Here is a 71,691-nt window from a genome sequence, read left to right as displayed (position 1 = left end):
ACCTGGGTTGAAATCCCGCTAGAACCTTGTTTTATTGCGAGAGCGATTATATGGACACTCTCCCCGGGTTTTTGCCGTCGGCTTCGTCGTCGCCGTTGCCGTCATGTTCCGCATAAAGTTCAAATCGATAACATCTCCCCGCGCGTCGTATGTTTTATCCGCGGGGACAAGCGTGCGAGCGGGGGCGACGAACTCTTCTGAAGGAGAGATAAAAGGAGCAGACCCATGCAGGGCGCATGCGGCAACACCATCACGCTAGCGTCCATTGCTACTTAAGCAGAGAGGAAACTCAATAACGCATGCTGTCGGGCTAGTTGGTGCATAGCTGGTATAGAGGAAACGCGCCGCCGGTCTTGAATGAGCATGAAGGAATGCGCGGGTGGGGGGAGGAGGATGTGTCGCTCGAGCAGCTGTGAACTTTGATTTTAAAGCATGGTCGCGATCGCTGGGGCGCGCACTATGTCACCAGGCATCAGCAGACGGCTCGTATATCCTTCTGTGTGCTGTGCTCTCAAAGCGAAGAGGCTGTGCGAAAAGTTTTTCACTCCCTGGAGCGGCCTTATTTTCTCGCACCAGCGCTTTGTAGAGTTACGCGTGATCGGATCCAAAAAAAAGCTAGCTGCCAGCCTTACTTCGTATAATATTACAATTTGTTTCTATCGCATTCATTGCTTCACTCTTGCGGTAAAACTGATTTTTTCTCTTTCTGCGCGATAGCAGTTACGGACACCGTCAGTGGTGGCGGCGGCGGACAACTACGGCGGACAAATGGCGTTGTTGGGACCTCATAACACCTTTCGCCGTAAAATGTGGCCTAGACACCGGTGTATAGTGTGCTTTATGATAACTTATATTGAAATTAATATGATAGACATTTTTGTTTTTAGTGTGAAAAGCTTTCATTGATGTACTGACAAAGTTTAGATAAGTTCCTCTTCACTGCTGAGCACGTGGTCGCACGATTTCAGCGGGGACCTCTTCTCGGGTATTTATACAAGCCACACAACAGCTCGTTGCGGATTGAAGCAAACTGTATGCAACGGCACACAAACGTCAGTGGTGTTATAACAGTGGGACTCGAGGTATGATCCAATTAGCCCCCACCTAAGCTCTGCTGAGGTCTGACCTTCATTCTTGTCGCAAAAGCAAAGGCGGCACGTAAGCGGAGCCCGCATTAAAGGCCTCTTGATAGTGTAATTGCGCACATATTGTTTAAATAACGATATCAAAATCTGACTGAGAGCCTAATTGAACGGAACGCCACCGAATCACCTTGCTGACGTATATCCAGGATATTACGTTCTGCATATTACCTCCATGATTCAGCGGACTGGGCAAGTTGGCTAACACTCATTGTTGAGAGCAGAGAACAGCAAACAGACAGATATGATAAACATGGCTTACCCAACAGAGATTTAGCAAGAAAATGTGACCACTGTGTATTGGCGATTTAGAACTTCCACCTAATTTCACAAATGCCCAATTGTGATGTCATCGCAACGCTATACAGAAATAAGGAAAATTAGTAATTGTGGGAAAGGATAATTGATACAATAATTAGAAAGCGGTCCACCCAAGAACATACTAACAAGCAAAGCGCCTATTGCTCGCAGGAACCGTTGGTGGGTGAAATACTCAGGATAACGAGTAGATGTTTGGCAAGGACTTGTTTCTCATTTTTTTGAAAGTGCGCATCTGCAAACAGACATTCCTTTGACATCGTCGCATGTGATGATTTTCATAACGAAAGATTTTGTCTAATCTCGGCGTCACCGGTCTCCTAGTTCTGTTGCAGGACTGCGGTGGCCTGGATGGCGTTACAATTTCTAGATCTCAGCGGCAGCTTCAGCCTCTCTCTTCATCTGTACCTTGTCCTTGAGGCTCTCTAGTCGTGTCAGCAACTTCTCGTACTCCGCGATCTTGCTCCCGCCCGGCGCGAACAGGACGTCCTTGAGAATCTTGAACATGTGGAGCCTAGCCTTGACGGCACCTTCGTACTTGCTGTACGACTCCAGGAACGACTGGAGTATTATCTGTCGGATGGCTGGCGGGCACATGGCGTCCTCCCTGAGGGCAGCGTCCACTTGGTCGCACACAGCCACACGGATCGTCTCGTACTGGATATTGGCACTGTCTAACACGTAGTCGCTCACCAGTGCCTGGATAGAGACTAGCGTGCTCGATAGTGACTGCGCGGGGCTCCAGTCACACAGCCCGCCCCGAGTACCCAAGGTTGTGAGGCACACCTTGCCGCACTCGTAAAGATGAGGGTGAAAGCGAACCCTGCCTTCGTCCGTGGTGAGGAACCGAACGCGGGGAGGGCTCAGCGGGTAGTTAGACGGGAACTTCACGAAGAACTGGAAAAATCCGCCTTCGTACGGAGAACCGGGAGCTCCGAGCATGAGCACATGGACCCGAGTTATGTCGGCTTCCACGGGAGCGATGAAGATCCCGGCCGGTGGCTGCACGCTGAATTCCGTTAACTCCTTTATGATCCTGCGCAAGGACAGCGGTGTCGGCTGTTCATCTAGACAGCTCAAGGGGTCCCAGTTGGCCATCTACCTCTGTGAAGGATTTCAGGAGATGGGCAGAGGTGACCGGGGAACCTACGGGTATTCCCGTACCTGAACTGTCCCACCGATCCCTTCTGACGGCGGAGCGCCCCGACCACTTGAAACTGCGGATGATGATGTTGATGATGATATCATCTTCCTGATGGCAGTCACTCACAAAGGGGGATGAACTAACGACTGAGCGGCAGGGTCTATAAGGTAAATACCTATGAAACTAAATTAAACTGCAAATTCTCGATATGAAGTGCTACTAATCGACTGACTGGGTCATAGAGTTTTGGCGAAGCCCAATATATGGAGATTGCCCACCAATTGAGCAGTAGTAAAAAAGGAAAAAAAGGACAACTTAAACAAGTTTTGCAAATATAACAAAAACAGTAAGTTAGAAAATGATAATATTATAACGAAATCAAACTGTGTTTCAGAAAAGGAGTAACCAAGGCGGCTGACAAAGCAACAATGTTCCATGGCATTGAGGTGCAATATATTGCAACCAGAATCTGTGCACTGGGCAAAGAAGAATTGATCTTCGCTAATTGCTTATTCCGACTTATTTACCTATAATTAGATTAATCCTGGTGTCTGCACAAAAACTAATCAGGTAACAAAAATTGAACAAGTAATTATTGTCTCTTCTCACTTTTAAGTACTAGCTGTAAATTCCTCAAACATATCATTCATTGCCAAGCCTCATGTTAACCTTCTCTATTCTGATGCATTTTTCGCCCCTGCCCAGCATGGACATTAAAAAAATCTCATCTGAATCAGCTTGCAACCTTTACTCATAAATTACATCGTATTCTTCATTCTTAATCATTTGTCGATTGCATTTTCTATGACTTCCCTAACACATTCGATAAGGTCGCTCATATACATTTACTATATACACTAACTCTGATAAATCCTGAAACTAACATTCTCGAGTGAGTTGAATGCTTCCTGTCTATTCGTACTCACTGTGTAAACGCAAACGGCCATAATTCAACGCTTCGAAACAAAATTTTGTGTGTTAGACAAACTAATTAGTTCATTAGAACTCGTTCAAGATGATTCAGCTCGCTTCATGTTCTGTAGCTGCAATCGTACTGTAAGTATATCTGCCATAAAAAACAATGTTTCACTAACGTCACTATCTTCTCGTCGCAAAATGGCACGTAGGATTCCATATCCGGCGCTGTAGCGTCATGTAACATAGCCCAACGAACTCATTTCTCAATCACAGTGCATATCGCAATGAACCGACCATCGCTATCAGGCTGGTTTCGAGACGTGGAACACTAAAACCTTCTTTTGGTAATTTATTCTGCGATCGTCCACAGAATGCAACCACCTTCCTGAAGATGTGTCAATTCATGGTAACTATTTATTTCGAGCAGCTTTAGCTAATATTGTATAATCGAAATCTCTAGTTTTAACAGTCAAGCTGTTTAAACTGTTCGTTACGCTGCTTCGCGTGACCAGGAAATGAATGGCCTCTACTTATGCGCCTAGCCCGTGCAACGCAATCACTCGGCCGGCGCGCACACTATTCGTCCTCTTCTTCATGCTAGGATTGAGTATAAATAAATGGATTTTGCTTTTCGATAGAAAAATTGCACATCATGTCCAAGTACAGGCAACCATGGTGGGATGCGAAAGCATCGCGAGGGGTGCGCATCCAATTTCCGTTTCTCTTATGTGACTTATGAGACGGTGGTTGTCGAGGCGTTTGAATTACCGCTTGCCGACGCTGACATTTGCGTTCGGCTTCCCGAGCCTTCCTCTGCTCCGCGGCGGTGGCGCTGCCTCTGCAACTAGTGCCGACGTTGACGTTGTTCATGGCATTTTGCACACCGTTGCACAGAGGGAGAAGGACGGAAGCACAGCGAACGCGCACTTTCGAAGCCTCGAGATTCGCTTGCCGGCGTTGCCGTTTACATTCAGCGCTGCGAGGGCGAGTGCAACGGGAGTGAGCGCGCGCCGCGCACAGCTGTGGCGGAGAGAAAGAAACGGGAGAGGAGAAACCAAGCAGAGGCAGCGCCTACGTCACCACCTCCACCCCACCTTCTCGCGCTCAAGGGAGGAGGGGTGGGAGGGTTGGTGCATGCACAGTATGGGTGCGGACGCCGCAGAGCGCACACTGCCCCGAGCATAAGATGCTTTCGCATCTAAAAACAAAGAAACTGAACGAAAGAGGTGAAAGAAAGCTAAAACTAAAGAAAGAAAAAGGCCATACTTTCTAGCTCCGCTGTTTCTTTAGGCTTGGCACCACTAATGCGGAACTGCCTCAATATTACGGACGAAGTACCTTGGGTCTCGGCTAGTCGGCGGTGCATCGTCGTCTGCTGTCGTGGCGTGCATCGGCCTGACACGCTTGCGAGTATCGTCGTGTCCGTTTCATTTGCGTGAGCGCAAGAGAGGGCGCCATCGCCTCAGCGTTCGCCGTTGGGCGAGAGAGAGCGAACGGCGCGCGTTGACTATGGAAACGCTCTCCCTGCGATGAACGCTGACCTATCAGCTTGCGAGGAACGACAACGCGTCCTCGCCCACGAGAGACAACGCCGACACAGGCAGCGTCTGGTAGCAAGTTTTTTTTTGAAAAAAAAAATGCCAGGCCTGCGCGGAAAGCGCAGCACTGTCACAGCGAAAGCTCGAAGAGCGGCCTTTCTAGAGCAGGTTATAAACTATCTTGTGGCTACTAATACAAGTACACTAGAAACGTACCCACTACTCCACAAATCTTAATTTTTGTGAAGTTGGGAAGCACTCTTCATTCTGCGGGAAAGCGATGTACCATCTGTAAGGCAATATGTGCAGTTTCTTGATGCGACGGCTGATGACGATGAAGAATTACGGCTCAGCCTTTGGAATGTGTTAGAATACTTAAACGACCCACTAGTTACTTAATTCTCATTGTGTGACGCCCGGTCGTTATTTCATTCTCCTACCATGCTTTATAACATACGTTAACGTGAAAAAGAGATAGAGAGAGAAAGAGAGGGAATTAACTTTAATGAGACCTTGGAGAAATGGATCATGGGAGCCTTATGCGCTTCTTTGGCGACCAATTAAATAGAAGTGCACTTGTGAGGAACCCACTACGCTATAATCATCATAATTTTTATGAAGTAGGGAAGCAGCGGCCGTGCAATTTTGCGTCATTCTGCGGAGAGCCGTCGTACCTGCTAAACACCTGTAAGGCATTATCCTGAATCAAAGCTGGTATTCTGCGCGGCAGTCTAGTATCCCACCAGAAAGCCATATCAGTGCTTGAAGCTGCTCCACAGAAATACGCTACACAACGGTCTTGTCGGGGCAACGTTTTGTGGTTGGTATTGGCTAACTGCTTTGATAACAACGTAATGAACATTAGCTATGTACTTACTATGACTAAGCCATCTATAGCCAAGCGCTGATCGACCCTCATATGCCAAGGACCGCTACCCTATAAAACGCATGGAATGTAACCGTCGCCTGCACTTCGTTTCGTGAAACCGGACGTATATGCTCTAACGGCAGTACTGTTCCTACAACGGACCATGAGCTACAGTATAGGCGCCTGTCAACTCGACGTGCCTGGTAAGAGCTCGATACACCCACAACTACTCAATTTACACAACGATGTGGATTCACCTCGTAAATCTTGTATAAAAAAAAAAACAGAAAAAGTTTTGAGTTTGTTTTAGTCGCGCAAGGCTTAGCACCGCGAAGCAGAGGCCCGTCGTCGCTCGTACTCCCCGTCAACCAAGTCTAGGTTCGAAATGCGCAGCTTCCTCTTCGGGAGTACGCACTTTCTTAAGACGCCCCATGACTCTCTGGAACCGATCGGGCGCAGCCAGGCAATGCACTATAGAGCGGAGGTTGCACTCTGTTCCTTCACTATACAAGTCTCTGCTATGGTCTGCGCTATGCTCTTCCAGTGTGCCTCGATAGCCTTGTGGTCAGGACGTTCGCCTTTCGATCGAGGGTACGCGGATTCGAATCCCGCCTCATGGCTAATTTTTTTTCGGCAAGAATGTTTCTCCATCTCTTTCTTTATATCTTTCTTTCCGTCTCTCTGTTTGTTGCTCTCTTTCTCTCTCTCTCTCTCTCTCTGTACTTGTTCTCTCACTCATCAAAGTTATTGCAGGCCAGGCGTAGCGGTGAGCAGTAGCATTTGCCCAAATCCGGTGGAAGATACCCGATCATGATGATGATGATGGTCTTGCGACAGGATCGACATTTTATGGCCGGCTTAACCAGCTTCGCTGTCAAACAAGCGGCATAGGCTGAATGGTCAGCATTCGTTGACTGCTTCGCCTGAAATCGATAACCATAATGCGTGGGGTCTGCCGGAATTTCTTTTTGGAGTTTGTTGTTGCACAATCAAATTCAAAAGAGCAACTGTGGTTCAACGTTTGTCAACGTCTTCTGCTTCACGGTGCCCTTTCGTCCGCATTGTTTACGTTCTTCAGATGCGTACCAAACTGCCTAACGAGCTAGCTGCATTTTGTCCAACTTAGTGGATTATATGTCCGTTCAAGAGCTTCTTCTTAACACAAAGCCAGTCACGTCTGTTCGTTCAAGGTTCCGGCTTTAGAAAGTCACGCAATGCTCCCAGAAGGCCCGGTCTGCACTGTGGGCTCACGTTGGGCTCTGAACAGGTTGAACTTTACGGAAGCTGGGATACTGGCAAAGCCACGGGCCAACGCACCTCGTAGCACCGACAAGTAGACAACGTCCTTTCGAACTTCCCCTGCATTGCCAGCGCTTGGCATAGCTGACACGGGACGATTACCGCTGGGGAATGCTCGTTGTGCTCTGAGCCAGTGAGACTCGAGCCAAAAGAAAAAGTGCTACCACGTAGAATACCTGGCCTGCTGTTATTGTAGCATAGACAGAGTTAATATCATTTGCAGAGCAGCGTTTCGTCGAGTGACGGAATGCAGCGCAAAAAGCGAAGGGTGGTGTCTTGTATCCTCCGAGCCATTTCTTTACGTGCGTAGCATTTTTGTTGCCGCGGACTGCATAATATATGTAGTCGGTCATGAAGCAAACCTTGAGGGACATATGATGCAACGCCGCATATATTGAGGCGAATTTCGACGCGGCTACGGAGCTACCATTTTCTCCCTCTCTGTCTGTCCTTGTTTTTTTGCCACGCAGCGTACATCCAGTAGCAGCGCTGTGCATTCCGCATTGAATTATTAGTCAACGTCATGCGCCTGGGTTGGTAGATTTGGAAATCCTCTAGCATTGGCGCACATGTCGCCTGCGTGTCCGCCGGAAACGCGGCTCGTCGAGTAGCGCACGCACCGTTCTGCACAGAGAAATGAGGAAAACTGTAAAGCAGAGCACATTCCATGTGCACACAACGCTCACCCATATTCCCATGTAACTGCACGCACCAAGCGCTTGTCGCGCCTTCGGCACGTTTGTTCTTTTGCTGCCATGGAGATCATAATAATTAGTCTTAGGTGGTGACTGAGTCAGGTGATCTGCCAGTCCGTCCGTAAATTCGTAACACGTGACACGATGGTCTTTGAAAACAATCCAGCAGATCCCATGTACTGTGTAGGAGTCGATGTAATGCAGATCCTTTCCAGAAGCACGTAGACAGTAGTAGAAATTTGTCTATTGGTATTTGGCCTACGTGCTAGAATTGTGGTAAAGTTCAGAAACATCGCTTTTTGACCCATTGTGCAGTTTCGATATTGCAGTGCCTTGTTGCAAGCAAAAATGCGGTCCATAAACCATTGTACAGTATAATTTGTTAATACCTTATAGTGCACGTCATAAAATAGTCCTTTATGTTCTAACTGTGAACATTTTCGAACTGCGTACCCGCAAAGTCGCGGGAAGTTTTCCACTGCGGAGCACGTAGTCATATGATTTCCGCTGGTACCTCTTTTCGCCAATTTATGCAGGTCATACAACCGGCCGTTCCGGATTTAAGTGACCTGTATCTAACGCCAAACTGAAGCATCAATAGTGCTAATACTATACAACTCGTGGGGCCTCCTCTGCGATCTCTCCAAGAAGGCAAAAGCCGCCACAGCAGCAGAGCCCCATCGACGCCTTCTTAATGGTCCAAGGGGGCAGGGAGTGTAAAAATACCCACATAAAATTCTGCCTGACCATAGTGTGGTTGAAGAACAGGCCATCGAATCATCTTGCTCGTGCATATCTAGGATATTTGATCCGACGCATTAAGCAGTGAAGCCCAGCAAATCGGGCCAGTTGATAGACATTTATTTCTGCGTGAAGGCAACGGCAAATAAAGCGAGAAGATAGACATGAGATTTTCAAGCGTGATTTACCAAGGACTTCTGACCTTCGTGCGTCGGCGAACTTCAACCTCACTAGAAAAATACCCAACAATAGCTATAACTATCACAAAGCTCTCCACCTAAGAGCAAATCACCTGTAGCAAACAGAAGCCGTTGGTGGTTGGCATATTCAGCAAAAAGAATAGAAGGTAATTATGCACTTGTTTCTCATTTATTTGAGAGTGCTTAAATTTACACAGACATTTCTTTGGCTTCATCACATATCATGATTTACATTATGTAGATTTTGTGTAATATCGGCGTCGCCGGTATCCTCCACTTCTGCTGCAGTCCTGCCGTGGCCTGGGGGCCGTTACTAGTTCTCTTTCTCATTCTCAGCAGCAGCAGCAGCCGCCGCATCGGCAGCTTCGGCCTCTTTCTTTTTCTCCACCTTCTCCTTGAGGCTTTGCAGTCGTGTTAGCAACTTCTCGTACTGCGCGGTACTGATCAGGCTGGACTTGAACAGGGTGTACACGAGCTTCGAGCCCGTCTGGAGCCGCGCCTTGATGGCATCTTCGTACTTGCTGTACGACTCCAGGAACTACTCGAGTATGATCTTCCTGAAGGCTGGCGGGCACTTGGCGTCCTCCCTGAGAGCCGCGTCCACTTGGTCACACACGGCCACCCGGATCGTCTCGTACTGGATCCTGACGCAGTCGTACGCGTTGTCACCCACCAGCGACTGTATAGAGATCAGCGTGCTCGACAGCGACTGCGCGGGGCTCCAGTCACACAGTCCACCTCCAGTGCCCAAGGTGGTCACACAGACTTTCCCGCCGGGGTAGAGGTGTACGTGAAAGCTAACTCGGCCTCCGTCCGTGGTAAGGAACCGTACGCGGGGAGGGCTGAGCGGGTAGTTAGGCGGGAACTTGAGGAAGAACTGGAAGAAGCCGTCTTCGTACGGCGAACCGGGCGCTCCGAGCATGAGAACGTGGACTTGGGTGACGTCGCTCTCTTCGGGCGAGATGAACAGTCTTGGCGGAGGCTGCGCGTTGAATTCGGCAATGTCCTTCTTGACTCTGAGCAGGCACTGGGGGCTCGGCTCCTCGTTCAAGTAATTCATCGGGTCCCAGTTGTTCATCTTCGTCTCCGAAGGATTTCAGGGGAGTGATTGAGCAAACCGGCAGAGGCCCCAGTAGATGGATGATTCCCGCCGTTCCCGTCCGGCGGCGGAGCACCGTGACCACCTGGAATCCTATCTGGTCGGCTTGCTGGTGGTGTTTTTGGCTAAACCCACTATACGCGGAATATTCCATGAATTGGGCATAAATAAAAATCAGAAGTCTGGAAAGGAATATTCCGAAGATAAAAAAGATAGTAAAGTAATGATATTGTTCACTAATGAAGGATAATATTAACATAGTTTGTTGTTTAATCTGTAAAAGCTGCTTCGATTTATTTTCTTTGTCTTCGAGAACGTGACATTTATAGCGCTTTGAATCATGAACTGAAAAACCTGGCAATAATAGCGATGACAGCTTTTAACACCGCGATAAAACACATTCACTACTTGTTGTGATGTATGTTGCTCTGTCAGCTCTTTCTTGCGGGACACAATTAAGGGAAGTTTGAAATATATATTTCAGGTGCTCAAGCGTTTGGCACCCAAGATTAACAGCGCGTGAAGCGAAACGACGTGCTTGTTGCACGGATACTGCAAGTTTGTTCGAAGAAATATGATTTGGTGGTCACTATATATTGTTAATTTTATTGCGATAGCAATCACATGGACACTCTGGCCGGGGTTTTGTCGTCGCCGTCACCGTCATGTTCCGTATAAAGTCCAAACTCATAACATGCCCCCGCTCATCGAATGTTCTACCCGCGGGTAAACGCGCGTGAGCGTGGGTGATGAACGTGGCTGAAGCAGAGAAGTAGCCGGCCCATTTCCGTCGCGCGGAGGGCGTATGCGATAGCATACCTCCGCGGGTTAGTCGAGCCGACGAATGATTAAGCAGAGAGGAAACGTCTCGAACGTCTTTAACGAACATAAAGGGCTGCGGTGGGGGGGGGGGGGGGGGGGGGTGGTTCGCTCGAGCAGCAGCTGTGATGTTTGATTCTAAGGGCGTGGTCGCGATCGCTGGCACGCGCGCTATTTTGGCAGGTATAAGCGGTCGGCTCGTACATCCTTTTAGGGCTCGTATACCCTTAAAAGAGCATCTCTTCCTGGAGCGGCCGTATTCCCTCACACCAGAGTTTTGTTGAGTTACGCGACGTCGGACGCAAAGTAGTTATCAGCCAGCCTTCGTATAATATTACAGTTTGTTGCTATCGCATTCATTGCCTCGTCCCTGCAGTGAAACTGTCATTTTTGTTCTCATGACTGGAATCTGCGAGTTGATGTCAGTGGGTACGCCCGCAGAAACAAGAAAGAGCGATGAAACTCCCGCACAAACAAGAAAGAGACACGCTAACAGAACAGTCTCCTTCTTCTCTGTTACTTCCGTTCCGCTTTCTAAGGTGCACAAGTTCAACATCCACAAACTAGCCCGAATTACTGTGTTGAATTGAGATTCGTGAGCTGCATAATTACCGCTACCAGTGGCAGATGCTGCCGCGAGCCCGCACAGTCGCTGGCGATCACACAATGTAAGCCGCGCGTTCCAATAAAAAAATTCGTCAACGATTACAATAATACTTAATGCGAATTCTCAGCGCAGCTGTTTAGGAGTTTTGAATTTGCAATAAGTTGAGGCAAACAGTTTGAGAGAGGCATGTATGTATATGTACAGTTGCATACCACGCTATGAGTAGTGTGACTGGCGCGGACAATCTTGTGCAGTCCATTTCACATCAACCGCCGCAAACGGAGCGTAACGCAACTGCCTTCGCTAACCGGGAGATCGCGGAAGGCAGCGCGTGGGCGCGTTCCACAACAGCCGGTTCTGCGGTGGCGCCGCGAAATCTGTCGTCTTGCCATTTCCTCACGCTCTCCTCGCTACCGTCGTCTTTCATCCTCCGCCTCGCTCCGCATTCGCTCAAAGCAGGAACGGGCACCTACAAGCTGCAGTATAAAAAAGAAAGTGCTGCAGGTCATGACGCGCACTGACAAACAGTCGTAGCTTCTTGCCCCCTTTTCATCAGCACTCTGTGTAGCTTTCAGTGCGCTCGCTGATACGAAAGGAGAGAGAAACGCTTAAAGCGTGCGGCAAATCCCTGTAACTCCGCTCGTAGTTGACGGATTAAAAAAAAAAAAAGAGGCGGCACTCGATTTGTGACCCAATAAACTCTTTTAATCAGGTCATTCGATGATTATATGACAAAGTGTTGCAGGGCCCCTTCATTGCTGGGTGAATGAACCGAAATTTCTCATCGCGAAGAGAGGCGTTTGCCTAAAATTATGTGAACGCAAATTGGCAGGTGACCGCCTCAGCCCAAATGGCCACTGCCGATGTTGCTGTCTAAATAGGTTTTACCAGCTTCCCGTGGTCACGGGCGTGACCACTGACATCAAGTCACAAAGTGGAGTCATGAGAAAAAAAAATTGAGTGACCACCGAGTCATGTTCCTTAAAACAAACTTGAAGTATCCGGGCAACAAGAATGTCGTTTCGTTTCACGTGCTCTTAATCTTGAGCGGCAAGCGCATAAGCACGTGACAAATATATTCCAAAGTTCCCTCAATTCTCTCCCGAACGAACTATCCGACAGAGCCCCATTCATCCCGTCCAGTAGGTTTTTTAATGCAAAGCATTTCTTAGCAAACCCTGGGCACTTTCAGCGTTTCTATCTATCTATCTATCTATCTATCTATCTATCTATCTATCTATCTATCTATCTATCTATCTATCTATCTATCTATCTATCTATCTATCTATCTATCTATCTATCTATCTATCTATCTATCTATCTATCTATCTATCTATCTACGTCTGGGTGCTCTCATGATCGCTTCCTTAACTTGGTGTAGACCAAAATTTGCATGGGAGGGTAAGAGGATTGGACTAATGATATGACTCTCGGGTCATGGCATGAATAACGTGAAAAAATTCGGCAGATCCCACGTGCCGTGGGAGTCGATGTTATGCGAAGCATGCGGCGGGAAGGTGACTGCGGCGTATTTTTTTTACGGAGCTACACGTTACAAAATGATGCTAAAGATTTGTATAAATTTTATACGCACACATATATGTTGACGAGCCGCATATGTGTTATATAACCAGTTGTTTACGGTTGGGTAACGCTGCCCATGGCAACGTGGGTATTACCAACACCAGAAGCGCTAAGCTGATATGTAGTGTTTATACGTGTCCCGAGAACGCACGCACGTTTCACGAACTCGTGTGCATGTGTGGAAGAAGTTCTTGACAGTTCTTGAATAAGGGCATCATCACCGTGATCAGTGAGCACCAGCAGCTGGTCATGACTTGTTATACGATCCGGTCGTGATCCTGGTGACGAGGGGTCCATGTGTAGTGAAGTATGTGGTATAGTCGAGCTGTTGGAATTCGTGGATGCCTCGGTCATTTCGTCGACAAATTATCTCTCGATAGAGCCGGCGACCTGTCGGAACCTGAAGCCACCCTTCGCGTTGGTGAGGTATAGGCCGTCGAGTCTTGTAGGCCTGGATAGTGCTACGTAGACCAACATCAGTGGATGGTGCTTGTCGTATTCGTAGACTACCTGGGCGTATGCGGCCTACGTAGCCTAGTCTACAAAGTGGCTGCCAATGAATCTGGCATCATCCTCGGTCAGCATGAGGCCATCGCCCAGCCTCGTAAGAAATGAAGAGGACACTGCGTCGTTCTGGCGGACTAAGTGCACTTTACGGTGCGACGATGTATTCCTCCGTATTCCTCCGCATGTATATGATATCCACATCACGGTGCAGTGATGTGGATATCATATATAACTTTCGTTAATGTATTTTTGCGGGGTCGAGCAATGCTTTAATATAGCTTGCTGAATCATATGCATGCCAATGTAATGTTTAGTAGACTGCTATAAAAGTGGAGCCAACACTGGAACCACGGACGTTAATCTGATATGACGCCTGTATCATAGGAGTACACATCGTAGAAGTATCATGTAGTGTTTATTGCTTTCTTGTAAAATTAGATAGCATGCACCACAACAACTGACGTTACACCGATATTACGCCTGCGTAGGCTGTTTTTCCAAACCAATTTATAGACCTGGTGTGGCTCAGTGGTAGAATACCTGACTGCCACGCAGAATGCTTGGGTTCGATTCCTGTTGGGATCCTAATCTTTATTCTTTCCATTCGTCGAGTCAACGCTGTCGATGTTTGTTTTCCTTAGCGCTCTAGCATTTAAGTTACCAGCGTCTGTTCTCGCCGTTCCTGGGTAGATATAAACTGTCAATCACCTGTGGCGCATACCCGTACACCGCGGCCCTTGCTAAACCGGTATGTGCCACACGTGTATAGTGGAAAGGGTTTGACGACGTACGCGACTGGATTTTCACGTACATGTCATGACCCGACAATCATAGTCGTCAAATCCTCTTACCCTCCCATGCCAATTTTGGTCTACACCAAGTTAAGGAGGCGATCATGAGAGCTCCCAGACGGAGGCGGCTATATAGATAGATAGATAGATAGATAGATAGATAGATAGAAACGCTCAAAGTGCCAAAGGTTCGCTAAGAAATGCTTCGCATTTAAAACCTGTCGCGTACGTCGTCGAACCCTTTCCTCCAGACACGTGCGGCCCATACCCGTTTACCACGGGCCGTGGTGTACGGGTATGCGCCACAGGCGATTGACAGTTTATATCTACCTAGGAACGGCGAGAACAGACACTGGTAATTTAAATGCGAGAACATTAAGAATAACCGACATTGACAGCGTTGACCGGAGGAATGGAAAGATTAAAAATAAGGATCCCAGCAGGAATCGAACCCAAGCAGTCTGCGTGGCACTCAGTTATTCTACTACAGAACCACACCAGTTCTATAGTGGTTTGGAACAAAGCCTATGCAGGCGTAATGTCGATACAACGCCGATTGCGGTTGTAGTGCTGGCTATCTAATTTTACTAGAAAGCAATAAACATTACATATGTACTCCTACGATACAGGCGTCATATCAGGTTAACGTCTGGGGTTCCATTGTTGGCTCTGCTTTTATAGCTGTCTAACTAACATTGCATTTGTATTCCTATGATTTATATTGAAGCATTGCTCGACCCCGCAGGAATACACTGACGAAAGTTACGTATGATATTCCCATCATTGCATCATAAAGTACACCTTGTTTCAATAATACTGACGTATGTACTCTAACATGAGGGCTGACGTTACGTCACGCCATAAGTTACCCTTCAAACGCCAGTGTTGTCAACGTGCCTGGTAAGCCCACGATGTGAACATAGCTACTACACTTACAAAACCTCCTCCAACCGCCTCATAACGCTTGGCTCAAAGCCATAAAATACAGCATAGAAGTACTCACTGCTTTGCGTGAAACTAATTTCCACAACGCCTGGGATCTGCCTAGTTTTTTTCAGTGCATGATTTAAAGCGTTCCAAATGCCACGCTGTCGAAGATGAAGAAGACAAATAGAAGCAGCTGTCACACGTTGCTGGATTAAACTATTTTAATGTGATCAATAATTAGGGAACAGTATAATTACTTTATTATGATTTTTGTATTAGGAATATTTCTTTTCAGATTTCTTATTTTTATTTATGCCTAATTCATTGAACATTCCGCGTATAGTGGGTTTAGCCAAAACACCACGAGCGAGCCGACCACATAGTGTTCCAGGTGGTCACGGTGCTCCGTCGCCGGGCGGGAACGGCAAGAATCATCCATGTACTGGGGTCTCTGAAAATTACTCGGTCACCTCAGTCCGTCCCCTGAAATCCTTCTGAGGCGAAGATGAGCAACTGGGACCCGATGAATTACCTGAACGAGGAGCCGACCCCCCAGTGCCTGCTCAGAGTCAAGAAGGACATCGCCGAATTCAACGCCCAGCCTCCACCAAGACTCTTCATCTCGCCCGAAGAGAGTGACGTTACCCAAGTCCACGTTCTCATGCTCGGAGCGCCCGGTTCCCCGTACGAAGGTGGCTTCTTCCAGTTCTTCCTCAAGTTCCCGCCTAACTACCCGCTCAGCCCTCCCCGCGTACGGTTCCTTACCACGGACGGAGGCCGAGTTAGCTTTCACTTACACCTCTACAACTGCGGGAAGGTCTGCGTGTCCACTCTAGGCACCGATGGTGGACCGTGTGACTGGAGCCCCGCCCAGTCACTGTCGAGCACGCTGGTCTCTATTCAGTCGTTGGTGAGCGACAATATGTATTCCGTCGACTACGTCCAGTATGAAACGATCCGCGTGGCCGTGTGCGACCAAGTGGATGCTGCTCTCAAGGAGGACGCCAAATGCCCGCCAGCCTTCAGGAAGGTCATACTCGACTCGTTCCTGGAATCATACAGCAAGTACGAAGATGCCATCAAGACGCGGCTCCAGACGGGCTCGAAGCTGATCAGTACCGCGCAGTACGAGAAGTTGCTAACACGACTGCAAAGCCTCAAGGAGAAGGTAGAGCAAAAGAAAGAGGCCGAAGCTGCTGCGGCGGCGGCTGCTGCTGAGAACGAAAACTAGTAACGCACCCAGGGCGCGGCAGATATGCATCAGAACTGGAGGAGACCATTGACGCGAACATTACACAAAATCCTTCGTAATGAAAATGATGACATGTTGATTTAGAGATAAACACTTTCAAATAAATGGGAATCAAGCGCATGACTGCCTCATATTCTTTTTCCTGAATATGCCATCCACCAGCGTCTTCCGTTTGCAACAGCCGCTTTGCTCGCCATTAAGTTGTTGCGTGGACTGCTCTCTAATTAATAATTATATCGAATATGCTTTGCCTGAAACTACTTGACATTTCACTGAATAGCGTTGCGATGTCATACCAGTTGATCATTACTCTAGTAAGGTGGCAGTTCCAGGACGCTGACGCAACCGTGGTCACAATTCCTCGCTGAATCGCCTTTGCGAGCGCCATTTTATCATCTCCCTCTGTTTGCCGTTGCCTGAAATGCCCCTGAAACTTCGTAAAGTAGCACCGTACTCTGAAAAATTCGTGCCTCCTTTCTTTTCTCCCTCATCCGTCCTTTCTGAGGCTGACGCCACGTCGCTATTGGTCAACTGAAATCACGAGGGACCACGCACAGAGTGCATTTTTTTCTTTGTAGTCACTCTCGATTGGCATCTTTGCTCCACATTTCTCCGCGCGTTGGTGAGGAACGTATTTGTCGCGTGTAGACGTAGTTGCTTCTCCGTGAGCCCCATCATGGTGGTCTAGTGGTTACGGCGCTCGGCTGCTGACCCGAAGGTCGCGGGATCGAATCCCGGCCGCGGCGGCTGTGCTTTCGATGGAGGCGAAAATGTGTGAGTCCCGTGTACTTAGATTTAGTTGCACGTTAAAGAACCCCAGGTGGTCGAAGTTTCCGGAGCCCTTCACTACGGCGTCTCTCATAATCACATCGTGGTTTTGGGACGTTAAACCCCAGATATTATTATTATCATTATTATTGCTTCTCTGTGAGCCTTGTGTTGCCACAGGAATTTGAGTATAAGGGATGGGTCGCTTTTCATTACCATAGGTGGGTGCCGCGCTTTACGAGGCAGAAAGACATTTACCGATGCCAGAAACATCCACGTGACACCATCCTGCATGCGCGACGAGTTACGAAGAAAGACGTATGAATGCACCATATCGGAACGGAGAAATTCAGACACATATCTTTGATTCGAGTGAAGTTATGAGCATATCAATGTAGTACGTTTCGAGGTTTTTACAATTTTCTGCACGCTATATTATCGTAAACTGATGAAGTTTCACTGAACACGTCACTGTTTCTCTTGGAGGCTCTAACGCAGCTTGTGCGCAATCTTCACTTTGTATCAACAACACATAGTGTGCTTTCGTGCCCTCAACGTTATACACGCCAAATTGCTCCAAGTCGCGCCACACTTCGTCTGGCTAACTTAAAAAACGCGGACTGTCTAATTTACGGGCACATGTAGGCACGTGCAAGAACATTATTTCAAAACTTGAGACGTTCAGCAAAATTGTTTTCGATCAATAATGGGGATCGGTCGCTAAAACTTACCTTAAGATTGCAATTTTGTGTCTCTTAGTATTACATGATCTCTTTCAGCAGCTAATCAATCGGCTTTTTTCCTCTATATCGCCGGAGGTCACACGGTGAATTCGCGATAGAAGGGTATATTACGTACCTTTGCACAAGGTGCGAGTGAGACCGAGATACGTGGTGTGGCCATCGCTACACAACGTTACAATCCTTGGAGACGCACGTGGCATTTCGCAGCGCGTACTCCTGTTTACCTCGACGCCCTAAAGTCATAATATCGCCGGTGCATACACCATGTGTGTGTTTGTGCGTGCTACAAACATTGGCAGTGGAGCCCACTGAAGCTGCACCACCCTTCCGAACCTTCAGAGCTGCTCTCACTCATCCTTTATGTTAACCTTGGTGCGTCATACCGAGGGCTTCGTGTTTCCGGGCAAATCCTAAAATCGACGAAACACACTTGCCGGTAAAAGTTTTAAAAACTCGGATTTATCCGATAAACTCCGATTTTAATGGACTTTATGACCCTGTTCCGTTCTTTAGTGAAAGGGCACGTTCTAAGCGGTCATTGATACATAGCGCCGCTTTGCTGATATAAACTTTGCCTGGCGCACTAGTTTTTCAGTGCATTCTGCCATGCTGGGATTTCACTGCATCAGGCTGTTCGACCACTTGGCAACCGCTCTCGAAGCAGGTGTCCGGCGGCACGCACGATGCCAAGTAATGAACAGTTATATCGGAAATACCTACATGAGGTCAGTGCGAAAGAGATTATTATAATAATATCTGGGGTTTAACGCCCCAAAGCCACGATATTAATGTGAGGGACGCCGTAGTGGAGGGCTCCGGAAATTTCGACATCCTGGAATTCTTTAACGTGCAGCTAAATCTAAGTACACAGGCCTCAAGAATTTTCGCGTGCATCGAAAATGCAGCCGCCGAGGCCGGGATTCGATCCCGCCGCGTGGAGCGCCATAACCACTAGACCATCGTGGAGGGGCCAGTGCGAAAGACATTTGCATAATAAGCACTTTGATGAAAGACCGCCCCATTTCCATCACTATGGACGAGTCGCCCGAATTCGGCGGGCGTCCGGCAGTGGTGCTACTTGCCACCTTCTACGAAGACGACCTTCCTGGACGCAGGATATTCATGACTGACTTGCAAGTATTTCGGCAGTGTAGCACGGTAGCAAATGGCATGTTGATCCAAACCGCTCCTCAGAAGCCTGGAAAGGTCTTAGCCGACTTAGTTTGTGTTGTGCTCCAATTCAAAGCTGAGAATCATTAATCGAAAGGAGCCCACTTCCATCGCTGTCAGAAACCTCGTAAAGTATCTTAGCAGGATTGTTGCTGGTCTAGTTGGTACATAACTTCAAGAAAAACCAGGACGCCTAAGCACCGCGCTCTTTTCTTGTGTGCTTCGTTTTGCTGGTGGTGGTGCTTAGGCGTCTCGATTTCTCTCGAAACTAGTAAATCATGCTTGTGTCTGTTAACAAGCTTTCATGTTGTAATACGGACAAATCTAGGCGCTTTGCATTCAAGTATTCCTTCTTGTTTGTGTATTTGTTTGAGCATTCAAACCTTCCAGACAGCTAAGATACGCTTCGTGCGTTCTGATGTTTTACTGTACAGATATCGCTTTTGGGGTATTGAGAATAATGCAAATAAACTCCTTATTTCGGAGAACTGGAGACTGGAGAAAGAAACACCGATAAACGCCGAATTTCCCTCCAAAAAATAAGCTCCGAAAAATACCCTCCTAACTTCAAGAAAAATAAACTCCGAAAACACAGAGCCCTAGTCAGAACTGATGTAACCTGCGAATTCAATTGCCAAGATCGACCAGGATTATCAAGATATCAGAGGCTTTGCTGTATACCGCGACGTTAGCTTTCACTCTCGAACGTTTCGCTTACAACGATTAGCAGCGGCGCCTGGCGATATGGGCTCTTTACAAAAGTCGCGCGCTGAATTGTAGGGTATATATTGCTCAGTAAAGTTGAAAGATGGGCGAGTTGGTGATAGTTCATGTTTACGTGGCTAGCAGCGCACTTACACAAGGCACCACAAGGAATAGAACGACAAGGACAGGTCGTCCTGTCTTCCTTCGTTCTTTGTCGTGCCTTGTCTGAGTGCGCTGCTTCCCACGTAAACAGGTACATATTACCTTCGGATATGTTGACCACCGCCAGGCAAGTTTAGACACTTTCATTGCGGATTAATCATTAAAAATATGAATAAGTGCAGCCGGTCAATTTATATAAGCTGCGAGAGGGAAATACCGCGCCGCCAATGACGATGCTAGCAGCCATACTGACAGCGCGAATGATTGTAGCACACCGCGTGCCCGTGCGTAAGTCAATTCTACTGTGCATCGTTCGCTACATTGGAGCAATGCAGGCAGCGCCACGGTCGAGGAGGCAGCGCGAGAGGGAAGAGAACCGAGGCGGAGGAGGAGAGTGTCGCTACTTTAAGAAGTGTCAGATGCTTTAGTTGCCTGCACTCAGAAATGAATGTCAACCAACTGACCCAATTCGCTGTGCTCCACTGCGGGCACAATGCTCCGGGCAGAATATCAACATATACATTAGCAGGATGATTCCGTGGCGTGTCTTTTAACCACAGTAACATCAGTGAGAATTTTCGTAGGCGTTTTTACACTCGCTGCCACCTTGGGCCATCAAGTAGTCGTCAATGCGGACTCTGCTCCTGAGGCGGCTGTTGCCGTCCCGGAGAAATTGGAGACCAGCCCCGCCCCCTTCCCCCCCCCTCCCCCCCCCCCCCCCCCCCCCGAGTACGATAGTTTGAGCACTATTGGTGCTACAGTGTGGCGTTGGATAGACTTTACTCAAGTCTTCAACGAGCAGTTGTATTCTTTGCATAAATTGTCGAGAAGAGGGGTGCTATGCAGGATGGCCCGAGTTTGGCGAAACTCGGGATCTTTCCGAGCTCTGGCGACACCCCCTTTTGAACGAGTTAATAGTACGAGAAGGTGAAATCCATCCCTCAGCGCGCGCTCCGTTTCATTGGTTACGATGGAACGCGGCGTCACGTCAAGGGCGGTCGAGATGGTTGGGTGGTGTCGTAAAACTTCTTTTCATTTGCCTGTCCTTCCACTGAGTGCAGAAGTGCACCCATGCAAGAAAAGTGGCAGAAAGCTCTACTAACTATATATTTTATGTGTGCGCGGGCCGTTTGAATTCATTTTCAAGCGCTTAATGTCTGCACTAAATATGCTTTAGGATAATCAGCACCGTGTCCTCTGAGATTAGTGCCGACCGAGCGCCTTATAACACGGCGGCTAGAGCTAATCGCCGAGGCCACGTGTATAATCACCATGGTCGGCCTGTACGTACATTCTAGCGCGTTGCTCGGCCGGCGCGCGCCCTCGTCGTTCTCTTCTTCATCGTCTGCTCGCTCCCAGAGCACGTGCGCCCGGCTGATTAGCTAATTGGCTGGGCGGTATACCTAGCTAAGTCAGGACGTGCTATGACGAAGCTGATTAGGCCATCATGCTAAGGCCGAGCTAACTAAGCCACGTCTTACCAAGACCATGCTAATGAAGTCGTTCAAAGCTAGGAACAAGGTAATTAAGATCATGCTAACTAACACGACGCTAATTAGGAGCATGTAAATAAAACCAAGATAATCAAGACTACTCACCGAGACCGCGTTAATTAGGATCGTGCTAATTAGCATTATGCTAATTACATCTGTACTATTCAGGAACTTGCGAATGAAACCTGAGTAATTAATACCGTGGTAATTAAGGCACTACAAATTAATGTTAACTAACATGACGCTAATGAGGAACGCGTTAATTAGGATAGTGCTCATTAGAATTATGCTAATTACCTCTGTACTATTCAGGACCTTGAGAAATAAACCTGAGGCAATAATGCCGCTGTATTTAATACATCAACAATTAGTCTTAATTAACACGGCGCTAATTAGGAGCGTGTACCTAAAACCAAGATAATGACCTTACTCACTGAAGTCGTGTGAATTAGGATCGTGCTAATTTGTATTATGATAATTACATCTGTGTTACTCAGGACTTTGCGAATTAAACCTGAGTAATTATTGTCTTGGTAACTGAAACATTACCAATTAAGAAATGACTATTCAAGACCTACTAATCAATAGCACCAATATTGAAACCGAACTGACACGGTCATTACTCCGAAGAAAACCAAGCATACTGAGTAGACGAGCCTGGTAAAAAGCTGGAAGAAGCTAGGTGATCACAAGCTCCTCCGATGGCCCCAGCCTTGCACAAGTAGTGCAAGCTGACCAAATTATTTGATATGCAAAGAAGCTGCTGAGTAGCGTCCACCGCACAAAACACTTGACAATCACACCGGCACTATGACAGTTACGAGTTCAACTGGGGGGGGGGGGGGGGGATCGGAGATCTCTGTTCGTTCCGCGTTCGTTCTGGCGGTGTTACGTCACAAAAGTGGGCGATCCGCAGCTCTCTTCCGCCGAGAGGAAGACGACAGCCAATCGTCAAGCGGTGAGCGGCGAGCTTTCCGGAAGTAGACGCGCATCGTTTGTCCTCGGCAAAGGGACCGAATATTTCAAGACGAAGTGTTTCTCGCCTTCTAATAAATACAGTTGTTATACGAAAAGATATTGTTTTTCCTTTCAAGCTCAAGCAGTTTCTGAAACAGCAATAGCTTTGAGCGCTGATATTTATTGGTGTTAGTTTTTCTAACGTGCTTCCTATGTTAAGTCGCGCACGCCGAAAAAAAAAATAAAAGTAGCGGTTGGCGCAGTGTTTCAAAATGTCGTCCCACCGGAATGTCTGGCTTGGCTCCCGGGTGTCGGATCGTGAAAGGGAGCTTCTGCTGGCTTTTATAAAAGAGCACCCACGGATAGCTACGCCGCCGCGCCCGCTGGGGCCGTCGTTCACGAGTGAGGACCGGGACGACATGTGGCAAGAGCTGGTAGCGCTTTTGAACTAAGAAGTCCCTGCGCGTAAGACCACAGCCCAGTGGCAGGCCCGTTCATTTCGTTCGCACTGTTCGTTTGGAGAACCGAAAGCGACGCCGCACTCGCTCATGGCTTCAAACGCATCTCGCACCTCCAACCGCAAGAGGAGCACACGTCGCAAGCGCCATTTTCTGAAAATCAGCTGTTGCGGCAGCCGCAACCGCCGCATCATGCCGTGCGAAGCCGTTTGTTCGCTCGAGAGAACGCGTGCGAACGGCCTCGCGATCCGTTCGTTTGTAGCAGACGACATGCTCGTTATGACGCGATATGACGTCACCGAAAAATAAAAGATCAAGCAAAAAGAAAAATGGCTACGCCCTTCAGAGACGTGGTTTTTTCCGGCTTCGGCTAATCGCGTGCGCCGCCAGAATGGGTGCAGAACGAACGGCGCAGAACAGAGATCTCCGATCACCCTACTCGTTACGACGCGATATGACGTCACCAAAAAAGAAAAGATCAAGCAAAAAGAAAAAAAGAAATGGCGACACCCCCCGGCCTTGAGTGGCATCTCCCGCTTCAGCCAATCAGCGCGCTTGTTCTTCCCGAGGAGAACGAACAAGCGGAACGAACAGATCTCCGATCGCCCCCGTGGGGCCTTTTCAGAATCAACGAGTTTGTGCCCGAGTTCGCGCGTCAATCAATTTGATTGACAGACGCCCGCGGCGAAGAGCGGGTCCGCCCACCGCGTTTCCTCTCGGCGAAGAACAGTGCTCACAACGCAACGCCAGCGAGCGGCAAGATTCATCTATGAGCCTAATCGCACATACTCTGCACACACGCACGAAGAACTAAAGGTTATATCATCCCTTGGCTAGGATGTCTCGCATTCACTTTCACCGCTCTCATGACGTACCACTCACAGCTATGAAGCAAGCGCCCCTGGTGGGATTTTCGGCAAGAACTATTTACTTGTTTACTGTTTACTTGTTTGTGGAGGCATTGTTTCTACCGATTCGCTGCTACAGAAAAATCTTCAGACGTGTAATGTAAGTATAGCAGTAACCTGTCCGTCTATCTATCTGTAATATTCCATAGAAGCGAAACGAGCTGCACCGGTGTGCTGCTCGTGCGCCCTTGTTGCCTTCGAGAGTGGAAATTTCCATGCTGCAGGTGGAACGAAAGAATTTTTTGAAAGAGGACAAACGCCCACGAACACGCCCGTGGGAGGCGCGATGATCAGTTGGCAAAAAGATAGCGCTACAATCGCGCTGACGTCGCTGCACTGTCAAAATGTTGACTGAGTGGCGGCGCTGACGCGTTCGCACGCGGTGTTCCTTTGAAAACCGCTGCAAATGCCGCACATGCGTTTGTGACGCCATTCTCGTTCTTGTAGCCGTTTTTATCAACGCTGCTATCGCGTGCTCCGCACTGTCTTCCTGTCATGACCGCCGTAATGCGAGCTCGGAGCAAACTCGTGTGCCCGAGAAGCTCGTTTCAAGGTTCACGTAGAAAATATTCGCATTACATCGACTCCCACAGTGCGTGGTATATGCCGGACTTTTTTCCTTACGAAACGCATTGTGTCCCGTGTTATGGAGTGACGGATGGACTGACAGATTACTTTACTCAGTCGCCACTTAAAAATAATTAATATGATCCCCATGTCCATAGAGGAAGACAAAAGCTAGGAGGGAGCGTCACGTGACAATCGGGAAGCCCAGTCATAAAAAAAAAACGAAACAGGAGCATGCTGGGAAATTTGAGTGAAGCATGGAGCACGAGGGAGGAGCGGCATTGGAAGAGGTTGGCTTGTAGACGCTAGGCGCGCGCGCTCGTGTTATTTTTTTTTTATGAGCCCACCATGAAAAAAAAATCGATGCAGGAGCATGATGCGAACTTTGACACGAACACGACGTGGTAGCGGCGTCAGAGGAGGTTGGCTTTTAGACGCTATTACACCATCATTACTTTTTTTCCCTCCATGTCTATGGCAGCAAAGTGACGAGCGGGCCAAAAGCGCAACCAGCGTTTCCTGCGTGCGATGACATGGGTGAGCGTTGTATGCGGGTGAAATTATTCCTGTGTTGCAATTTTTCTCATTTTATGCAGAACTGGGCGTCCGCGGCTCGACGAACCGCGTTTCCTGCGGATACGCGTGCGAAATGTGCTCCTATGTTGGACGATTTCCAAATTCACCAACCCAGGCACATGACTTTGAGTAATCGTTCAATGCGGAATGCACAGCACTGCTACTAGAAGTACGCTGCGTGGCAAAAACAAGGACAGAAAGAGAGGGAGAAAACGGTAGCTCCGCAGCCGCGACGAAACTCGCCTTAAAATATGCGGTGTCGCACCACATGTCCCTCAAGCTGTGCGTCACGGCCGGATACATTTGTTATGCAGTCTGCCGCAACAAAAATGCTACGCACGTATAGAAGTTGCTCGGAGGACACAAGCCACGAGCCTTCGCTTTCTGCAGTGCATTCGGTCAATCGGCAAAACGCCGCTCTGCGGCCGATAAAAACTCTGATTCTGCTACAATTACCGCCTGCCAGGTATTCGGTCTGGTAGCGCTCATTAAGATGAACAACGTAGACATCAACGTGTCGCTCTCGCTGTTGGCTCTAGGCTCACTGGCGCAGAGCACAACGAACACTCACAAAGATAATCATCCGGTATCAGCTAAAGCAAGCGTGGTAATGCGGGGGACGTTGGAAAGTACCTTGACTGCTTGTCGGTGCTACTAGGTCCGTTGGCCCGTGCCTTTGCTAGTATTCCGGATTCCGTAAATTTCAAGCTGTTCAGAGCCAACGTGAGCCTACGGTGCAGAGGAGGCCTTTTGAGAACATTGCGCGGGTTTCTAAAGACTTGAGAAACAGCGCAAAGACAGGACGAAGGAAATTGACACACGGACGGGCGCTGACTGCCAACTGAAATTTTTATTGACGAAACTAAGAATGAGTGGTAGACGAAAGACGAAAGAGTAGTCTTTGCGCTGTTTCTCAAGTTTTAAGTTATGTACCAACTAGCCCGCCTTTCGCCACTTTCTAAAGCCCGAGCCTTGTACCATCACACGTGACTGGCTTTGTGTTAGAAGAAGCTCTTGAACGGGCATGCAATTCTGTAACTTGGACAAAACGCAGCTAGCTCGTTCGGTAATTTGGTACATCTCCGAGGAAAGTAAAGAGCACGGCAAACAGGGTTCAGTGAAGCAGAAGACAAGCACAAGCGTTGAACTGCGGTTACTTTCATAAACTTGATTGTGCAACAGCGAACGGGAAAACAGTTCCGGTAGATCCCACGTATTGTGGTAATCGATTTCATGCGAAGCAGTCAGCGAATCTTGAACTGTTGCCTATGCCGCATTCTTTTTTGTTGTTGTTGTTGTTGTGTTGAGCCAAGCGTTACGAGTTACGATCTACGTCGTTGAGTAAATTGGGCAGATGTGGGCGTATCGATGGCTTACGAGGCACTTCGACTTCACAGGCGTCTATAAGGTAGCTCATGGATCGATGTAAGTTCAGTACTGCCGTTAAGGTACATGAGTCAGTTTTATCAAAACGAAATGCAGGCGACCGTTACATGCGGTGCATATTATAAGTAGCGATAGTTGGCGTATTCCTCAGGGGTCGAACAGCGCTTGACTGTAAGTCGCTTAGTCATAGAGGTGCATGTGCAATGTTTATTACATTGTTATCAAAGTGGTTAGCCAACACTGCAACCACAGCCAACGCTGCCGCGACAGGACCCTTGTATATGGTCTTTCTGCGAAGCAGCTTCAAGCAATGGTGTGGCTTTGCGGTAGGATACTTCACTGCCACGCAGAATACCAGGGTTTGATTCTGAAGGGAAAGATGCTTATTGTTCAGGACGTCTTGAGGGGCTAGTTGGTTTATACTATTGTTGAACTATTCTGTTGTTCATACTATTCTGGTGAAGTGTTCCTTCCTTGTGTTGTCCTTTTCTAGTTTAGCGCAAATTTTCCTGCATGCTTATTGTTGTCTGCGTCTGTCCAGATTTTTTGTGACAAGGGCTTCTTAACGCTGTCGTCATAGGCGTGCGCAGAGGCGGGGGGGGGGGGGTAACCTAGTCACTTAAAAAGATGGGGGCACAGAGTCTGCCCCATACATTGACTTAATAGGGAGGGTGGAAGGGCGCCGCAATGAACCTTTGCGCCCCCCCCCCCCCCCCCGAAGGGGAACCCTGGGCACACCTATGGCTGTCGTGCGATTATTTCCAAAGTGTTGTCGCCGTTGCTGGGTGGACATAGACTTTCATTCATGTGCGGCGCACACTTGGATTCCACGGCCCGTGGAATGCGGGTTTGTGCTACACGGGGCCGAGAAAAAGTGTTTCATGGCTAGATAGAAACGGTCAAAGTGCCCTTGGTCGGCAATTAGGTGCTTCGCATTTAAACCAAAGTGTAGAGGAGTGCTTGAATTGGGCTGGTTGGTACATATGTCTAACGGACAGGAGCAGCGCTTGAAGCACGTACAATAATGGCCATGATGATGATGATGACGTACGCCACTGGCTCACGCTCACTTGGAAGATCGGCAAAAATAGAATGGAATGGAAGAATTCATATAGGTCATTCGGGGCGTGAACTAACACGTAGCAGGCTGCTGTGACGTCGGGACAAATAGGCTCAGTCTCTCCACCACGCCGCGGGCCCGTTGTGCGGCCCATGGATGCATAAAAGCTTGTAAATAAATTGATATATATATATATATATATATATATATATATATATATATATATATATATATATATATATATATATATATATATATATATATATAGGACAGACAGATTCTTTGAAGTAGTGAGAGATCCAACTCAATTCAAATAACTGTTTATCTGAGAGTGTTTGTCACTGATTAAACAGAAGCAACTGCATGATAAAAAAAGTTTCCGCAGCTTCCACTAGTGGCGCAAAGCTGGAACCAACCGCGGAGCGGGGCGGCCATCCCTGTTCGCCTTTATTTTTTTCCTTCCTCTCTTTCTTTCTCTCCTGCTCTTTCTTTGTGTCTGTTTTGTCTGTGTGTTTTTTCCATTTCTCTCACTATCTATTTTTTTTCTGTCCCTTTCTGTCTCTCTCTAATTCTTTATCTTTTTTCTCTTTCTTTCTCTCTCTCTATTTCTCACTTCCTCTGTCTTTCTGTATTTTTTTCCATCTCTTTGTTTCTCGCTTGGACGATGGTCGAGTCAGCCAGTGGTCGTGGACATTGGGTTTATGGCATCATGTGTCAAAAGAAGAGGGAGCAATTTCTAGCTGATTTTGAGAATTAATTGTGAATTCCAGGCGGCGTTTTCTGACCGTGCTCCAAGAGTGTTCCAGGGTCCCTTTGATGTGTACAACTGCAGATCCTGACACAAGCCAAGCACGTTGTACCACCTAATATGGGATAGCTAACGAAACACCAGCATCCCTCCTAGTTCCCCCTTCGCACCGGAAAGTTGTGACTGAACTCACCAAACTCAACAATGATGACCAGCTACTACTGGTGAACAGGGCGAAGCAGGTTGTCAGATCGCACGGCTTCGAGGATTGAAACGGTAACCACCTAGGAACACGATCCAATAACTTCGTCCGCTCTTACAATAAAGTGAAACAGAGAAAAGTAAGATTCTTTCCTCTGCGTTGTCAAATGCACCCGACGGTACCGTATCTGGCATGCGAGAACACTATTTACGCAGAAGTAATCCGAAGGACCGTACTTTTACGTTTTCTACGAGAGACAGATTTAAGTGATGTATGGCGAGACGTACTACATGTAAAGAGTCGCCCAGGCGAAGCAATTGCTGGTCAGGTCTGCCAGGCTAACCCCTCCTGTGGCAGCATCATCACCACCACCGATAGAGATGCCACTGACACTCGCATGTGCAGTGGGCCAGTGTGGCTTCGACTGGTGACAGCGCAGCAATCGAAGTAACGAAATCTTTACTCTGGAACGCTGCACTTTTCTCTATATATGTATATTTCTTAGGCCTAACAAGAAAGGGCTTAAACAAAAAGCGCTGACATCAAACTTAATTTATGCTGGTTTTTCTACACGAAAGTGCTCGATACTTTGCTCCACGACATACAATAAAAGAGCGCGCTAGGTGCCTGGTATACAATGAAACTGGTACGAAATCGATGGCTTTTATTCCAAGAGTTATATTTTATACGTAGGATATCAGATCATCCGCGTTCATCAGGTCAAGTCTAAATAACTGTAAGTAAAATAATGGAAAGTATTTGAAAGAGTTCGTTGAAAGAACAGACGCTTCTACAGCACAGCTGTTATGCTCGAGGTTTGCCTTGTTGCTCGAAAATTATTATCATCATGAACCGGCACCCCCTCAGCCACCGTACAAGCACTCTGTACAAATGCTTAACAAGAGAATCCGGAACAGGCGGCGCCTAATAGCCACGAATAGTAGAGTACAGCAAGATGTGGGAAGGAGGGAAAGAACGAGGTGAAAGGGTAAAAGCCTAGCCAAGCCAGGACCAGCTAGGCGCCAACCAGCTCTGCTGCGACCCAGCCTTGCACGACTTAGTGCAAGCTGCGCTATTTTGAAACCGGTAAGCTGACGAATACACACAGAGCTGAGCTATTTTAAATGCGAAACATTTCTTAGCGAAATCTATCTATCTATCTATCTATCTATCTATCTATCTATCTATCTATCTATCTATCTATCTATCTATCTATCTATCTATCTATCTATCTATCTATCTATCTATCTATCTATCTATCTATCTATCCACCTACGACTTTGTGTTCTCCTGGCCGTTTCGTTAATGGGATGTATAACAAAATTGGCACGACACAACATGACCGTATTACGAACATAAATGACAGGTCATAACATAAAAATCATGACATGCATGTCATGAACAGCATGAATTACATGCCACGGTCTTGGGGCTCTTGTGGCCGTCTCGTTAATTTGATATATACCGTAATAGGTATGGCGTGACAAGAGTGTATGACAAACATAATGACAAGTCCTAAAGTGCAAATCGTACACGCATGTCATGTACAGCATGATTTACATTACATGGTCCCGGGCCGCTCGCGGCCGTTTAAATGAATGGATACATACCAAAACTGGTAAGACGAGACATTTACGTGTGAAAAACATAACTGACACATGGTAACACGAAAATCACGGCATGCAAGTCATGTACGACATGATTTACATGCCACCCTCATGGTGCCCTCGCGGCCATTTGGCTCGCTTGATATACACGAAAATTGGTATTGTGCGACGATACTGTGTGACGAAAGTAAATCAGTCGTGGTAACGGGAAAATCATGACATGCAAGTCAAGAACGACATGATTTACATGCCATGCTCATTGTCTGATTGCTGCCGTTTCGCTCGCTTGATATACACCAAAATTGGTATTGCGCGACGATACTGTGTGGTGAACGTAAATCAGTGGTGGTAACGGGAAAATCATGACATGCAAGTCATGTACGACATGAATGACGTGCCACGCTCATGGTGCCCTCGCGGCCGTTTGGCTCGTTTGATATACACTAAAATTGGTATTGCTTGACGATACCGTGTGATGAACGTGAATCAGTGGTGATAACGGGAAAATCATGACATGCAAATCATGTACGACATGATTTACATGCCACGCTCGTGGTGCCCTCACGGCTATTCGGCTCGCTTGATATGCATCAAAAAGTGGTTTTGTGCGATGATACTGTATGATGAACGTAAATCAGTGGTGGTAACTTGAAAATCATGATATGCATTTAATTTGCGGCATGATTAACATGCAACGGTCATTGTCCGATTGCTGCCGTTTCGCTGGCGTGATATACACCAAAATAGGTATTGCGCGACACGACAGCATGACGATCGTAAATAGGTTGTGGTAGCATGAAAATCACGAAATGCAAGCCATGTATGACATGATTTACATGACACGCTCATGGCGTACTCGCGGCCGTTTATCTCGCTTGATATACACCAAAATTGGTATCGTGCAACGTTGCGTGTGTTGTGTGTGTATGGCAAACATAAATGACAGGTCGTAACTTGAAAATCATGATATGCGTATAATTTACGGCATGATTTACATGCCACGCTCATTGTCCAATCGCTGCTGTTTCGCTCACTTGATATACACCAAAAATGGTACTGCGCGACGCGGCTGTAGGACGAACGTAAATGAGAGGTGGCAACATGAAAACCATGACACGCATGTCATGTACGACATGATTTACATGCCACGCTTATAGTGCGCTTCCGGCTGTTTTGTTAACTGGATATCCGCCAAAATTGGTGTGGCATGACACGAGTGCGTGATTAACATAAATGACAGGTCATGCATCGTATATTCCAGAATACAGGTTTCATTAGCATCGTATATACGGATTGGACATGCATGCATGTATGACAAACATACGATATATAGTGAACTAGATGCCATGGCATGAATGACTTCATTTGGCTCAAAAACGAACAAGGCCATGTAGCAGCTCTTTGCCGGCTGCTTCGCATTACATCGATTCCCACAGTGCGTGGGATCTGCCGTATTTTTTTTTCTTGTGAGCAGATAGGGTCACTGCGGCACAATGCAGAGCAAATCTCAACCACGCGCTTCATCAAACGTGGCCGCTAAAATACGCTTCCGCACCGCGCGAAACTCAATCTACCATGTAAAGTCAAGTTTTAGGGTCACCTCCCAACCTTTATTTAATAAAGCAACTGTCATGATTTTGATCGCGCAAGCCTCGTATGCACCATGAATGCGGGTATCAGAAAAATCAATCGACAGTTGGCACTGAGAACGTGCGACTGTTTTTATTATGTACGTGTGCGCATGTGTGCAAATGGGCTGAATTGCATTCCTATTTTATCGAGGAGGAGGAATAAACATCTTAATCATAGAGCGAACTGAGCTTCCCACGAGTGAAGCCACTATTCCAGGATTCCCCTTGTTCGCGCTGCTCACTTGGCCTGGTTCAAGGTTGCATGTTGACTTACACGGTCGTGCTGTGCGAGTCGCACCCCTCACGATCTTTCAGATTCGCTGCGTATGATGAAGGGTGAATTCCCCTCTGCTGGTTTGTGCTCGTTTGTGTCTGCGCGCCAATTGATTTGAATAAGGGGTGGCGTGTCGCTGCACCAAAGTTAGTAGTCAGTGTATTGAGATGGACGTAGTTTGCTGATAATATGTATATTGTTATATGGGTTAGCGTATGTAGGAATCTCTAGTACCTGGATTGCCAGCGCGTGAGCTTAGGGTGGTGGGCAGCCAGTGTGCGCTGGGCACATGATGAGTTACAAAGAAAACCAACAGGAGGTTCGTTTTTTAACACGAAAGTATTTTATGCCGGGCTATACCTTGACTTGAGTGACGTACTTCCGTCACGGAAATTACGTCAAAAATGCCCATGATCAGATGGCAAAGGAAAACAGAAGAATGTTCAATCAACTGGAATTGAGCCCGCGCCCTCTCGGTTTGCGACAACAAATGCCAGGTACTCTATCCAGTGCGCCACGTTCACACACTCTGCAGGTTTTGCAAACGCATCTTTTATATCTAACTTTTTCCTCTCACAGTGCTCTTTGTCGGCGGGGTGGTGTCGCCGTCTGGGAGCGGTAAAGTGAAGTAATGCATCATGATCGTGCCTCTACGATAAGCTCCTGCAAGGCGTCGTTGCTACGCGTCCGTCCCATTCGGCGCGTTTCCAATAGGAGAAGTGCAGTTTTGTCAAAGCCTTAACACACCGCGAGGGGTTAACCTTAGCCCAAACCTCGGCCTCGCTCATAGCATGCATGCATATTAAAAATAGCTCTGCGACGCGCGCCTGCCTCGCCTGGCTGTAACACCGCGTACCCTGTTTACGCTCGCCTTGAAAAAAATCACGGCCGGGCTAAAGGGCCGACTCGACGCGCGTTGCCTTTCCGTCTTGTCCCGCCGTGGTGTCAAAATAGGCAGTTACAGAAAGATAGCGGTCGTTGCGGTCGCCCGCTATTTCCGTCACTTAATTGTGCCCAGTAAACATAGCGTACGACGCATGCGCAGTGGCGAATAAGGCTAACACAAAGCATTGCGTACGCTATTCTAAAACTGCCTAATAGGCAATTTAGCATGAGACGGGATGGCGACCTCAGCCCAAGTTCTGCGTCCAATCAGCGACGCTCTTCTGGCTGTTGCACCACTTTCTTTGATTATGCTCTCACTATTTACTAGAGCTACCATAAATGTTTGTTTATTCATTGATCATGGACGTTAGTCGTAGGGATGGAGATGTGCCACCGAGCATCAGCGTGGGTGCATCCACGTTAGAGTGTGCTATAGCTGCGAAACACCATTACACATTGCAAGCTTTCATGTATCAATGTACAGTAAACATTCAACATCTTCTGTAAAGGCACGTTTTGCTTTTGTGTTGTGCCGATTCCTATGACGGAGGGGTCAACCATGTTCTTTTAAGCCAAGGAACGCACGCGCTTGCAGGCTCTTGCTTACTACTTCTCGTGATCCACCATGGACAGCCGCGTATGAACTCGTTTGCGATTGGGGGGCTGGCGTAGCCCACTGCGTCCGCCGTATATATATATATATATATATATATAATATATATATATATATATATATATATATATATATATATATATATATATATATATATATATATATATATATATATATATATATATATATATATATATATATATATATATATATATATATATATATATATATATATATATATATATATAAACCAACTAGCCTAAAAGTCTGTCCTCTTAGATTTAATTTATTACGTCGACGTAATCAATGACGTTTTCTGTGAATTTGACGTGATTTTGTATATCTTTAGAGATGATTAGATGATTCGCTTTTCAAAGTTGTTTGTTTTAAATCAACGAACAACCTGCACAAACAGATCTTGCAGGCTGGGCCGCCCTATACCTCGCAACGCAGCAGTGTTTAATAACACTTTGGAAACATTACCGTGAACTTTAAAAAGTACACCGACATTTCACCTGTTATTCATCGGTGATTGTCGTATTGTCGGTAACTGGATCTTTGCTATTCGTGAAAAATTTTCGGTCTGCCATAAAATCGCCTCCTTGATAAGCGACGTCACAAGTCTGCGAAAACTCGCGGCGTTAAAATGAAGTCTGCACAATAAGCAGCGCATTACCGTGCTGAACAGCAGCTAATATTTTTTTTTCGGAATAGCCAGACAGTGTCTTTCTGAACGTAATTAAAGAAGCCTGCCGCCAATCACATTGGCAGCGGCTACTTATAGCAAGGGGCGAGATGCATTCATATGTGTATAATAGGTACTTTCAATTGTAGTATAACAATGTTGATCTGCTTCTGCGCGTATACAACTACCTGTGAACTCATCGTTGCTGACAAAGAGGTAGAGAGAGACATAAACAATATTAGGAGCAGACACAATCCTTTGCAGGCGCGCAGCCTTCTGAGTCCAGAAAACCGTGGACGCTGATCATCGCCCTGTTGAGGTAGACCAAGTTACGAGCCCAACCTAATTGAAAACTGGGCTTCTGAACGTGCTCGAGCCTACTGCCCTATATTACAAGCCGCTGCGACTATTGCAGGCTACCATATGACAGGCAAGGTGAAGCAGGCTAATCGGAGACTAAAGTGGGAATCTTATTTAGCTTTCCTGGCTAGGCACAAATAAAATAGTACTGGATACTTCTGCACACTCATCAACTCACAGCAGCTTGGATATGGAGCAGTGGCGGTGCTATTCCTTTTCAAAGAAAGAAATTAAATTTCGTGATAAAGAAGAGCGTTTGATCGGGCTATAAACGTTTTCTGGTTCCCTCCCGTATTCACGTCGTCAGTTACCTAAATTTCAGGCTATGCAGAACAAAATAAAATCATAACAGATTGCTGTATTGTTATAGAGCCCCAGCTGAGCGATAGCCTCCTCTGCAATGGTCGAGCACTAGACGCCAAAGCGTGGAATAGGCAGCTAGCACCGCAGAGAGCCTACAGTGCGTGGTCGACTCATGACACGCGGAGTACAGTCGTCACAGTAGAATCGTAGGACAGATTTTATTACATAATTTCGTTATTGCTGCGTTCAAGTAAAGCTGTTGCTCACTTGTCAGTTTCCCGGTCTGCAGCCGACAACGACGATTCTCAAAAGTGGGGGCGCTTCGCTCCCCTAACATTTCTCAGTGGGGGGCCTAGTGCCCCCCTTACCACAACCCCCCCCCCCCCCCCCATGGATCGCCTCTTAGGCTCGGATATAACGCTAAGAGGACTGAGACAGCCTAACTGAATGCTAATGAAACCGTAAAGCGCAACATGTTAATAATGCCAGTGAACGCTTATCAAGATTTGTTTCGGCAGTTTCGTTTCCCCCAGGAGAATGCCTCTGCAAGAAAAAATCTGCGGCACTGCAGCAGAAAGTTGATGGACATGATACTCTTCGCGTTTACATGGGTGCGTTTGAGCTTCGTATTAAACGTCCAGTCTTCATTGTTGACTATCAACGCATGGAGTGGACTGTACCGCTTGCTTCTCTTTTCGAGCACCTCCTCCTCCGATGATTCTGCCAAATATGAGGCTATTCAGCTTCGTTGTCGGTCCCTCGCAAGCGAGGAATGCTAGATAAGATAGCAGGAAGCTCCAGACCAGCACACCAAACCACAGTGTAACCTGGAAAAAGAGAATTAAATATATTTCGCATTATACAGTGGCAGCCTAGTGGCATATCGCGGCTTAGTACTCGACGTTGCATTACCCGTTGTCAATTCTTTCGCTTTCATCTTAACATTACACAGTAGAAATATGATTCAATTGTAATGTGTTGCTATTCGATGGCCCACATATTAAACATCAACGCCGAGACACATGCAGTTTGAAAGCGTACAACCGATTCCTAATAATGCGGGCATCATATTTTGTAGGAACGCTAAGCTGTTCTGGTGTACGCCTGCAGAGTAGTGATGCAGAACTATCGGTAAATAGACTATCGATAGTATCGATAGTTTCTTTGAAACTATCGATAGTGTAAACAAGCTATCGATAGTACTACTATCGATAAACTATCGATAGTCGAATCGGTAGTACCATCGGTAATATTACTAGCAATATCACTGCCACGTGCGTTTATTGCTTTGTTTTGATGTATTCGGGTTTCATCCACAGACTGTTAGCTGTGTCTGACGCAGACCGCGCCGCAATGTTTGAGAAGCTTCGAGATTGTTTGACATTTTAAGATTACGCGCCGGACGCGAATATTGAATTTTATTCGAGAGCTTACGCGAGCACCAGCGATAACGCTGGAGAGGTTTGATGACTGATGTATAAAAGACGACGCGTTCCACCGGTTATCAGATTACTCGACGGCCGGTGACTTTTCTTGTCGCAATCAGTGCGCAGCGTGTATCGCTTGTATTCTGAGTTTTGATTTTCTGGGCACAGGTTCGACCAAGAAAAGAGCTTCGTATTTCCCAGTCTTGCTGCAGAATTCTTCACTGTCACAACCACGTGACAAACTATCCATAGTGGTGCGAATAACAATGGTGTTGCTGGCTGGCCAAATTGCCAAAATATTCGCGATAGCCTACTATCAGCTTCGCTTATAATTTATGAGGAAATTTTTATGGAGAGAAATTATTTGCGCAGTGAAAATGGCGGCATATGTCCATCAATAAATTATTATTTAAAAGCGACCAGTTACATCTTACAATTAACAAATTTAGTTCTTGATAACTTTTTTATTTTGAAATCATCAAATGCAATACAAAACTCAAGCCGTATACTTCTACTCCATGTAACGGCTTCCTTTCCGCTACAACCTGCTCCTCTGGCTCCACTATGTACCACGCGCGCGGGGAGCCAAATTTATTAGATGCGAAGCAGCTTTTGCTCGGGGCTGTGTCCGTAGGTCCGTAGTTCCATTGGCGACCGTCCGCTTTCTACCACCTAGCATAGCCATCTTAGCGCGCGCTTGCGCCAAGGAGAAGTCTTCCTGCTCTTGTTCTTCGGCCGCCTTGACGATGATACGTGCAGAGCACTTTAGGGGCCCGGGCTGCCGTATGCTGTCATGGCTTGGCGTAACGCAGACAAAACCATGTGTGCTGACACGCGCTAGCGCGTTTGGGCCTGTGTAAGGGGCTATATAAGACGCTGTGGCCTCTCCCCCTTACACTCTCTCAGCAATCATGTGGTGGCGTCGGGGAACGAGATTCTGCGATGAACCCGCGTGGCGTACTTAAACAAGAGTTCGGGAGGAGTAACAAAAAATCACAGCATATCCACGGGATGAATGATGATGAGTGGGGCGAAGCTACGGAGGGAATCATCTGTAAACCGTGAAACTCTTCCGTGAAATGCGCCCAGTACATAATATAAAGAGTGTGAAACATCGTGTATATATTAAACATCAAACTTTTATTGTACTGTTGGTTTACGTGGTCCCTTCATTATCACTTGTGATCGGTGAAATGCAAGGAAGAAGTCCGCTCCCGAGCGAAAGAGCGCCAAGAGCGACCGCATTCCCCGCTCGCCCTGTGCGAATTAAAGGCAAGGCTAGAGGGAAGACAGGACGCGCGTTCCACGACGCGAGGTCGGTAGCATGCCCAACGAAAGCCAACGGAACGCGATCGTGCAAGTGCTCCGGCTTCGCATCGCCTCATGGTTCCATTTAGCGTCCCAAAACCAAATATATTGCTCAAGGTGTGCCTTGAGTTTTTCGTAGAAATAATTTCTTTATCATGTACATTAAGACGAAAAGTTGAAAGCTCACTAGAGTGTATCGCCCGCAAAGTATGTCTTTTAGTGTGATTTAACTCTCGTACGGCAGGGTCCTCGCGCCGTTGCCGGTCCACCTCGCCGGTTGACGATCGGGCGAGGTGGCTACATACAACTACTACTACTACACTTTAAGAAAAACATCTGGCGTTCTTTCGTTCTGCTTTTACAAAACATCTGGCGTCTTTCGTTGGTTTATTTCATCAATCAACGGCGTTTTGAACAAAATTTTTATTGTTAATTCACGCACAGGAGAAATCTCACCAGGCACTACCTTGGAGGTAAACAATGGCTGCTAATGGGAATGAGAGACAGAAGAAGTCGGCTTTTAGCTAGCACTTACACTTCTACTTCTGCTAACGTTTCCTACTGGAACATGCCAATGGCTGCTAATGGGGAATGAGAGACAGAAGAATTCGGCTTTTAGTTAACGCGCACGCTGCGAATTTTTTATTGTTCAACAACGCACAGGAGAAATCTCCCACCGGCACCACCTTGGAGGTCAAAGCGTAAGACTTGTTACGGACTACTACGATGACGACGACTACGAGGGACGAACGGGTGCCGCCTTAAGGAGCTTCGCCCCTAATAACAGCAACAACAGTGATTTCATGGTGTGCTCCACTTGCAAGGACGCGTTAACATCGGGCAAGGTGCCCGTGATGAACGGAACTTTAAGTCGACCCATGCACTGCTTCGCATCCCCACATGGTTCCCTTTAGTGGGAGATGATGTTATTTTTTTCTGCAATGAGTTCGCGCTGTTGATTTTAAACTATCGATAGTACTTACTGTCGATAGCACTATCGATAGTATCTTTTACCATCGATAGTTCGATAGTGACTCAGCTATCGATACTATCGATAGTACCATCGATAGTTCTGCATCACTACTGCAGAGTAAGGAAGGAAAACAGGAAAGAGAGGAAAGACATGAATGTTAACCAGTTTAGAATAACCGGTGTGCTACCCTACACAAAGCGGTGGGGCAGTTTAAAAGTTAGAAGAGTAAAGAAAGCGAGAGAGAGAGGGAGAGTACACAGACACAACGTCACAGTCCATCAGTCTTTTGTGGTATACAGCGTCACTATCAGTCTGCAGCTGCTCGTGCAAATCTGCTGTCCATAAAATTTTAGCAACGCTATCGTTGCCTTTATCCTCGATGACTTCGTAGGATAAAAATTCTAGTATTGTTGCCAGCGGCATCGGCTTGTCGTCCAGGCGAACTAGAGCGATCGCAAGTGACTGTCTCTGCACAGCGCAGCGAGGACAGTCGCAGATGTGCTGCAAGGTCTCCTCGATACCACAGTCTTAACAAAGTGCGTTGTCGGCCATTTCTATACGAAACGAAAATGACTTCGGGAAGCCCGCTCTCAACCATAACTGGCATGGCAGAGTGGCCTTTATTAGGCGGAGTCCAAACACTTTGTATATAACGTAAGGAGCTACAGTGACACTGGCGCGCTCTAAAATGAGAACATTAACTCAAAGCGTTGATATTCACCAAGTTAAACATGGACCAGTACACTCTTTCCTTGGACGCGTGGAGCATGAACTGGATGAACGGCAGGTGAATCAGGTAGACGCCGAAGGATAGCTTGCTCAAGGGCACGAAAGCGTTCCAGGACAAGAACTTGCCGACGAAGCCTGCAAGATGAAGTTATCGAAGGAATGTCATATTGAAAGCAGGTAGCACAGTAAATATGACGTACGAAGGTAGTACGCAGAAAGAGGACAGCACGAAGTGCAGAATGAAATTACGGTACATCAGAGAGCTCACCGCCTCGGCCAGAAGAGCAGGACAGTGCGATCCAGATAATGAAGACGGACCACAGCATGCGATCGAAGAAGGCCACAAAGAGTGTAACCGTCTCAGACACGGGATTCGGGCTTCTGTACCAGGGCAACTTCGCGAAAACCGAGATCAAGCCGCAGCTCACGGACACGCACCAGCCTGCTAGCTGCATGCCCTGCAAAATGTGGCATGACTGAGATAAAAGCGACGCTACATCTTCAGCTTTAACATAAACCTTCAGCTTTAACATGTTCTATATTGCTGTGAACATAGTTATTTAGCATGATGCTGCCATTGCATCTGCTTCCTGAAGATGGCTCTTATGGGTTATAGCCCTCATACATGCACTGAAGGCGATGCATCTTGCATAAGTCTTAATTACTTGGCAGGCTCTTGAGCGGTGAAATACAGACAAAAGAAACCTACGTAAAGTACGCGTGCATAGACTATATCTCTTGCTATTTACAAAAACAATTGCGATTTGTCCCAGTTTCCGTAATTGCATTTTATTATTCTTGATTGAGAGTGAAATGTTTTCCATAAACTACATGCACGTCATCGCTCCGTCAAGGCCTCCCTTCGTTTTGTCTAATGCAACAACCACGTGCAGCTTTTAAACTTTTCATCGAGCAAATATGCACACTTAGTGCCTATTGAATGCGTTCATTTCGCGTATACCTTGGCACTAGTAGTCGAAAATGCATTCACAGAGGTCATCCTTACCTTAGTGACATTTGCCTTTCTGAAGTCGACCATCAACAGGAACGTAATACAGCCGCTAAAGTAGCACACTGCGTGATAGTATGGCCGGATGTAGAACTCATTCAATGTTCTCGTCAGCAAACTGCGCAAGAAAAACATCAGCCACACGTGTGGAATAATCTATCATTTGGTTACGCTATCACACCTCGCACAGGAACGTTTACAGACAACCACTTTACGTTTAGAAGAGTGATGGACTTGGTTAAATGCGATGGTTTGCAATGGTATTATCGTTACATGCACAAAAGCACGGCACCACACAATATGAAAATCTTGCGGAGGAGGGCTGCCAGTCGCTGCATGTTCTGTGGCCGTGTACCGAGACAATCACTTTCGGCGACAGCGTCAATTTGCGTGACGTAGAATATTGCGCGTCTACTTATAAAGCGACTAATTACCCGTCATTCTTCTACCTGCCAATCATTATAGTGATATCTCCAAACGTCGTCGTCTCCGGATGTCGTCCCTGGTCTAACTTTGGAGCGCTTCTTTATCCATTAACTCGTAACACTGATTCATGGTGCGTACTTTTTCGGAAGCTATCCTGTAATGCTGCTAATCTTTGCGCATAGATTTCAAGAAAGCGAGTTTGCTTAAAAATGTCCTGAGGCTACATACATACATACATACATACATACATACATACATACATACATACATACATACATACATACATACATACATACATACATACATACATACATACACACATACACACACATACATACATACATACATACATACATACATACATACATACATACATACATACATACATACATACATACATACATACATACATACATACATACATGTTTTCTATAGATTTTCTACATTGACCAGTTGCCGCAAAACACTTACGGCACGACAGGACCTGGAAAGATCATGAACGGCAGGAGGTGCTCGCGAGCCACGACCCATGTGCCGAAGGCACAGCCAATCAAGGAGTACACGGTGAACGCGGCAAGAAGCGCCATCTTTTTGCTGAAAAAGGTGAATGCGCGGTTCACTACAAACTGCAGAAACTCCTAAAACCTTGTTATATAGAAAGAGAAACTGCGAAGCGGATATAGATTAGTTTTCTTTGACACTTATAAAACAATAATCAGATTTTCGCCTATTGCTGCATTTTCTCAACATAAACTATGTAATATAATGAGCCGGCCAGGGTGTCATAAGTGATACAGTACAGTACATACCCTTTCAGTACGAGCAGCGTCAGAAGAGCCAAAAGATAGAGCTGGAAATCTGCCGACAGGTACCATGTGTGAAGGAGCACATCCTATCAATAAAACATATTGAGATCCCGTAAATATTGTGGTTTATTCTGTGAGAATCATGCGCGCAATTGAGCGGTAGAAAGTAAGGGTGCATAATGACGCCACTCGGTGCAAAATTACCACGTGTTCAGTGAGCAGCAATAGCTAAAACGTACAACAAATACCTGTTCCTGAGGACTTTCATAGCTATTCGCAAAATAAAACATAGAGAAGTTCGGCTTTCTGTCAGCTCCTTGCACTTGATGTTTCTTTTTTTGTTACAGATATAAGCATAATAGGTTCTGCTTAAATTATTTTTCCGTTTCTTTTCAATTTTAACGGTACATCTTGTGTAGCAATATCTGCCAATGCAAAACTTCATATGACAGGACAGCTTACGCTGAACCCCTTTGTTTTTTTTTTTTGCAGAAAATTGAAGCGAATCAGCATGGTGGGCACCCAATAGATTTTCTATTGAGTCGAGAGAGCGTACAAATCACACAAAATTGTCCTCTTGCTTTTAATCTTCGCCTCGCCTCTACGGCACCATGCCAGGCTTCCTTATGAGTTGCAGAAATAGGCGTCTTTCCGAACCTCAAAGCACTAGCATCAAAGTATGAGAAAGTACTGGAGTACACGTTTCATCGGCAAAAGTGAGTGTGCCAATTTTATATCATTGAACGTTTAGGTATACAGCAGGTGCCTTAGGCGTATGTTTTATGTATGTGAGTTAGGCATGCTAAGCTCGTTAAACTGCATCTAACGTACGAGATGGAGGGCTGAACACTCACCCAAATAGTGTTCTCATAGAAGTTTCTGATCTGCAAGAGCATGTGCCACCAGTGGTAATTGACTTCGTCAAATAGCTTCTGAAAGCCTGCTTTGGAGTCGGGCCCAATGACGAAACGTGGAAGCAGATACAAGCACATGATCACAAAGAAAAGGGGAAAGGAAATTCTGCGGAGAAAAAGGGGTGTTAACGTTGATTAAAGCGAACAAAGCAAACGCGGCAGGACTACTCCTAATTTAATTATAAATAAGCTATGTATTTCTCGGTGCCACATAGGCTTGTGCTTATATTTTTTTCTCTCGATTTTCCATGGGATTTCACAGTAACCGTACATGTATTTAGGTAGCAGCACTGCAATTCAGATTCATTTGTGGAGTTAAATAGAACAGTAAAAATGCACGAAGGCCGCGCTAATCGTCAAAGCTATCATAAGTCCTTTTTTTCTTTAGAATGAGATCGTTCATTTGCGCCAGCCCCATTTGCATCGGTCATAGCCTGACGCCAGACTGTCATTAAAAGCGGCAAGCGTTATCGTTTTTCTTCACCTCTATTTACCTTAACGACAGAGCCACCTGTCAGAGTATCAAGGCAAACAGGTCATTGTTATTAATGGCGTCAGCAGAAATCCCAAGAGCACCAACTCAGTATCGATGCTGTAGTGAATAAAATGCATGAAAAATCCATAATTCCCAATGCAGACGCATTACTAGGAGGAGTATCAAAATGGTGGGCCAAAATTGTCGACCATCAGTGTTAATAATTTTTTAACCACACGCTGCAGGAAACGCTGTTAGACGTTGAATTTACGCTTGATGCAGGATACTAAATGCTAAGATTAGCTTACTTCCGCTGTCTCGATCATGTTATTTTGCACTGTTTTGTAAGTGTTTCTGCTGGTATTGCATCGAACGCTTGCAGCTCATCTCTAAATATGTAACAGCACGTAACAAGAAATAATATAGATGAAATTCTCTTACCGTATCAATCGTTTGATCACATCGATAATAAAGACAATGGGTCCGTTTCTTTTTTGTCTGCTCACAGTGAAACAGAGAAAGAATCCACTGCAATGATAATAATGACGTTAGCTTAGGGTTATGATTAATGCTGAATTTGTTGTACACTGGTGTCAGTGGTGGTTGTACAGTGGTGGCTACTTTTTCTGATGAACTGGCTTATCTGCTGCCCATTTTGGATTTTTTATGTAGAAGAGTGAAAAGATTTGAATAAATAACCAATGTTTCAACAAACAGACCAACATGTGAATTGAGGACACCACAAACATGAATAATTGCAATGTTCATCATTTAACATGACCTGTTGAGAAATCAGTGTGCTAATATCAGTATGAGTACATATAAATAGGAGTGTTCTCACCTCATAACTCCCCACTTGTTCCTTTCAAAACAGAATGCTTGAACGACTCGTTGTTTGTAAATCGGGAATGTATTTCGGAAAATATTTTACGAAAAATCATACCTTCTATTTATTTAGCAGTTAGTCACGCTTATAATGTAACCATTATATAACCAGATAAACTTTTACTCATGTCGCGTCACCTTTAGTTCCAGAGCCACATATATAGAAAGAAACAAAGCCACAAGGGGACTCATCAATAAAACAAGGCACATAACAGATTGCCTTTAGGCTAGTTACAAGGACTATCATACTACTGACCGCCATCCTATCAACTACTTCAAAAACACTGATAGCTCCACCTTGTGAGACTGTGATGAGCGCCGGAGAGGAAAATGAATGCGGTTATTGCAGTTACACGTAATTTTCCCTCAAGTACGGCGCAAAATAAGTCGCGTCAACATTTTTTTTCTACTATTGTGGCTCTTGAAAAATAATAAAGAGGACACCAATGGCTATCCATCCGTGATCGAGTATACTCATCATAACAAGCACCCGAAGGTAACATATAGCTTCGGTAACATGCTTAACCACGCTTCAAAGCGTGGTTAAGCACTCCGGAATCTTGCCCGTGTTAGCAGTTATCAGGCACGTGTCACCGTCAACTAACATGCACATAGCGAAGTGCCCGGGATATTCATTGTCGTTACAGTAAGAATCGCTGGGGATATTTCTCAAGTTGTGAGCTACACCAGCATAGTAGCATTATATGTGTAATATCGTCTTCTTTCTTTTTTAGCGCACATAAATGTACTTCGTGAGCGCTTTGGAGTGCTGCGAACGGAGTCGGTGTTCTGTTTAAACACTATGATACCATGCACGAAAAAAAAATTCCTCATCAGAGAGTGATTACGGCGGTTCTTTGTGTTAACCACTGCGGTTTTTGTGTTAATGTGCATTGCACACTTGACTTGCCTGAGAAAAAAGAATGTATCCACACTGTTGAATCCGGCTGTGGTAATCATGTGGGTCCATTCGCCAGAAGAGATGAACATGTTCAGCAAAGGTGCTGACCATAAAGAAAAAAACAACAGATTTTCGTTTTGACAGGCTTGGTGCGGATATGCTCGATACAAAAGTTATCAAGTACAGTTTGCACAGGCTTCGCATCATTAATATGAGCCACGTTTCTTTGATAATACTAGACAAAATAATGAATTAGCAGGAGTTGTTTCTCAAGCACCACTAGCACTCGGACATAAACTTGTTCCCGTGCCTTTTGCACAAATACGTGTTCTCTTTTAACTTTCTTTGATGTTCCTCGTAATAATTACGCTAATTTGTAAGGCCAAAACTCGCCTACATTACTACCATCTCGTTTATCTTACCTTAAGATACTGCGACCACGTCACGTATACAATGTTGATAAAACAAACACGAGCAAACATTTGGCGATCGTTGAAGAAATGTGACAAAAAATTCAGAAGCCCTTCTCTTATGGGAAAAATACGGGCAAGCGAAGCCTGGCGTGTGCGTGCCTGACCTACTACTTTTACAGCAGAAATCTTATGCTCTAGCTTTGCCGTGTGTCGCAGATAGAAAGTTATCATCATCATTGACCGGCACGTGCTCAGTTACCGCCCATGAACTCTGTACAGATGGTTAAGAAGGTGAAACGGGAGGCCCCTAATAGCCATGTATATATAATATAGAAAGGAGGCCGGAGAGGGAAGTGATGGTGAGGAGGTTCTAAAGGAGGAGGGGAGAAAGAGTACAGATAGAGATAGAAGGAAGTAAAGAGTGAAATAGGCAGAAAGAAGAAGAAAAGAGAGAGAAGGCGTGGGAACAACTATATAGACAGAAAGACACAGAAAGAAAGAAAGAAAGAAAGAAAGAAAGAAAGAAAGAAAGAAAGAAAGAAAGAAAGAAAGAAAGAAAGAAAGGAAGAAATAGAGAAAATAGAAAGAAATGAAAGAAACAGAGAAAAAGATGGAAAGACAGAAAGTAAGAAACAGAGAAAAAGAGATATAAATGCATGCGCACACACGAGAAACAAACAGAGAAAAAGAGAACAAGTATAGTCACGCATGGTAAAGTTCAGCAAGGGATGGGAAAGAGAGAGGTGAGGAGGTAAAAGCCTAGCCAAGCCGGAAACAGCCAGGCGCCCACCGGCTCTTCTGTGACACAGCCTTGCGCGACTTAGTCAAAGCTGCGCTTTTCGTTATTTGTGACTATTTTTAGTTGCAGCTCAGTAATATCAAAGCCAACACAACTCAACATTTAAAAATTTCCCAACCATCTTGGTATCGCGTGAAGAACCACCGCTCTCCTGATTATCCAACATCCTCGCGGGTACTCAGTCTCACTTGCACTTGAGTGCGGGGCCGTCTCACGTTTTGGTCAGTCTAATAATGCTCCACGTTCTGCGACAAATTCAGAATATTCGAATTACGAATGCTCACTGTCACCAAATCGTTCATCGGGCACGTGAAGGGTCGACGTGCTAAATTGATGCCTTGCGCCGCCCCGCTGAAGTCGGCGCTCATACCGTGCAGATACCGTACACGGATGAGAGCGGCTTCAGTTCATTTACGTCCATGATCACACTAATACGTTGTGGCGGAGGCCACACTGATAACAAACGTTGCACATACTTACTCCAAGAGTCGGAGAGAGTCGTGTAGAAGTGGCCGATCACGATGTGAGTGGTGCACAAGAAGCGCAAGCCATGAAAAAACTGCATAGCGTGCTGGTCCGTGTTCGCCTTGTCGGCCACTTTGAGCAAGTCACGTGTGTTGGCAGTGGCAGAGAAAGCCGCAGCGAATTCCAGCAGCGTACCTGCGCGAAGGGTACGCATGCCGTTTTGTTATTGTTCAAGTGGTTGACGTATGCCTTCTCGGCGCTCTCAGTGACACATCTAATTTTACTTCTTCAGCAAGAAGACGCGTCCGAGACTGCTAAAAGCAGGAAAAAAACTGCTCTGGACATTGGGAGAGAGAGAGAGAAAAAAAACTTTTATTTTCGAAACCCAAGTCCGGGTGTGGGCTCTAGGGTGAGGCTGTACTGACCTCCCCTAAGATGGTTAGTATGTAGTTAAGGAGAGTTGGCCACGAGGAGGTGGTTTCGCCCAGATTCGCAACCCAGGCCTCCCATGGAGGTGATAAAATAAAAAATTCAACCAGCGCCACTCTGTGGACGTAAACGAAACACCGAAGCTGATGGACCACCCCCTCGCTCGACTATAGCTTTTCTGTGCTTTGCAAGCCTTTTCAAGTATTTCTATGTTTTGCAAGTCTAACTATTTCTATGTTGTCGGCTAATCCGACATGAAAGAAAATTCCTTCCGATGCTTTGTTGAGCGACGAACGCGTTTCGCGAAGTGTTGCAGCCTCCGCTATGCCGAGGCGCTCCAATGGCTTCAGCAGCACTTCAGCAGAGTACATCGCCGCACAACTCTTAAGGCACGCCTCTCATTGGCTAGCCCTTTCCGCCGAGCCTGAACCTCGCCCTTCTTGGCGCGCCTCTCATTGGTTTGCCTTTCCCCCAGGCATCCCTCGGTACGGTATAGCCCTCCCCCTTCCTGACGAGCCTAACTCTTGCCACACAGCGAGGCCATAGACGTAACCAGCGTGACACCCCGCAACGCCAGTGAAGGGTCGCATAAGAATAGCTTCGATGTCAACATGACGGAAGAAGAAGGTGATAGCGGCCCCAATCTAGCGCCGCTGCTTCCACAGCGCTTGTCTTTTACAGCGAAAGCTGTTATGAGATCATTTCACCGGCCGTTTTTGGCGCCGTAGTTGTCCGCCGCCGCCGCTGCCGCCGCCGCCGCTGCCGGTGTCCGTAACCAGTATCGCTCGAAATAAGAAAAAAACGAAATAAGAAAAAAAAAAACTCCAGGATGGAACGAGGTTCGAACCTGGGCCCTCAGCGTGGGAGCCCAGTATTCAACCTCTGAGCCATTCCGGTTTTTTTTTTCATGGTATTTATTCAACATAGGATATCACTTGAAAGCAATTGAATACAAAGAACTAATATGTTGATTATGCTCTTATCGCAATACAATGACGAACAGAATGCACTACAGAATTCGCAATCACCTCTATAGCGGATACATCACATAACTGATTTTTCAATTGTGTGCTAGAACAGCGGTAAGGATAAGCACCTCACCAATGCCGTATACCATTCTGGTTGATATTCCATTTGCTCGTAGACATCTCTTAGCTGAGTGACCAACCTAATGAAGTGGGCTGTTGAGGAAACTATCGGCTCTGCGTTTCTCTGCAACATGCGCGTCTTCCACAGGCTATGCATTCCAATGAGGAGAAACATGTCGAATGGTACGTCATTACAACTCGCTGGCAAGAGATATCGCACGGAATGGGAATTTAGCACAAAGTCTTTTTGAAGAGTTCGTTGGAGCACATCCCAAAATAAGATTGCATCTCTGCAGTCTATAAAACAATGTTCAATTGTTTCTGGCACATCACACAGAGGACAATCAACGGACGACACAAAAATGTCTCTTGAACGAAGCCAAGTCTTCACAGGCAAAGTCTCTGAATGTAATTTAAAAAAGAACGTTTTTGTCGATGGTGTCAGCGGCATTTTACGTATTCGATCTAAGACATCATGTCCTGGCAGTCCCAAGTATTTTGCACGATAAAGTGGTGGCGGAAACAGCATCGCTATTAAATCTCTGTAAAGATTTTTGCGTGATACACAGTACAAATATTCATTTGAAAACCTAACTGTTAAAAAACGAACAGAGAAATAAACTTCTCGCATAAATCCCCATAAACATGGTCGTGGAGAAGAATCGGATGAAGCTACTAGATCAGGTAGCACATTAACCAGGTTTACCTGCAAGAATGCTCGAATAATAGGGTGAGAAGCGTCGCGGAAAAAGAAGTAGCGAGATACAATTTGCCACACGTACAGATGTACTAGACCTAGCCCACCTGCACTAACTGGTCTGAATAGATTGTCTCGTCTCATGGATTCATATGTTGATGACCATATAAATGTTGCAAATTTACGATGAAAGCTCTGAATATGCGCTCTAGCACAATGCAGCACTTGTAGTACATAGAAAAGTTTTGTAGCCAAAAACTTGTTGCACGTTTCCGCTTTACCGAAAATTGAAAGGTTATGTGGTATAAAAGATTTAGCATAACGCTCAAGGCCTGCCACCCTATCTTTCCAGTACTGTGCGCATGTGATTCCTTCCCGAGATGAAGTCTGTATAGGACCTTTTTGCATAGCAGTTCCAAGCACCGGAATGGCTCTTGGTGTTCCACTAAGAGCCATTCCGGTGCTTGGAACTGCTATGCAAAAAGGTCCTATACAGACTTCATCTCGGGAAGGAATCACATTAGCATATGCAATATAGCGTGGTAGAGAGTAAAATAAGCACCAAGCGTCGCGCAACGCGTCGCACAACGCGAATTCTGTAACCAGGCGTCACACAATGCTAATTGCGCAATGAGTATGTTGTTGAATGCTTCCAACCCATTACAAATGACTCTGCCATAATTCTTCATCGTCGTCAGGCGCAGCATCAACAAAGTGCGCATAATGCCTTACATGCGTATAGCAGGTACCACGGCTCTTCGTAGAATGACGAAAAATAGCCCAGTGCCAGCTGCCCTACACTGTAAACCACTTTACACCCGTATGGGTGTAACTTGGTGTCTATAACTCACACCCCTACACCCCAAAAAATAGGTGTACCAAGCAGGATTACACCTATACAATGGGTGTAATTTCAAACTTTCACCCAATGGGTGTGGTTGGGTGTAAAAGCATATTACACCCAAATAAAAAAAAAGGGTGTAGGGTGTAAAAGCACATTACACCCAAACGAGAAAAAGGGCGTTAGGGTGTTTATGCACAATTACACCCAAACATCCAGGCAAAAATTTCCATAATTCGAGTGGTTCCCCCCTCCCAGTTGGCTCCCATTGAAACGCTAGAAAGCTTACCCTTTAGCTAGTCCTTTCAAGGGCGCATGACCTATTATAGTGGCTCCTGCCACAGAAGGAAAATGCTGGCAGCAGCACTGATTTTATGGTGCATATGAAGAACGGCATATATAGCCCTTACATATACAGTGCAATCGTGACTGAATACAAAGTCATTACCTAAAATGTGTTGACACACATTGCAAGATGTTCACACAGTTATCCAATAGTACAAAATAAAGCCAAGCTTTTATAAACACTAAGCTCGTACATCCGAGACAAATTCTACGGTATTCAATGACCTTTCTCGAGTGTGCGGAGCGGCATCGCGTATGCCGCCAAACAAGGAGCACAAATGACATGGAGCACAAATGACCAAGGCGTTTGTGTCAAAATATGAAGCAAGGGCGTTATTTCCACTTCATAATGAGGAATTCAATTTAACATGCTTCATTGTAACACAGGCGTATAGTGCAGTATGGGTCTTAGAACAAGCTACACCCGTGCGAGTGGGGTGTAATAGATGAAACCGCCCTCGAAAAGGTAGCAGTTACAGGGAGAAGCACAAATGAACCTTCTTCCCTGTCAGCCCCCTTGGGGCACTACAGACACCTGGTCCCTTCGGGCGCACCCCAGCATGAATTTTCCCGCTGTGGTTGCCCTTCCTAAGAAGGGAAATATTGGTGCCACTTCTTATACCTGCACTTATGCAGTTGATAAAATAAGGTACCATCGTCTTAAATGGGCTGCATAACATCAGTGTATGTGTTTGAAATCAACAGGAACACACAAGGTACGGTCTGGTCGTTCTCTTGTTAAAGAGATAGTTCAGAAATGTGCAATTCCTTGATGAGAAAGTGGATTGATAAAGTTTCAAAATTAGAGCAGTGCCCACACCATTGTGCCTGTTGTCGACTTTCTTAGTAGGGTAAACACTGTCATCATACAGCTGTAGCTGATACACGAGCAGGGTATCAATGCTCCGTGACAACTCACGCAACATTTTGACTCAGAATGTCGTTTTCCACAGCAGGCCTCCATATTATCTCTTTTCTGGGAAAGTACATGAGTGCAGTAGAAAACTGTGCACATTGCTGGAATTATGAAATCTTTCCCACTTTCTCAAAAGCAATGGATTGTGGCTCCAACACAAAAAAGTGAGCAATCGGGCCATGACGCGCACGTTGCAGCGCATGCTGAATGCGGTAATATGCAGGAAATGCATGGGAATAGAGACGTTATGACCACGACAGCCCTGCAGAAGCATTACCTACATAACAACAGTTCAATCAAATTTTACACGGGCATGTTCAGAGAAATTTAAAGATTATCCCTTTCCAAGCAAAGACAACAGAATCATTGGTAATTGAATAAAACGAGTATTTATTTCCTTTAAAAATATTGACAAAACTTAAAACTTGTCATATAGCTCAAAAATAAATTTTAAAACAATATTCGATGCAATGATTTCACTGACAAGTACTGGCAGTTTTGTTAAGCAAAAGTTTCAATAGCAAAAGATCTCAATTATTAAAACTACTGCAAAAAATCACAAACTCCCTTGAATATAAAAACTAAGCCAATAACCCACAAAGTGGAATGACCTGTGAGAACATGTTGAAATCGGCAGAGACAATATGGCTTGTATTAAAATGTCACAAGAAAATGAGCAAGAAATTCAAATGAATACTAGTAGCGCCATAGTATTCGTTTCTGTACAATGTAAAACAAATAACTACTCGTTACCATATGAAAATATAACTTTATGGCTTAAGCTCGAGTTAATCACAGGTGGCGACATACTTTAAGCAGAAGCTAAGGCCTATTTTCTAGGCTTTCTTGAAAATGTTCAGGAGCTTTACTACTTGTGTCCTCGGAGTCATTACCCACTGGCCAAGAAGGAGCCATTCAACAGCGACGAGAACGTTGAACGCCTTGTGATATTTAACAGCCAATATGCTGCCATGAGTGCAGCTACTCATTCTTCAGCATTGGACCCACTGAAGAGCAGTTCTTTGTCCACATGGAGGAAAAGCTTGCTTGCATAGGGAAGATCGGGGCCATCGTACACAATGCAAGGTGTTATTGGAACGCTCGCTCCCTGCATGATAAAAAATAAAAAGATCATTGTCTGGAAAGCGCTACGCAGACTTCAATTATTTGTTTCAGTAAATAACAGTTTCTGTACCGTGTACTATCGTGAGTAATATGAGCTCGAACATGCGAGCACGTGGAAAATAGCCTTAAAACTGAGATAGGATGATACGTGGATGGCGCTGCCGAAACTGGAGGGGAGAGGGGGGGCGCTGTTCCGCTGACTGTTGGTACTCCCGCCTCGCTAGCGTTGCTGCGAGATGTCGGCTGATTGCGTGCCAATGACCGCTAGCAATGATAACAAAATAAATAAATGAGGCGCAGCAAAATCCTCAGCCGACACCACCGAGATACCGATGCGCAAGCATGGCCTGCGCATCGTGGCAGGCTACGTCACAGCCGATATCTCAGCAGCAACCTAGTCTGGTGTGGCTGTTCGCGTTGATGGAAATTCATATCGCCGCTAGCGGCCACTGACACTCTCTAAGATGCCGTTTCGCATCAACAATATCGAAGCGGGAGGGTCAACAGCTAGTGGAAGCGCGGCGCCCTTTCCGCTTTGTTTCTGACAGCCGCCGCTGCTAGAGTTACTGTATATGTTACCTGTAAAGGTAGCATATACAGTGACTCTAGCCGCTGCGAATCAGCCGACGTAAGGTTCAAGGCTGTTCGCCACGCGCTCGCGTGTTAGAGCTCATATTGTTCACAATAGTACCATCCAAAAATGAAGCTCATAACATGGCCCATATGGAACTGGAGAGAATTAACAGCTTTTCTACGTGCAATTAGCTTGTTTGGGAAAGAGAAAGTACTATTTGACAAATATCATCCGCATTTTTAAAGAAAAAGGAGCATTCTTTAGTGGCATGAAGGATTCCTGCATAGCGATAAAAAGCATATAAAACAAAACTCTGCACAAGGACTTCTCTTCAAGGCTGCAACTTGCAGCCTTGAAGATGATTGGAGAATTTAAAATCTCTTATAAATCATTAGGCTTGTCTTTTACCAAATAATATCATTGGAGGTGGTCGTGCAAACTGCGTTTTTTAATGTTTGTACACGTAAAAGTATTTAGCGAAGTTACAACGCCAAAGCGAGGCGAGGCGCATATAACTTAAAACCACAACAAAATAATGAAAGCTAGACATAATGGAAACAAATAGAATAAAATAAATTGTGCTCGAACGCGGGCACTCAGGCGTACGCACGAAGGGGGGGGGGCGCAAAGTCTGCCCCCTACTTTGACTTTGTAGTAAGGCGGGGGGAGGGGGGCAGCGATTAACCTTTCTACTTCCCTCCCCCCTGATGGGGAACCCTGCGCACGTCTAAGTGCACACTGATGCTCGAACTAGCGCTTGCACAGTTCAGGTAGTTAAGGCGATTCGGCCACACACAGACATGAAAAATTCATTCCAACACAAGTCAATTTTAACGAACGGCTCCCCGTGCACGGGTGCCGGCATTATCAGGAAACCTATGTTACGGATGAATTAAAACGTCGGTACGAATTTAACGAGACGGAATGTATTTGCACTTACGCGAGCTTCGCGCGGCGTACCTAAAACGAAGCAACATGCTGCGTTAAAATGACCCACACGCATCAACCCGAGCATCACGGTAGTTTTAGCGCACAAAACGAACACGGACGGAAAAGAACGACGCGGACACCACGTCGTTGTTTTCTGTCCTGTTTTTTTTTTCTTGTGCGAAAAAAATGCACTTGAATTACCAACAGGCCGAAGCATACGCGCCTTAGACACGCTTGACGCTTCGAGGCAACAGGCGCCGTCACAAGCCAACTATTCTTAAATCAAAATAGTGGTTCATCGAGAGCGGGGCCCCCTTCCAACACCACCGCCGACAGGAGGGCACCGCCACAACTGCGTTCAAGTCCCCCACCGAATCACAGCCGCGCATGCGCACACTGCTTTCAACACCAAACAAAGCAAAGCTTGCCCGCGCCTAATGTCACACAACTTTGCCTTCATCCCGATGAAACAATACACTCACATATGCTCGCTACGTTAACAAATGCTCACCGATCGTCAACCAGTTAAGAAAAGCTTAGTTAACGGCATTAGATCGCGCTCTCGGAGTTAACAAAGCGCTGGCCGTAGCAACGTGATAGTGGTACATACCGTTTCAGTTCGAGTGCTCCACGATATGAAGCTGCAGGTCTCCCTTTGAGTATAGTGCATCTTCGTAATAAGCAGCACTGGCAGAAGGTAAAGGACGAGCACACAGCGCACGCACACTTCAAACAACCGAAACACACCGATTGCAAAACTCGACCGATCGGGAGGCGATGCACAACACACGCAGAAAACGATGGAGTCCGGTGGCGTGTCTGAGCGCGTTGCTTAGGTCACGTGGTGATAGAGGTGGCGCCCCGGCCGTTGGGTCGCGTGGGCGCAGCTTTCTTTCTGCGGCAGTGTTATGTTTTGTTTTGCTTTACACAGTGTATTCGAATCGCAGTAAGCATTGCGACGACACAGTAAGGGCTGCTTGACTACAAGCAGGGCTTAAATTCTCCCTTCACTGGAGGGGAGGCCCTCACAAAGCGGCAATATATATGTATATATATAATCTCAAAGAAAAGATCGCCTAGCAGCGATCTTTTCGCCGCTAAACTGGTGCTGCTGTGGTCTCAGCGGCTCTGCTACGCGCAGATCGTGGCTTGTTGGAACGCGGTGCGAGCTGTCATAGCGAAGAATAAACGCAGGATTTCTCGATATATCGGTCAAGATACACTTTAGCGGTCGTATTATCCAGTTTTGGCAAAAATGTGATGGTAATAAACTCATGAAAATGCATTATTTTCAAGGGATGTTGGCAGGAAATAAAAACGAAAACGTATTAGGCTAAAAAACGTATTATGCAGAATCGTGTCAACGAGATTTAACTGTATATGTATGCTATAGATTAAGCGTTAGGAGAGGTGTTTGCGATGATCACAGAGCAGTGAAGCCAACTGTCTCTAAACTGAACAAATGCTTATGAATGCTAAACAAATACATATGTTATTCCGAATGTATTTCGGGCATTCATTCAACGTGTCAATCCAATCAAGCAATAAATGAAATTATTTTGGAAATGATTTCTCAAAAATAAATCTGGATGTAAAGGCTTAAATATATGTGAGCTCAAAATAAGTAACATCAGTTGACTCACTGCATTCAGAACCTCGGCACGACAATGCTATATTTTATTTTCACTACCACTTGCCTAATAAAGTAGGCGAAATACATGCGTCTTTGCAATTACAGCAGACTTGTCATGCACAACTAAAAGAATGAAAATTGAGTGGCAAGCTTAGCAGACCAAGGTGAACCATTACTGATTCACGAGCAGGTAGCTTCACACTCAGGTGCCTCGTGAAACAGTATCCTGTGCCAAGACGCTCTGTCGAACAGGGTGGTGACCCGTGGTTTCAGGAGGCGTTGCCCGTGGTGTTCAATGTCCCAGTTAATTGCATTCAGCAGTACAACGATACCTGTTTACACCTATGGGTCAATTCACTGCGTGAATTGACCCATAGGTGTAAAATCCAAAGAACACCCATGGGTGTTTAACAGAACATACACCCATTGTACACCCAAAAATGAAAAAAGGGTGTGCGAAGGGTGTGCAAAGAAGACATTACACCCTTTCGGATAATATTGACAGAAAAAAGGGTGTACGATAGGTGTTTTATCGCAAATACACCTATAAGGGTGTGAAACGGTTTGCAGTGTACTTCTCAAGCATTACAATGATTTATAGCGTAGTGGGTTCCTCGCAAGTGCACTTTTAGTGGTTCCCAAGGAAGCCCATAAGCGCATGATCCATTTCCTCGGGGTCTCAGATAAATTACAGTGATTTAGAGCGTAGTGGGTTTCTCGCAAGTGCACTTGTATTGGTTGCCAAGGAAGCCCATAAGCGGATGTTCCATTTCCTCGGGGTCTCAGTAAAATTACAATGATTTAGAGCGTAGTGGGTTCCTCGCAAGTGCACTTGTATTGGTTGCCAATGTAGCCCATCAGGGCATGATCCATTTCCTCGGGGTCTCAGTAAAATCACAATGATTCAGAGCGTAGTGGGTTCCTCGCAAGTGCATTTGTACTGGTTGCCAAAGAATCTCATAAGCGCATGATCCATTTACTTGGGGTCTCAGTAAAGTTCTTCACCCCACCCCGTCTCTCTCCCACGGCAACGTATGTTATACAGCATGACGGGAGAGGGAAATAGCAACCGGGCGTCACCCACCGCAAATTACATAACTGCTGGGCCGTTTAAAGATTCCAACCCATTACAAAGGGCTGAGCCATAATTCTTCATCGTCATCAGTCGCCGCGTCAACAAAGTGCACATAATGCCTTACAGACGTGCGGCTGGTGCCTCGCTTCTCCGCAGAATGACCAATAATGGCTTAGTAGGTGCTTCCCAACTTCACAAAAATTGTGATTTATGGCGTAGTGGGTATCTTTCTAGTGTACTTGTATTGTAGCCCCAAGAGAGCTGATAACGGGATCTACAAACGCCGCTCTTCCAGCTTTCGCTGTGACTGTGCTGCGGTTTCAGCGCTGGCCTGGCGTTTTTTCGTAAAGTAATATTTCCGCCCAATTTATGTTCGACTTTAGTTTTATATCTTATTGTTATTTCAATTTGTCCTAATTTTAAAGCGCACACTTCACGGAACGCACTGTTGTAAAACATGTTTTTTTTTTCCGGCGCAGGGGACGACGAGGCACAGCGATAAACACGGGGAACAAGGGTTGACGCTTGGGCAAGTTGGTGTGGATTCATTTCAAAATGATAACAGCGCATAGAACGATTAGGAAGGGACGAGAGAGTGCTCTTTACCTCTGTTGTCTCGTCCCTTCCTAATCGTTCTATGCGCTGTTATCATTTTGAAAAGGGAAACAAAAACAGCACACAGTTGAACACAGAGGACCTGGCGTCTGTCCTCTGTGTAGTACTTTCTGTGTCCCGTTCTGTTACTTATATGCCACAACAAAAATAAGTTTTTGCTATACCAGCCACAACCGCTTTTGGAATTGATATTGCCCGTACGACAGTGGCAAGTGGCATGACATGTGAGGTTAAAAAAATAACCTACACAGTCAGAAAGCCGGTAAAATAAAACTTATAGTGAAAAACATTTCACGAAGGCGACCTGTCGAGCTGAAGTGCTTGCATAGAAATGTAAATTATCGCACGTACCTTGTCTCTTGCTGCTTTTCCTCCTGCTGTTCATGATATGATCTATCGTTGTAGCCAATATGATGAGGACTAGAAGAACACCAAGAAAAACCCTGTAGGTAAAATTAGCGTTTTTGTATTAGTTTGCTCAGAAACATTGCTCAGTTCTTTTTGAAACTCAAAAGCCAGTAATGGCAATATGGCGAAAGTAATTTTATGCACAGCTCACTTGTGGAGGAGAGAATAGCCACGCCAGAGATCTCTCGATTTTGAACTCGTTCGAGTCCATGAAATATGTGCTCGAGTCAATATGGCTCACACTGTTTCCATTCCAATGATAAATACTCGTTGTGCTAGGAAGCGGTGCCTCTTTTTCTCGAGGTCATTGAAGTAATTAAAAAAATAACGCAATACTAACTGACCCACCCTCGACCCTCGTTTACCGTGGAGTGACAGGCGTTCTGGCGCATGCATCAGATGTGTTAGTATTCGTTAGAGCGGTGCAAGCGCGAATTTTACTAACTTTAATTTTGCTTACATCCGAAGCATTACCTATGATTAATCCGGTCATGTGCGACTGATACGTGATAAGGCATCATATCAATTGCTGTGCACAACACTTCACGAAAGTGAAGTTCGCCGCCCTTAATTTGTTCACCTGACAAGCCGCACGGCAGACAAAGTAAACGAATTAGTGAAAGTAATAATAAATGACCAACCGTGTGTGCTTAAAACTTTTTACGCTTGTTTTCGGTTGTTACGATAGTGCTCGCATCGATTCTATTGAGCGAGTTCCAGTCTTCCAGGTTACGGCCAATTGAGTAGGCATTATACATACACATGTGATAAGGCGGCAGAGATCAAGGCACCTCATGCACTCACACAGAGTAGCGCTATAGCAAGAGTAATGGCGATAACTATCCGTAGAGAATATCACTGGCAAATACTAGTGTAGTGAGAATTCTTTTTCGGCGAAGGGAGGAGGGGTGGGCGGTTTACCGTACTTTATGTGTGTCCGCGCGTGCGTTTGTATGTGTGCGTGCATATACGCATTTGCAAAATTGAAAAACACTCGGGGGTCTTGAACCCCCCTCCCTCTGACTACGCCTGTGCAATGCGACGCATTCATGCAATCCTTAGCGCGTAAGTAAAGTGCCTTATAAAGGCTAATGTCTTAGATGTCTCATCAAACGCAAAATTGACCATCGGCATCCGGCGTCATCGGGAACGAGTGATGAAAAAAAGTTATCATCATGTGATGACGGGACCATATGACCTCACAGATGGTCAAATTTTGTGACCTCACCATGACGCCACTGTGAAGTCACATAACGTCACAAGATGACGTCATGACATGAAATCGTAGCTTGGGAAACATTGGGCCAATCACAGAGGCAGTGCAAAACGACGTTAGGTGCGAAAAGCTTTTGGAGTTTTGCCGTTTTTGGGGTGAATCTTTCGAACAATATCGGTGTTGGGCTACATCGCCTTCACATCACATCATAAGTGACTCATAAAACTCCAAAGCGCTTCACAACTGTTGCATACGAGACGAGACTATACAACGTTGTGCAATTCACGCATATGGAAAGAAACTACGACGCTCCCGATATCGCAACGAATAAAGACACTCCATCAGTATGAATCGCGAGGCTTATTTCTAATTCATGCCACCGTCTTGTCACCTTTCACCGTTAGAAAACAAGCGCCAAGAACTTACGTGATCGTAATTTGCGTAACAGTCCAAGGTTCCGCTGAAGATGTTACGCAATTTGACACTTCAAGACGCAGGAATGACGGTGTCACTGCAGGTAGAAGGCAGCATATAATGACTTCAGTAGAAGAGTATCCACATAAATTCTTTTGTGTAATGTAACAAGCGAACATTCGGCAGCGCTTTTTTTCTTTTTTGGTCAAGATACTTCGTCAGTCCGGCCTGTTCGAATGTATATTTAGTTTAGGTAATTGGAATTCCAGGAACATTTTGAGCCGCAATGCTGGGCACACTTGAAGGTTTGCACCAGGCTTGAACGCTCTGGAGAAGCTGAAGTACTTTATAATCGTGGCTAAATTGGTCAACGCAAGCTGCTCATCGCATGCACATGAAAGTCACAATCTATGTCTTCACGATAGCACCGTTCCTGTCAATATTCAGTGAAAGGAGAGCTACTACTTCACTTGAAAAATCCAGCGCAGACACGACGGAAAAAATAGAGAAAAAGAAGGATGCAGGACCGCTTGCGTTGGCGTCCGAAAGACTTTCCTAGAAGTGTGAATTTCGTCCTGTTGAAACCACCAAGCTTTATAATAAGATGGCAAAAAATACGTTGTCTTGCCTTTATGCACAGGCTCGACCCCCCCCCCCCCCCACTAAGGTTAACACCTCATTAGTATTCAAGCCGGTAAAATTAGAATGTTTGTTTTACTTCACGAGGGAAAAGTGCGTTATAAGACGTAAAATCAAGGTGTCAATAAACACAACAATAGGTTTGTACTTATGCGTTAAACATCAGCTTCTGTGAAATCCTGAATACTTTTGGGTACATATACTATCCGTAGACTCTCCATAGACTGTTTCATTTCTTTAAGAAAATACCCAGAAGTTTCAAAATCGACGTCTTTTTTTTTTCTCGAACGCAAAAGTAGTAAAATCATGTGCTGCAGTTGAGAGAAAGGCTTGGGGAACAGCGGTTGCAGATTGCTCAGTGAAGCATTGCAACCCCACCATTTCATGTGTCACAGGCGTTGATTCCAGAATTCTCCTCTACTGCGGAAAGGCGTGCATAGGACAGTCACGCAATTGCATAAACGAACGACTTCGCGAGCCCAGGAACACCTTAAAGGGAACTCCCACCTTGACATCTATTAGCTTACTGCAAGTGTTGTGGGTATAATCCTTTGCACGTGTTGTGGGCGTAATCGTTATGTTGGCGCACAAACGTAAAAGCGGTGAAAGGTCTTGGGTATTCGCGGAAGCCTTCTTAATCAAAATGATACTTTGTGATTATGTATCTGAACTTTCCCCTTCTTTGGTGGATTGCGAGGTACATCTGCTTAGCCAATTTTCACCGTAACCTAGATTCCTGCGCACGCGTGGTGTTGTTTTTCGTAGGTTGAGCATTGTTAATAAATTGCATTTGTTAGATAGCGATCGTCCTGTTTCTTTATTTTTCTGTGTGCTCTCCGTAGTTTTGACGCTGGGTTTTTTCAAGTGGGCATCGATTCCACCTCGCCCACCTCATAAGCCTTAGTACTTCACGTACGTGTGTCCACGAGCGCTTGTAGGTCGTGTTGGCCACAATCTTCTATGAAGCAAATTCCTATGCGACCAAGGGCAACGTCCTCCATAATGTAGTAGTTCCTGAAGTACAGAAACTGAAACAAAAAAAAATTTACATTTAAAACAGTTTCAGGCACCGGCGTGCCGCTGTTGTAGAACACTGTTTGGCCACGCAGAAGGCCTGGGTTCTATTCCGGCTCGGACAGGTTATTTTTTATTGTTTGCGCGCATCGTCATTTCTCGCTCACAACCAACAACGTCGACATCGACGCCGACACCGAAATTTCGGTGAAGTGAGCTAGCTCTGTTACGCTATAGCGTTAGTAGGACAGCGATCTGACATAAAAGAGCTTTCTTTTTTTTGGCAGCACCGCACACATTAGGTAGCCTGCGCTGAAAAGCGAATCCAGGTTAAGATTCTAAAGTGACCCGCGGCATGGAATGGCAGCGAAAAGTACGTGGACTACCGCTCAGCCACTCTAGAACGCGTCCCGTTCAGCCGCGGAAGAAGTGACATGACAGTGATAGGTAGATAGGTAGATGTTGAAGCTGTACTCTATACGAGCACAGGACAAATGTAAGAAAGATGCCACCCGATCAACTTTTGTCTCTAATTTGTTCAAACTGCAGCTGCAGTCCTTGTTTTGAAGATATGAATACCTTAGGCAGAAATGACAGCAAGCTAGCACATGCCATTATAGCAGCAAATTGGATAGCCATGACAGGTGATGCAGGTATATAGCAAACCGTCTGTTGCACTGAGAAGCAAAGAGCCGAAATTCCTGCGCATCAGCTGAAAGTGTCACAGTCGGTTTTTCTCCGTTCTCGTTTCCTGTCGAGGGTGTTTCCGATGTATGTCCTTACTCTTGCTGTTGTATAAGTGATTACGCTAACGAAAGTGCATCTTGTAGTGGGGACAAGTATGTAAAGTATGACACCGCACCCGGTAATGAAACATTTGTTGGAAGCGTAGCACCACGTATACGCGTTCATGTGCTTCGCTCGTGTCTTCGCTTATATGCGCTACATGAAGGTCGCGGAATCCAATCGCGGCGGCGGCGGCTGCATTTTCGATGGAGGCGAAAATGTTTGACGCCCGTGTACTTAGATTTAGGGGCACGTTAAAGAGCCCCAGGTGGTCGAAATTTGCAGAGCCCTCCACTACGGCGTCTCTCATAATGATATCGTGGTTTTGGGACGTTAAACCCCAGATAATATTATTATTAACGTTCGCGATTGTTCATGGTTTAAAAAGTTGTTTTTTTTATTCCTTGCCGCGAACTAGCGTTGAAGCTGATAAAGGGTGGTGCAAATCATCGACATAAGTTCATAATCACACGTGATTTGAAAATTTGCCTTCTTCTGCCGTACAGATCTGTACCAAGCATTTCTTTTTTTTTTTTCATAACGCCTTGCCGGTCTGCCAATAGACTTTTCCCAAGGGGGTAGACTGCACATGCGTATGCGTGGTGGTGACGGTGAAGAGAGGCGCGCCTTTTCTTCTTTTTTTTTTTTGGGGGGGGGGGGGTTACAGCGCGGGGTGACAGAAGCTAACCGAGCGGCAGCTGGGGTCGCAAGTTTGCGATGTATCCCGGAAAATGAAGTTCGAATGCAGCCCCCCGACATTGTCTACCGGCGTGGGGCGGACAACATAGAAGGCCACGGTGCCCCAGTCTCGATTTTGGCGATCTCCTCTGGAGGCGCTGTTTGGACCAGGAAAAGGTGGATATCGCATAACGATGTGCAGGCCAATCAGTCATTCAGTCATTCAAAGCACTTCGTTGAGTTCCTGAGGGGCCGATTACCCTCAAGAGGGAAGGACATTATTGAGTACCGTTGCAGTACTTCTCCCTCGAGTATTTGGTAACACGTCATCAGCACATCTTCGGCATAAGTACGGCTCCGTGCTTTCGGATAAATTCGATATACAATCGCCGGTAAAGTTTCTGACAATTCGAATTTATTCGATAAACTGCGATTTTAACGGCCAATATCAACCTGTTCCGTTTATCCAAAGGGCATGTTCTAAGCGGTCAATGATACATCCGCCGGCTTGGCCGATATAAACTTCACCTTCCGCACCAGTTTTTGTCGTGCACTTTTTCATGCCACTGCATTCTGTCACTCTGTCATTCCACTGCATCTTGTCATACCGCTGCACAAGGTTGATGGACGTCTCGGCAGCCTCTTTCGAAGCAAGTGCCCGGCGGCACGCGCTATGCCAGGCAGTCATCTAGTATATCGAAAATACCTACACGAGGTCAGTGCAATAGACATTGCGACGATAAGCACTTCGATGAAACACAGCTCAATTTCCATCGCAATCGACGAATCGCCGGAACTCCTTGGACGTCCGGCAGTGGCGGTGCTTGCAACATTCTACGACGACGAGCTTCCTGGACGTAGGACGCTCATGGTAGACTTGCAAGTAGTTCAGCAGTGCAGCACAATATCAGTTGGCATGTTGGTACAACGCGCTCTTCAGAAGGCTGCAAAGGTCTTAGCCGACGTAGCTGTGTTGGGCTGTTATTCAAAGCTGAGAATCATCATTCGAAAGGAGCGTGCTTCTATCAGTGCCGGCAACCTTAGTAGAACTTGTTGCTGGTCTAGTTGGTACATAACTTCGAGAAAAACCTAGACGCCTAAGCATCAGGCTGCTTTCTTATTATTATTCTTCCTATTGGTGGTGCTTAGGCGTCTGGGTTCTTCTCGATGTATGCTTGCGTCTATTACAATAAGCTTTAAGGTTATAATACGCAAAAACGTAGGTCTTTCGTGTTGAAGCAGTTGTGCTTCTGCGTATATGTGTTTGTGGATTTAGACCTTTCAGACAACTAAAATACGCTTCGCGTGCGCTGATGTTTTCGTGCTCACATATCATTTAATTTCGGAGTATTGAGAATAATGCCCAAGTAAACTGCTAATTTCGGGGAATTAGGGATTTACGGAAAATATGCTTCGAAAAAGGCGAAATTTCCGACAAAATAAACTGCCAAAAAATAAAACGCGCTCCGAATTTCAAGAAAATGAACTCTGAAAACACAGAGCCCTAGGCATGAGAGTGTAGCTTCTATCTGGATTCTATTCAGCGGATGGAAAACATATGCAGCAACACTGAAGCGCGCAGATGAGCCTGTCGCGCGTTCAGTACCGCATTAAAGACAATCTCGAATGACTCACCTTCGGGTGCATGATATCTAACAAAACATCAATACTGCTTTCCATGGCTGTGCTGTTCTTGACGTAGAATACGAGGTTGCAGTATTGGCCCCGGGTGAGTAACTGTCCGTATGCATCGTGCACTACTGTGTCGAGGCACTCGTCGAAGGCTCCAATGTCAGCACGTGCGCCTTGGAGCACGCCCGTGGGGTACTTCCCAGACGCGTCGAAAACTGCATGCGAACAAAAGCTGCTTGGTATGGTGCATGAAGATTTATGATAACGAACGCTTATAATGAGTTACATAGAGTGTAGTGTGTCACGAGTTCACTTAAAGGAGTACTGACACGATATTGAGGCACCCCAAAAGCGACATTTTTCCTTTCCATGATATGCACTATCAACGCTCTCTACACACCGGAGCCAGACAACGCTTATAAAATATTTTGCTTTCGTTTTAAAGTTTTCGTCACCCAGCATCTGAAAGGCAGCCCCACCGCAATGGACATTATCACGACTAGTCAACACAGTTCACTCGGTTTGCGAAGTATGCGTCCTGCATGCAGCCTAAATAGCAGAAATTGCTGTCGGAGTCACTGGACGACAATTTACTCATCGTCGTTTACGTGAACCACGGGCGATTGACAGCAAATGACAAAGCTGGTGGGCATATTTAACGAGTTGCAGTCTTCCCGTGACGTCAGACTTGTGTTGACACGTCACTGCAAAGCCGCCTCCCCGGTACCGATACCGAAAGTGCTTTCTTTAAGGCAGCATTACTAAAAATATATTGAACGCATTCCCAAGAACTACGACACAGTTTTTAGTCTTCCCGACACCCGTGTTTTTATTTAGAGCAGCAAGCCGAAAATATTTATATTTTATGTCAGTACTCCTTTAAACTGTACTGATCCATGTGAGTGTAGCAGCAGAGCAAATGACAATTCCTTCTAACAACTAGAGACTGCGCTGACAAAAAAAAAAAAAGACAGAACCAATATAGCGCACGATGGCGAGACTGCCTTTCGTTATACACTATATATAAGGTATTCTTTCAGAATCAGCTATAAACTCCCTTGAATATATAGTGTCACCAGTTCCAAAGTTCGTTGGGCTTTCTTGAGCCTGTTCTTTAGCTTCTCGAATATATATATATATATATATATATATATATATATATATATATATATATATATATATATATATATATATATATACATACATATATATATATGAAGAGAAGGATAGGATGAGTCAGTCATTGCGCAAACCAAAGATTAACCTAATAGAAAAAAGAAGTGTTTCGGACGTGGAAGCCTTGTTCACAGGTGTCAAAAAGAACAAATAAAGAAGCTAGAAAACGCGCAAGAATGAAAAGGATATGAATGACCAGACGGCCTTTCCTCAATCCTTATACTTCGTTGCAAGTTCTGCTGGAGAAAAAATTGAGAGAGGCTTAAGCTTCGCCTTTAAGAGTTGAACGCGATAGCGATATCCGGCCCCATCCTCATCGTGCTCTGTTTCGCTTGTCATTATGTTCAGTCGCCCGGTCTCACACACACACACACACACACACACACACACACACACACACACACACACACACACACACACACACACACACACACACACACACACACACACACACACACACACACACACACACACACACACACACACACACACACACACACACACACACACACACACACACACACACTCGACATACTAAATGTAAATGGATGAATGGAAGAACTTTATTTCGTGAGAAAGCAGCTGCGAACGATTCCGTGTTAGATGGCCATCAACCCAAGGTTGATGGCGACCTGTGTGGCCCACTCCACGACCCAGTCGTCCGGAAAAAAATCGTGGAGTGGGTACTAAAGGTGAAGGTTTCAGCCCTCTTCAAAAGCACTTTTATGACAACAGTGTACCCACTACGTGTGTGTAAGAGAATGCGCGCGCTAATCTGTATGCCCTTTGTATTGGCTGGCATGCTTTAAACCAGCAGCAATTACGCGCGTGATACTTTCTCGAAGTTGCGATGCACCCAATATGTGTTCATAAGGGAATATTGTGTGTGCCTTTTGTAATGGGTGTTCGGCTTTAAACCACCAACTCATTATGCAGTTCACATGGTGTGACGCCCGATGGTAATATACGATTGTACCCCGTTTTACTGCGATATTACATCTCGCACTGCGACACCTGTACACAGGACGCGCCTGTTTGTGAAGCATTAAACTTCATTTCAGCGCAGTTCTAAGCATTGGTGTGGCTCTGCGGTAGAACACCTGCATGTCGCGCATACGGCCTCATTTCGATTCTCACTCGAACCTAAGATTTATTTATTATTTATTTTCCAAAAGATAACCTTTCGCTCACAGCCAACGACACCGACGTCGACATCGGAATTTCTACAGAACCAGCTCTTTAACGCTATCGCTTTAAAAAGGGCTTATCGTCGTGCCTCGGGGCCCTGGCAATTTATATTTTTATAGAAATAACAAACACTGTGCGAGTCCCGTATATCGGGGCTTTTCGGACCTTACAAATGTACTTTGCAGGCGTTCTTCGCGAATGCACCGACAAAAGAAAATAAATAGAATGATGTCCTAATTTATATTTTGAATTACTCAGCAATCTATTCCGCAACATTTAAGTACAGGTAACGTGCAGTCATACACATCTCTTTTCCTTTTCTGCCTTACTAACACGTTGTTATCGAGAATATTTGCTTTTGTATACTCACGTCTTACAGCCCACGGCTCGAGGTTGAGAAAGCCACGCAGTGTTTTCAACAGGCCCACTCGGCACTTGGCTGTCACGTCGGCTCCGAGCAACTTCGCCTTCATAGAAGTCGGAATGCTGTCGAAACCTTGAGCTAACGCATCACGTAGAAGTTGCACAAAGTCAGTGTGATCCTCGTTGACGCCAGTAGTCATTGCGCGCGGTGCAGCTGTCATCACACCATCGCCGCTAGATGCGTTTGTAGCGCCCTTCACCATTATTACGTGGGCCAGAAGCAAAAGCACCACTTTAGTTATTAGGTTTATCATCGCGATAATGAGCCTCTATCGACTGTCCAGCGGCCTGTTCTTCGAGGGACTTCCTGTCTCGTGTATTATCACTTGATAGACTTCCTGGAGGGGCGGCCGCGTGCACAAAACATACTGTCGCGTAGAACAGTAGAATGATGTCGAGACGCTGCACAACATACAAGAGTACAATACTGCACAACAGTACTGTACAATAGTAGAATACTGTCGAGCTAGACTGGATGACTAATGTCTTACTCGCAATGCGAAACCTCTCAAGTGGCCGATCTGCGAAGCAGGTTCGTTCCAAGGTGTCTTGAAGTGATGGGACTTAACGACAAATAACACTAGAGCGGCCGTTGTAGGCGAACTCCGTCACCACTGCACAACGCAGCCGCACCTAACCAGTCGTCACTGCGACTGACACACCGTCGCGACGTCTCGGTAAGCGTGTATTAACGTTTCTGGCGTCGCATAATGCATGCAATGCGGAAAGTCGCACACTCGGCGAGTCAGGTGTCTCTCGCGGAGGAGCGTGGGTAGCGCTCGAAAAATCCACAAGGCATCGGCGGAAGCGGTGCGGTCGGACTTGTATCGAAGGCTCACGTTCGTGTCCACACGCACACTAATCGCCAACGGCGCCAGATATCGAAATTCTCACCAAGGCACAAGCACATCGCACCGAATAGTCTGAGACATACAACGAAGGGAAAGTGCAGGCAGACGATACAGGCAATCGTGAAAGGCAATCTGCCAAACACCCTTCCGTGTGAAGCCTGCCCGTTCTTCGAACTCACATATTCGAGCAGTTTACTTTCTCGGGCCGATTTATTCCTATACTGAATTACTCCTCACCCATCGTCTCATCGACGCACCTGAAAGCGTTCACGCTCACTTAATTATTTGCCCCTATTACAGGCCGCCACAGAAGCTTCGTTTTCATTTGACCGCGGGGCATTTGCTGCGCGTGGGAACTTCATCGCAAACTTCGAACGCGACTTTCCCGTGCCCTTTACTCGTCGTCATCTGAACAATTACGGCGCAGAAAATAAAAACACAAACCTGCCCCAGAGCAACTACGTGTGTGATCTGACACGGGTTACATAAAGACTGTTTGTCTGCTCCTGTTATCAATATTTGATCGATGAAAAATCGTCGATGCGCGTACTAAGTGGCAAGATGTTCGTATTTTTGCGTGTTGTACGCTGAAAAGAATCACCCATGCCGAGATGTATTTTGAGAGAAGTCACTCCAGTTCCCGTCGTCACTTGTTTTGCTGCTGCCTTGCGTGGGAATATTTTCGTAATGTCGTCGCTTCTTGAGCACGCATGCCCATTCCACGCTACAGGTCAGTAATTTTTTATTGTTCCCGATTTTACAAAGAGAAACAGAAATCAAGAAAAATATCCGAGTAAACCTCATAATACATGCGGGTGTTAGAAGACTGAGATATCCATCCTTTCATTCATTCTGAAGACAGCCTCTGGCCGTCATCTCCTTTAAACCTCTCCGGCAAGGCCTGTTAAGGAGTCGAAGGATCGCCGTATTCTCCTAAGCGCGACATATATCACCCGTAAAGTCTACGTAGTTCTGGTAGACAGCGGAAAATCACGTCGCCTTCTTACCACTGGTGAAATACGCGCGTCGATTTACTTGAATAATGTGTTCCACTTTCTGTAGATAACCACATTCATCACACAGTTGTGAACGGCTCAACCTTGTGCGACATAGATTAACTGCCCGTTTGTGCTATGGGCTCAATAACAGGCGTGGTATATCGCCTGCTCGACAACGTACTGCCGGCTGCAAAGTGTTCATCTCTAGGTGAGATGAAGCCAGATTTCATGCGCACAGAGCTCACTTGATCAGAAGCGCGATTATAGTTTTTCCCAGGCTGCGGACCAAGGCTCAAATCGAGAAAACAATATGCATACTCAAGTGCATGCCTTGCGTTCTATTAATTTTGTAGCGTGTAGAAAAGGGTTGCATATGATCCGTCACGCACGACAGAACTCCCCCTCCTCCCCCTCCCCCCCCCCTACGTTGGTCTAGTGGTTATAGTACTCAACTGCTGACCCGAAGGTCGCGGGAATGAATCGCGGCCGCAGAGGCCGCAATTTCCATGCAGGCGAAAACGCTTGAGGACCGCGTACTTAGATTTAGGTGCACGTTAAAGAACCCCAGGTGATGATGATGATGATGATGATGATGATGATGATGATGCAAACTTTATTGGGGTCCAGAGAAGACGCCAGGTGGTGGAAATTTCCGGAGCCCTGCACTGTCGCGTCTGTCATAATCATATCGTGGTGTTGTGACGTTAAACCCCAGCATTATTACGCACGACAGAGTTGATTTCACTTGCGCTGCATTCCAGGAAGTTTTACTGCCCGAAACATACCATGTCAGCTCTGCCCCGAAAGGTTTACGTAAAGTAAGGCTCAGTCAAATATTATTTATTTGTTCAACTATATGATCACTGTGGGCGTGATATCTGGCCTTCTATCTTTAACGGTGGTTTCGCAGCGCTGTCATCGGGCTGTGTCTGGAGCGTCCGCTTCTGTTCGTCTCGTCCTCCAAAGAGCCTCCCAAAGACGAGGTTACTAAGTTTTGTAGCGGGTGCTTCGCACGCGATGAACAGCAAATAGGAAAGCAGGAAACTCCAAACCAGCACCGCGAACCACATTGTGATCTGAAACGAAACAATGTATTAGTATTAGTGAACGAAAAACCGGAGCAATTCACTTTCATAAGACCGACGATTGCGCAAGCCAACAAAGCTTTTCACAACTATTAATTAGTTCCCGTAACTGCTTAGTGTTGTAGCCTTAGTCACAACAACTGTAGGAATATCTGCATTCGCCATCACTGAACCTTGTACCAGCTGTTTAACCCTTTGAGGTACACGGGATACGTATGTCCCCTTAACTAAATCACGTGTATCTAAAGAACTACCTCGTCGATGAGCGTATAACTTGCATATTCGACTCGTTTAGGTTGGCTTTAGCAGAAAATTATACTTAGGGTCGGCATCACTGCTTTACACATTCCACCAGAAGAGCCGTTTGAGACGCTGAAGGGCAGCGTTTTTCGCCCGACAAAGTAATTGCAATTTTCATTGCGATATCAATTATATGGACACTCTCGGCGGATTTTTTCTGTCACCGTCGCCATCATGTGCCGGATATGTATATGCATGTATATGTATAAAAAGACACAAAGAAAAATAAAGCAGAAGGAAAAAATGCCGAAGCAAACGACCGCGGAGCCGAACAAGCGACCCCTCGCTTCCCATCGCACTGCGTTAGAGAACTCAACCACGCACCATGCATGCGCCGGAGAAATAACGGCGAACTATTTATATAGGCCTACATCATTTTCTTTCAATTTAAAAACTTCCCTTGAGACGCGCACGACAATGTGGTCCCTTTCTGTACCGACTCGTGATGTGGAACGAAAAAAAGGACATTGGGCACACCTTGCGTCAGACACGCCCATGTGGCAGGAGACGCAGAGGAGTCACTCCACGCGCCGCATTTTAAAAGAAAAAGAGATATCTAAGAGCGTCTGATTCTCCATTGTCGACCCTTGCAGTGCGCTGCTCAACCACGAACACGTAACCACTGTGACAGTTTTAGCTCACGCTTGTCCTGTGTATACCTGTGCGTCCTTTCCGAGCATACTTCATTGTGCTTGAGCGGCGGCGCGCTGCAAGTATCGAGCTGCTTGTTGTTCTTCGTGTGACATTCCAATTTCTTGCTGTCGCATTAAATGCATCGCCCTTGCGGCGAAATTGTGACTTTTTTCACTTGCAATGCGTTCTCAGTAAGAAGATCAGACCAGTAGTTTTTTATAGGCTTCATAATAACCAAAACAATGGAAGCAGTGGTTAAATCGGCAAGCAGTGGTTAAATCGGCAAGCAGTGGTTAAATCGACAATTTAGTGAAAAATTGGCTTGGGACACATGTTCCCCTATGTACCGTAACGGAACTTAGGTTCTACTTTGAATGAGTGGATGTGAACGCTGGTGGTGCCATCATGCCTTGGTAAATTTCACGAAAAGAAATTGCATGATGCTTCCGTATTTTTTTTTTGTGCGTCCGTGAGCAAGACTTCGTAATTTCGCTAATCTAAGCCTCTTGCTTCGTATGAGGATAGCTGGAAAACGGCGTAAATTTTCGGTGTCAAAATAACAAATCTACCAAATCGCCCTCGCCGATAACAGCGACGAAGAAACTGCGTTTAAACTTGACGTTGTGGGGGCGTTGTCAGCTGCCAGCAAGAATAGAGGGGAATGAAGGGCAGCGTAGGGAACGCTCGCAATCGCCAGGACAGCTGCCAGTCTGGGCATGGCTTGCGACTAGTAAAGATGTCTCTTCTGGTCGGCCTCCATGTTCATCCTGAAGGCTCCAGCCGACCGGTGTCCCTGAGCCTACAACACTGACGATTTGGAATACGAGGTCGAAGACGTACCTAGCATTGGGGCAGAGATTTACACTTAACACTCGAACAAACAAGCACCCCCCCCCACCCCGCCAAAAAAAAAAAAATACCGCATAAGGCGAGCTGCCTCTCTCCCGTCAACTATTGCACCCAGCTGTTCTGACTTTTTTGCTTCGAAAGCTACAAAGAATTGACATGGGCAAAGGTAATTACAAGCCCAATAGATTTACGAATCATGCGGGGACGAGGCTAGTGCGATGCACATCGACTGGAGATTGGTGGAGTTTTCGCACCACTGGAGATTTTGTCGGCAGGCACGAACTTGTATATAGAGGCCTCGGACGTACTCGTGAAAGAAAGTACCCATTACACGCAACAAAATGGAATTGTTTTCACAACAACAAACGAATAAACGAAGCCGTTTCTGAGAGTGAACTTAGTTATGAGTTACCACGTGTTGCCAGCGCTCAGAAAGTATTCATGAACTCTGCCTAACCATGTTCTGCCTTTTATTGCCAGTGTGATGCCTCTTCATAGCCTTGAGCAGCTTCAAATTGTTCTGCATTTCGCAGACAACGAGTTTAATCAGAATAGACAGTAGCCCAGCTTTGGCACAGCCTACAAAGTGCGGCCTCTTTCGTGTATTGCTATAGTCAAAGGTGACTGTTGCAAGCCCAAATCGCGCGAAGTAAAAGACTGAAAACCATGCGACAGGCTTTCGCAAAGTCTAGGCAGTGCTCTTGCGCTTTACGGCAGCAAGAAATCGTTTTCTAAACTTCCGTACGGCAAAGAGCTGTCGACCACTGCTTTAGAGTGTTGGTTCCCTCAAGGTACATAGGTACGTATGTGTACCAGCCTATAACTTCTTTCTTAGAAATACACTTACCTTTTTAACTGCTTTTTTGCTGTTTACAAGGCCAACACAAGCAAAG

The 71,691-nt window shown here is 46.0% G+C and overlaps 5 protein-coding genes across 5 annotated transcripts; 1 reads left to right on the top strand and 4 right to left on the bottom strand.

Moving 5' to 3' along the window:
• Positions 1 to 1,826: 1,826 nt before the first annotated feature.
• Positions 1,827 to 2,558, bottom strand: LOC119391317 (ubiquitin-conjugating enzyme E2 Z). Its single transcript, XM_037658999.1, has one exon. It carries the CDS (start codon positions 2,556 to 2,558, stop codon positions 1,827 to 1,829), a length of 732 nt encoding a protein of 243 aa, XP_037514927.1.
• Positions 2,559 to 9,176: 6,618 nt separating this feature from the next.
• On the bottom strand, positions 9,177 to 9,941 carry LOC119391316 (ubiquitin-conjugating enzyme E2 Z). The gene is made up of 2 exons (XM_037658998.1): positions 9,480 to 9,941; positions 9,177 to 9,401 (listed from the first exon to the last, which is right to left on the bottom strand). The coding sequence occupies exons 1-2, from the start codon at positions 9,939 to 9,941 to the stop codon at positions 9,177 to 9,179; spliced, it is 687 nt and encodes a 228-aa protein (XP_037514926.1).
• A 5,761-nt stretch (positions 9,942 to 15,702) lies between these two features.
• On the top strand, positions 15,703 to 16,428 carry LOC119391315 (ubiquitin-conjugating enzyme E2 Z). Its single transcript, XM_037658997.1, has one exon. It carries the CDS (start codon positions 15,703 to 15,705, stop codon positions 16,426 to 16,428), a length of 726 nt encoding a protein of 241 aa, XP_037514925.1.
• An 18,673-nt stretch (positions 16,429 to 35,101) lies between these two features.
• LOC119388824 (nose resistant to fluoxetine protein 6-like) lies at positions 35,102 to 43,302 on the bottom strand. Its single transcript, XM_037656217.2, has 8 exons — positions 43,219 to 43,302; positions 42,243 to 42,408; positions 41,392 to 41,474; positions 41,054 to 41,176; positions 40,154 to 40,274; positions 39,416 to 39,605; positions 39,140 to 39,282; positions 35,102 to 35,537 (listed from the first exon to the last, which is right to left on the bottom strand). The coding sequence occupies exons 2-8, from the start codon at positions 42,378 to 42,380 to the stop codon at positions 35,355 to 35,357; spliced, it is 981 nt and encodes a 326-aa protein (XP_037512145.2). The 5' UTR covers positions 42,381 to 42,408; positions 43,219 to 43,302; the 3' UTR covers positions 35,102 to 35,354.
• LOC125758242 (uncharacterized) lies at positions 42,798 to 66,811 on the bottom strand. Its single transcript, XM_049415241.1, has 8 exons — positions 66,030 to 66,811; positions 63,299 to 63,510; positions 60,102 to 60,213; positions 58,559 to 58,643; positions 56,860 to 56,951; positions 46,256 to 46,435; positions 44,573 to 44,666; positions 42,798 to 42,813 (listed from the first exon to the last, which is right to left on the bottom strand). The coding sequence occupies exons 1-8, from the start codon at positions 66,334 to 66,336 to the stop codon at positions 42,798 to 42,800; spliced, it is 1,098 nt and encodes a 365-aa protein (XP_049271198.1). The 5' UTR covers positions 66,337 to 66,811.
• Positions 66,812 to 71,691: the final 4,880 nt, after the last annotated feature.

The sequence above is a fragment of the Rhipicephalus sanguineus genome, chromosome 4 (genome assembly GCF_013339695.2).
Source record: "Rhipicephalus sanguineus isolate Rsan-2018 chromosome 4, BIME_Rsan_1.4, whole genome shotgun sequence".
Classification (NCBI taxonomy): Eukaryota; Metazoa; Arthropoda; class Arachnida; order Ixodida; family Ixodidae; genus Rhipicephalus; species Rhipicephalus sanguineus.
This window is presented reverse-complemented; position numbering and strand designations above follow the sequence as displayed.

Coding starts and splice junctions, on each gene's coding strand:
- LOC119391317 (XM_037658999.1), bottom strand. CDS start 2,558: ATGGCCAACTGGGACCCCTTGAGCTGTCTAGATGAACAGCCGACACCG.
- LOC119391316 (XM_037658998.1), bottom strand. CDS start 9,941: ATGAACAACTGGGACCCGATGAATTACTTGAACGAGGAGCCGAGCCCC. Junction 9,402..9,479: donor ACGAGACGATCCGGGTGGCC/GTGTGTGACCAA, acceptor ATACTCGAGTAG/TTCCTGGAGTCGTACAGCAA.
- LOC119391315 (XM_037658997.1), top strand. CDS start 15,703: ATGAGCAACTGGGACCCGATGAATTACCTGAACGAGGAGCCGACCCCC.
- LOC119388824 (XM_037656217.2), bottom strand. CDS start 42,380: ATGTGCTTGTATCTGCTTCCACGTTTCGTCATTGGGCCCGACTCCAAA. Junction 41,177..41,391: donor ACGCTGCTCGTACTGAAAGG/GTATGTACTGTA, acceptor CACCTTTTTCAG/CAAAAAGATGGCGCTTCTTG. Junction 35,538..39,139: donor ACTGGTCCATGTTTAACTTG/GTGAATATCAAC, acceptor CTCTTTTTCCAG/GTTACACTGTGGTTTGGTGT.
- LOC125758242 (XM_049415241.1), bottom strand. CDS start 66,336: ATGATAAACCTAATAACTAAAGTGGTGCTTTTGCTTCTGGCCCACGTA. Junction 58,644..60,101: donor ACAAGCGCTCGTGGACACAC/GTACGTGAAGTA, acceptor TTCTACCTGCAG/TGACACCGTCATTCCTGCGT. Junction 46,436..56,859: donor GAAAAGCAGCAAGAGACAAG/GTACGTGCGATA, acceptor CCCTTCGCGCAG/GTACGCTGCTGGAATTCGCT.